Source organism: Bufo bufo, chromosome 7 (assembly GCF_905171765.1).
Source record: "Bufo bufo chromosome 7, aBufBuf1.1, whole genome shotgun sequence".
NCBI classification, from domain to species: Eukaryota; Metazoa; Chordata; class Amphibia; order Anura; family Bufonidae; genus Bufo; species Bufo bufo.
The window spans coordinates 60,783,445-60,855,533 of NC_053395.1; the positions used below are offsets into that span (position 1 = coordinate 60,783,445).

Consider the following 72,089-nt stretch of genomic DNA (forward strand, 5'->3'; position numbering starts at 1 on the left):
ACAGTAACGGTCAGTAAAAAACAGGAGACGTGCAATGTATAGCACTGCACAGTACATTACTCAAGGGGGTGCATCACGGGACTCCGCGTAAGACGGGGCATCATGCGGAGGTGATCTTCGTCTTTTCTGCCGCACAGTCTGCCAGACTGGTTCCAGAGCAGGATTCGGATCTTGTATTTCCCAGTCTGCAATAGAAGGCATCTCAACATCCAGAGCTGAGCAGAAGGCTAGGAGGTCTGCATGCTGACGCAGAATAGATGTCCTGCCATTCTAGGACGCTATTAGAGCAAACGGAAATTCCCATCTATACGGAATCTTCTTTTCTCTCAGAAGATTCAATAAAGGCTGCAGAACTCTTCGTTTCTTTTTTTTTTAATAGCGTTTATTTAACATTTTCAAGGTAATACAACAATCCCAAAGGGAAAAAACTATTCTGCAGAACAGTCACACACGTAAGCATGACCAGACAATTCCATCAATGTCATAACATACGACAGTAAGAGACATAAATGTATTTAGTTACAAAACATTCCTGTCGTCGCAAAAAAAGGGAAGGGAAATAGAGGTCTGCGCACACTTACTCACATCCGCACACACATACACACACTTGGGTGACACAGTCCCAACCAGTAATGGACCTCAAACTGTACCCTCCGCCTGTACCCACATACCCCAGATTTTGTCAAATCGACCAGGGGTTCCTCTTGCTTCATAGGTCAACTTGTACATCTGAAGATCATTGTTAATCAATTGTACCCATTGGTTTACCGTAGGACACTTGGGAGGCTTCCAATTCAAAAGTATATTCTTCCTACCATAGAACATTAGGAGTCGTAGCAGTATTCTACAATATTTGGAAGGAGTCGCATCAGCAACCAGCCCCAAAACACAAATAATAGGATCACAGATCCCTGGTAGACCCAGTTTAACATTAATGAAATTACACACCCCTTTCCAATAAATCTGTAGAGACGGACACGACCAAACCATGTGGAAAAAGGATCCTCTATCACTTCCACACCTGTCGCATCCAGGATTTGGTATCTGCCGCATCTGATATAGACGCACCGGAGTCAGATATACCCTATGCATCCATTTGACCTAAATGAGTTGATCTCGAGAGCTCACGACAGACCTCCTCCACCCCAGGCGCCATTCCTCCAAATGAGAGTCCTCCAACTCCGGAATATCCGCCGACCATCTAACAAATGATCGCTGGATAGGAGAGTCCTGCATCTTAATGATTTCACCATAAAAGGAAGAAATTGGTTTATATGGTTGTTTCCTCCTACTTACCGCTTCCAGAGGACCACACTTCAAGTTTAAGGACAAGGAGTGGAACTGTTTCTCACACGCGTGTCTCAATTGGAGGAACCGGTAAAAACTCGTCTGAGGCAACAGGAAATCCGACCGCAAACCCTCAAAGGAGCGAAAGACCCCATCCTGGAATAACTGCGTCAAATATTTAAGCCCCAACCTAGGCCAAAACTCAAAATCTGGTAGGTGTAAAAGCTCAGGGAGATGCCTGTTACGCCACAGAGGGATATATGGAGACCAGACATCCCCTGCTTGAGTATCCATATGTGTATTCACAAACTTCGCCCAAGCTTCCATGACCGTCATCATAGTTTCTGTGTATCTCCCACTCATCAAAGTTCCACCTCCCCTGTAAACCAAGTTCGTTAGAGCTTCATACGAACCGACTAATGCAGCCTCCAACACCACCGCCGGATTATTGGAATCTGCTCTAATCCACCAGGAAGCATACATCAGGCGTGTCGCTATATAATAGACATATAAGTCAGGAAGTTGCAAACCTCCCTGCAAGTAGGAGGCCTTCAGAACTCTTCGTTTCTGAAGTGTCCACCAGGAGAGGTCCTGGTATAGTTGGACGGTCTGGCCGTGAAAATCAATGAATTTCAAACCTCTGGCCTTGGCCATTATATTTTCATTTAGCTGAAAATCGTGTACACAGCAGATCACATCTCTCGGCTGCGCTGCGGAAGATTTAGGGCGAAGCGCCTATGGGCTCGGTCTAGCTTGATGACTTGTGGTGGCTGAGACCCCAAAATAGTGTTGAAGAGTTCAGACAATATGTCTGGTAGATTTTCGTCAGCGTCTGGTTCGGGCAGACCTCTAACACGGATATTATTTCTGCGTCCCCTATTGTCCAAGTCTTCCAAATGACGGGTGCTGATATTTCCGACTTACATGCGCTCCTGACCTCAGCAATCAATACTTTAAAGTCTGCCTTGGTGGGCAGGTGTTGTAGTGTCTGATGCAAAAGCACTGAGGATTGCGTGTAAGGCACGGACCTCTCGTCACCTTCATCCATCGAATCAGATAAACGATCCCATGCAGCTGTGCCTCCATCCCCCACTGTATGGTGACTTGCCTCATGAAGGTCCCCAGGGGGTTCACTCCAGTCGCGACGCCGCTGCGATGGCGTAGCCGACTTTCTAGTGTGCTTGGGCGTTCGTTTAGGCGGCATAATGGCGGCGCACTCAGCCTCGTGCTCCGGCCTTATGGCGGGACCGGCAAAATCTATGAAGCACCCTGATGGTCTGGGGGTGAATGCCTTCGCTGAAGGTGATAAAGCTGAGGGTTTAAGTCCCTGGGAAAGATCACTCTCTTCCCTTGGAAGCGTGAGGCCTTTCAGCGGTGCCGTGGGTTCGCACTCACCAAAAGCGGAGGACACAGGTAGGCCGCACTCTGTGGACGTCTTCCCCGAGGATCGCCAGAGGTAAGAATCCAGCGTATTATTCGCTTTAGCAGAAACCTGGGAGCTGCTAGGATGTTTGAGCTGCAGTCTTTTCCCCATGTGCTGTGATGAAGAAGCATAAAAGTCTCCTTTTCAAAGTTCAGAGGGCGGAGCTCAGCGTTCAAGTGGCCATTCCTGCAGATGCTCAGGCCACGCCCCCCCATTGGGGTATGTTTTAACAACTATTTAGCTTTAATTAGTACTGTTACCAAAGGTCAGAATCGGCACCCGGGAAAGTTGGGTGCCGCGGCTGATGCAGCTTCTGTTGTTTCTGCCACAGCTGATGCTGTTATGACGGGGACATAAAGACAAATCTGTATGAAGACACATCATGTACGCCTTTGATTTTATTAAACACAATCGTATATAATTAAAGCTAAATTTCAAGCATCACAGGTCCTGCAGGATCTAACAAAGGGACTGCATCAGTTTCCCTTCCAGGACCTGTGGTGACATCATCAAAGCTATTTTAGCTTTAGGAAAATAGACGGATCAATTAGCCATTGTCAATATTTATAATGGCTTAGTAAGGGGTTAATACAAGATTAATATCATTTTATTTTTAAAGATATTACAACTTAATTGAATTACTGACATGATTTCAGATCTAACAGAATAAGGGGCGTTGAATGGGGCGGCATTTAGGCATGGTTTGGGGCGGGCGACGGGTGGCGCTTTGGGAGGAACTGGGAGGGGTTGTGGGTGGAGTGGGTGGGGTTATGGGTGGGGAAAGGGGCGTGTTGACCTGTCACTGTTAGTTTGACGAGAACAGTATCCCTATACTACTATTGGGGCATTGGAACTAGGCATGTGTGACCACTGATGCTTTACATGCAAATTTGTGGCAAAATCTCATTAGAAAAACCCAATTTCTGAACTCATAATATAGCACCATTTACTGCATCCAGATTTCTAATTTTGGACAAACTGGACTAGGCTGCCATAAAACAGCTTGTGTCCACTGATGGTCTTACTGGTTACACACTATGGTTTCCATGCTCTTTTCTCATAAAGGAAACCATTCCATTCATTGGTATATATGAGAGCAGTGATCTCCAACCTGTGTCTCTCAAACATGTAGGTGCAAAACTACAACTCCCCTCATGCCCTGATAGCGACAGGCTGCATAGGCATGATGGGAGTTGTAGTTTTGCACCAGCTGCAGAGCTACAGGTTGGGGACCATTGTATTAGGGATTGATATTTCATTTCCTACTTCTAACTGCACACACAAGTAATAAAAGTAATGTGTCCTGTTAATTCCTGAGCATGTACAGGTCTTGAGGCTCCTTCCAGCAGCTCAAACTCCACCTGTTTCCCAGAAATATTGTTTGTGGCAATTTGTACGGTACATTTTCTTACCACACTTTATGGAATTATCGATGCATTCCCACTCATATAGATCGATCTTAGGATGGCAACCAGCATTTTCTGCATTTCCATAGCAACAATCGTGGTTGAAGCAGCACCTATGAAAAGAGACAATATTATTCAGATATGAAAAAAGGATTGATGTTTACTTGCAAAATAGGGTAATACACAGGAATATAAAAAGAGTTGTGTGTCACCGGATATGCTTATTCTGTATTCAGTGGTGTGGGGGGCATTATAATGCTCAGGAAAGAAAGGCCTTGTGTTTGTTCCTCCTTCCACAATTTTTCATGACCCTACACCAGATTTTAAAGAGGACCTGTAAGCTCTCCTGAGATTTCTGTTTTAGTACTACTTGTATTCAAATTGTGATAGCAATTCGGAAGCATCTATTCTTCTGACTCTATGCGGTGCCATTTCTTTTTCATTTCCGCTTAGAAGTTATAAATAAATTATTAGCAGATTGCAGTGAAGGTCCAGCTGGGTGTTAACAGTTTGTGATGTGTCCCTGCATAGTCTGACATTATCCAATCAGTGCTGTCAGTGTCAGATTGTGCAGGACCACACCCCTAACTGGTAACACCTATCTGGACCTTCATTGGAAACTGCTAGTAATACATTCATAACTTCTAGCAGGAGTAATAAAGGATTGGCCGGACCTGGGCTGCAAGCCTGGGGGGAGGCCTGCATGACTGGGTTTGGAGGGAGTGGGGAGAAAATGGCAGGCAAGGGGTTAAGGGCGGTGCTGGGAGGGGAGTGGCTGGTGGGAGGGGGAAGACAGTTAAAAGGGGGGACCAAAGGCAGGTAAGGGGCCATTTTAGTGGGCACAGTGAAGGAATCAGTTCCACCCACCCACCCTGTTGTATGTCAGTGGTCACAAGTGGGGAGGGGGGTTTGTGTTGGTACAACTGGGAGTCAGGTAGGTGGTTGCCGTTTGTTTGCCGGGTCATTCTTTTGTCATGGCGGCCTTGGCGGTTGGGGGGGTCATTGAAGTTGGTGGAATGGTGGCTCTGGAGCTGTGGGGAGGCAGCCAAGAGGGCTCTGGACTCCTCAGGCCTTGTAATCGGAAGGGTGAGATGGTGGGAATCTGCCCAGGTGTAGCCCATGTTTGCACAGTTCTGCCTCTGATCTGGCGGCTATACGGCTAGAGGTAATTTAGTTGAGGGGTGGGGCAGATTTCCACCAGGTTTTTGGGCTTCAAGGGCCCTCTTCGTTTTAGGAATGTTTTTGGGGTAGTTGAGGAGCCTTAACCTCTTGGGAACATATGACGTACCTGTACGTCATGTGTAGTTCTGATCACCGACGCACGGCGGGCGGTGATCGGAACTGGGTGCCTGCTGGGACAATAAGACAATGCGCGGAGGGGTCCCGTGACCTGCGGTTTGCGGCGTTTACAGGTCGTTTCGGTGGGCGGGCGGCGGTGCCATCGGGTCCCCGTGCTGCTGTAATGGGGACCCGATGGCATGGAAGGCAGCGCGATGCCTTCCTTAGGCATCGGCGCTGCCTTCCGGTGAAGAGCCTGTGAGATCCAGACCCCTGGATCTCACAGACAAAAAGCTGTATGAGTAATACACACTGTATTACTCATACAGCCAAAGCATTCCAATACAGAAGTATTGAAATGCACTGTAAAGGGGATCAGACCCCTAAAAGTTGAAGTTCCAAAGTGGGAAAAAAAAAAGTAAAGAAAAAACTAAAACGTCATTTCCCCCAAATAAAGTAAAAGAAAATTGGTAAAAAATAGGGGGGGGGGGGAAAAGGAGACATATTAGGTATCACCGCGGCCGTATCGACCTGCTCTATAAACATATCACATGACCTAACCCCTCAGATGAACATCGTAAAAAATAAAAACTGTGCTAAATAAACAATTTTTTGTCACCTTACATCACTAATATTACAAGAGCAAGCGAGCAAAAAGGCGTATGCCCACCAAAATAGTACCAATGTAACCGTCACCTCATCCCGCAAAACATGAGCCCCTACCTGAGACAATCGCCCAAAAAATAAAAAAAACTATGGCTTAGAATATGGAGACACTAAAACATAATTTTTTTTGTTTTAAAAAAGCTGTTATTGTGTAAAATTTAAGTAAATTAAAAAAGTATACATATTAGGTATCGCCACGTCCGTAATAACCTGCTCTATAAAAATATAACATGACCTAACCCCTCAGGTAAGTACTGTAAATAAATAGAAATCAAAAGGGTGTAAAAAAATGCCATTTTTTGTCACCTTACATCACAAAAAGTGTAATAGCAAGCGATCAAAAAGTTATATGCACCCCAAAATAGTGCCAATAAAACTGTCATCTCATCCCGCAAAAAATGAGACTCTACCTAAGATAATCGCCCAAAAACTGAAAAAACTATTGTTCGCAGAATATGGAGACACTAAAACATGATATTTTCTTTGTTTCAAAAATGATATTGTGTAAAACTTACATAAATAAAAAAAAGTATACATATTAGGTATCGCCGCATCCGTAATAACCTGCTCTATAAAAATATCACTTGACCTAACCCCTCAGGTGAATACTATAAAAAAGAAAAAGAAAAACGTTGTAAAAAAAGACATTTTTTGACACCTTACATCACAAAGAGTGTAATAGCAAGCAATCAAAAAATCATACGCACCCCAAAATAGTGCCAATCATACCGTATCTTCATCCTTCAAAAATCATACCCTACCCAAGATAATCGCCCAAAAACTGAAAAAAACTATGGCTCTCTAAAAACATGTTTTTTTTTTGTTTCAAAAATGAAATCATTATGTAAAACTTACATAAATAAAAAAAATAGTATACATATTAGGTATCGCCGCGTCCGTGACAACTTGCTCTATAAAAATACCACATGATCTAACCTGTCAGATGAATGTTGTAAATAACAAAACATAAAAACGGTGCAAAAACAGCTATTTCTTGTTACCTTGCCTCACAAAAAGTGTAATATAGAGCAACCAAAAATCATATGCACCCTAAACTAGTACCAACAAAACTGCCACCCTATCCCGTAGTTTCTAAAATGGAGTCACTTTTTGGAAGTTTCTACTCTAGGGGTGCATCAGGGGGGCTTCAAATGGGACATGGTGTAAAAAAAAACAGTCCAGCTAAATCTGCCTTCCAAAAACCGTATGGCATTCCTTTCCTTCTGTGCCCTGCTGTGTGCCCGTACAGCAGTTTACAAAAACATATGGGGTGTTTCTGCAAACTACAGAATGAGGGCCATAAATATTGAGTTTTGTTTGGCTGTTAACCCTTGCTTCGTAACTGGAAAAAAAATATTAAAATGGAAAATCTGCCAAAAAAATGAAATTTTGAAATGTTATCTCTATTTTCCATTAATTCTTGTGGAATACCTAAAGGGTTAAAAAGTTTGTAAAATCAGTTTTGAATACCTTGATTCTAGAATGGGGTCATTTTTGGGTGGTTTCTATTATGTAAGCCTCACAAAGTGACTATAGACCTGAACTGGTCCTTAAAAAGATTTGATTCTAAGCCTTGTAACATCCCCAAAAAATAAAATGTCATTCCCAAAATGATCCAAACATGAAGTAGACATATGGGGAATGTAAAATAATAACTATTTTTGTTGGTATTACTATGTATTAGAGAAGTAGAGACATTGAAACTTGGAAATTTGCTAATTTTTCAATATTTTTGGTAAATTTGGTATTTTTTTATAAATAAAAATGAATTTTTTTTACTCCAGTTTACCAGTGTCATGAAGTACCATATGTGACGAAAAAACAATCTCAGAATGGCCTGGATAAGTCAAAGTGTTTATAAGTTATCACCACATAAAGTGACACTGGTCAGATTTGCAAAAAATGGCCTGGTCCTTAAAGGGGTTATCCGAGTTATGGGAAAAAAAATTAAAACCTCATAAATCTCATCAGGACATACATATACATTGGTTAAGCTTGATTTCTTAAGAGAGAAACCCATACGTACACCTTTACATGGTTCTGTTATTGCTGTGTTTACATGCTGAGGGGGCGTATAACAACAATGCCTGAGCTCTACCTCATGTGAATATTTGTGGCCGTGAACAATCTGACCTTCCCCTCACCCTGCTCTGCACAACCTAAGTTTGCATAAAAAAAAAACAGTCACATGATCATCTCCTAGCTCACACAGGCAGATCTTCCTGTCACATTGCAGATACAGCTACGGCTCAGATACAGCTACGGCTCAGATACAGCTACGGCTCAGATACAGCTACGGCTAGGATGCAGCTACGGCTCAGATACAGCTACGGCTAGGATGCAGCTATGACATATAGCTGTATCTAAGCTATTGCTGTATCTAAGCTACCGCTGTATCTAAGCCACCGCTGTATCTAAGCCATCGCTGTATCTAAGCTACCGCTGTATCTAAGCTACCACTGTATCTAAGCTACCCCTGTATCTAAGCTACCGCTGTATCTAAGCTATAGATTAGATAAAGATATATCTAGGATGCAGATATAGATATAGCTATATCTAAGCTATATGATGGACAATTATTTCCTTTTTTTCCCCAGGGGGGGTATTAACAGTATAATGGGGACTTGTTGAGGGGGCCAGGGCTGTAATAACAATCCCCAGACGCGGGAGGGGAACGTGTAAACTGGCCCAAGTGAGGGAAGGAGCCAGACACATACTCTGCTGCTGGTGCTGCTGCTGGAGAAAATCACCTTGGCTCTGGTAAGTATCGCACATGAGCGATCGCTTACCATCACCGAGGCTGTGTGAGGAGAAGGAGAGAGGGGCGGGCACCAGAGGCTCTGACGTCTCGTTTACAGAGCCGGGCCACTCCCTCAAGCAGGGAGAAGCTTGTAAACGAGACGTCAGTGCCTGAGCAGGGTTGATGACGTCGGGGGTCACATGACCCAAATGTGAACTGGCTAAACAGAGCAAAATAGCTAATGTAAGTGATTTACAAAATAGTTTAATATAATACTATTAGCATAAATGTATTTAAGAGTTATTAGCATAAATGTATTTAACTCGGATAACCCCTTTAAGGTGAAAATTAGCCCGGTCCCTAAGGCCTTTGGGGATGTTATATGTTATTTATGGCATTTATGTTATTTATGTTGCTTTGTTAATAAAATGGCTGCTGTGGCCAACTAAATCCATCTTTGGCTGAAGTGTCTTTCTTGGGATTAAGGGAATTCGGAGGGTGGCAGAAGCTAGGAGTGAGAGAGCGATTCGACAATACCCTAGTCAAGGAAAGGCACATCACTGAGTCATACAACTAGATGTTCCAGAATTGGTATTACATGGGGAATGTACAGTGGATATAAAAAGTCTACACACCCCTGTTAAAATGTCAGGTTTCTGTGCTGTAAAAAATGAGACAAAGATAAATCATTTCAGAACTTTGTCCACCTTTAATATGACCTATAAACTGTACCACCCAATTGAAAAACAAACTGAAATCTTTTAGGTTGAGGGAAGAAAAAAAATTAAAAATTAAATAATGTGGTTGCATAAGTGTGCACACCCTCTTATAACTGGGGATGTAGCTGTGTTCAGAATAAAGCAATCACATTCAAAATCATGTTAAATAGGAGTCAGCATACACCTGCCATCATTTAAAGTGCCTCTGATTAACCCCAAATAAAGTTCAGCTGCTTTAGTTGTCCTGAAATTAGTGGCATCCCACATCAAAAGCCGTGGTCCACACAGAGCTTCCAAAGCATCAGAGGGATCTCATTGTTAAAAGGTATCTGTCAGGAGAAGGGTACAAAAGAATTTCCAAGGTATTAGATATACCATGAAACACAGTGAAGACAGTCATCATCGAGTGGAGAAAATATGGCACAACAGTGACATTACCAAGAACTGGACGTCCCTCCAAAATTGATGAAAAGACGAGAAGAAAACTGGTCTGGGAGGCTACCAAGAGGCCTACAGCAACATTAAAGGAGCTGCAGGAATATCTGGCAAGTACTGGCTGTGTGGTACATGTGACAACAATCTCCCGTATTCTTCATATGTCTGGGCTATGGGGTAGAGTGGCAAGGAGAAAGCCTTTTCTTACGAAGAAAAACATCCAAGCCAGGCTACATTTTGCAAAAACACATCTGAAGTCTCCCAAAAGCATGTGGGAAAAGATGTTATGGTCTGATGAAACCAAGGTTGAACTTTTTGGCCATAATTCCAAAAGATATGTTTGGCCCAAAAACAACACTGCACATCACCAAAAGAACACCATACCCACAGTGAAGCATGGTGGTGGCAGCAGCATGCTTTGGGGCTGTTTTTCTTCAGCTGGAACTGTGGCCTTAGTCATGGCCGATTCAAGAAATTTTGTCAACACAAGCGAATCACATTTCTGCCCCTCATGATTCATGTCCATTTCTTGCCTCCCACCATCATTTCACATTTCTGCCCCTCATGGGGGAACGGCTGGGCTGCGTGGCACACAGGCTCAGCGGAGCAAGTCTAAGTTAGCAAGTCAATATTTGCACAAAACCTTCAGGCTTCTGCTAGAAAGCTGAACATGAAGAGGAACTTCATCTTTCAGCATGACAACGACCCAAAGCATACATCCAAATCAACAAAGGAATGGCTTCACCAGAAGAAGATTAAAGTTTTGGAATGGCCCAGCCAGAGCCCAGACCTGAATCCGATTGAAAATCTGTGGGGTGATCTGAAGAGGGCTGTGCACAGGAGATGCCCTCGCAATCTGACAGATTTGGAGTGTTTTTGCAAAGAAGAGTGGGCAAATCTTGCCAAGTCAAAATGTGCCATGCTGATAGACTCATACCCCAACAGACTGAGAGCTGTAATAAAATCAAAAGGTGCTTCAACAAAGTATTAGGGTCCATTCACACGTCCGTTGTTTCTTTCCTGATCTGTTCCGTTTTTTGCGGAACAGATCTGAACCATTCATTTTCAATGGGTCCTGAAAAAAATCGGACAGCTCAATGTCTGATTTTTTTTCAGGACCCATTGAAAATGAATGGGTCCAGATCTGGTCCAGATCTGTTCCGCAAAAAACGGAACAGATCAGGAAAGAAACAACGGACGTGTGAATGGACCGATAGTTTAAGGGTGTGCACACTTATGCAACCATATTATTTTATTTTTATATTTTTTCTTCCCTCTAGGCCTCTACCTAAAAGATTTCAGTTTGTTTTTCAATTGAGTTGTACAGTTTATAGGTCACATTAAAAGGTGGAAAAAGTTCTGAAATGATTTATCTTTGTCAAATTTCTTTACATCACAGAAACCTGACATTTTAACAGGGATGTGTTGACTTTTTATATCCACTGTATGTACTTACTAAAACAGACATGTCAGCAGAGGTGACAATGATAGCTAAATCTTTTACTCAATGCAAGGGCCTAACAACAGCCAGGTCTCTGCCTTCTGGACCCCTGCATGTATGACCAACAGTCGGTTCCTACAACCGATATTTATTTCCATTAGAGGAGCAGAACACTGAAAGCAATGAAAGCGCTGGACTCAGTACATAACTGACCTCAATGGAGCCAAATATATCCCCTTAACTCTAATAGATTTCCATCTGGCATACAGCTTTTTTAGCTTAACCCCTTAGTGACTACATATACGCCTTTTTACGGCGGTCACTAAGGGACCTTAGGCTGCTTTTTTACGGCAGACCAGTCTAAGCACTGCATAGGTCCCCCGTGCAGCAGGGAGCGGGGACCTGGCTCTCACATGAGAGCTGCGGCCCTGCTCTAACAGCCCGGACCGGCAGGAGTGCCGATCCGTGCTGTTTAACACTTTACATGCCGCAGGCAATGGCGACCGCCGCATGTAAAGTGCTGACAGAGGAAGCGGACTCCCTCTGTCTCCCATCGACACCCCGCAAATGCGAGTGTCGATGTGTGTCGATGTGTGTGAAGGCTGACAGGGCTCCGATGTAGGCCCCCGACCAGCCTTCAGTAATTTCCAGCAGACTGCGCCTCTCTGGTGCAGCCTGCTGGTCAATGTTAGAATAGCATTGCCAATAAAATGCAATGCACTATAGGGATAATGCATTGCATTTTAAAAGCATTTAAAATACTGTCTGTTATAGTCCCCTTGTGAGAATGTTATGTGGTAAAAAAAAACAAAAAAAACACATGTATTACATTTTTAAAATTACGCTTTTTTTTCCATTGAAAATACGCTTTTAAATGAAAAAAATCTCCCCCATATGTTTGGTATTGCCGCGTCCGTAACGACCCGGACTACATAAATTATTCAGGGGTCCTGCATGGGTTCTAAATTAAAAAACATCACTAAAGAGATGGGTTGGATTGACATTTGGAGGGTCATGCACCCTAATTTACGGAAATATTCGTGTTTTTCAAAGACTCACAGGAGTCTATCACGGATCGATTTAGTTTTCACAAATGAGAAAGGCTCACTGTAAATTGTAGGGGTGAAATATGGGCAACGGGGTGTTTCGGACCACAATCAAATTAATATAAATATTAAAACAAATAAAGAGGGATGAATATAAGTATAGGATGGATAAATATGATGGATACACACGATAAGATCTTGCGAGAGATAAGAGAGTTCTTTGAGATGAATGATGGATCAACGACAGTTAATATAATATGGGAAGCTGCCAAGGCCTTTATTAGAGGGATCATTACAAAGTATACAGTGTTATATAAGAAAGGAATAAGGGAGAAAATAACAAAACTGGAAGGTGAGGCAGAAAAAAATTTAAAAAATTACATTGCTAACCCTACAGATCAAAATTATACTCTCTGGATAGAGAAGGCCTCTGAACTAAAGGATGAATTGTTCTTATTGGCAGAACAACAAAAAGAAAACCACGTAAGGGATAACTACATTTATGCACACATCCCTGGGAAAAAATTAGCGGCCCTGGTAGCGACCCAAACAAAAAAGAATAAGTATATCTATTGCATAATGGATGAAACGGGACATAAAAATACTGAGCAAACAGCCAAAATAGAATTACTCCAAAAATATTTTGCAGACATATACAGAAGTAAGATAAATAAAAATTCAGAGCAAATACAACAGTTCTTGGATGAAATTACTATTTCGAGGTTAACAATAGATCAATGTAAGTCCCTGGAAGCTCCCTTAACCCCGATAGAAGTGAAGGATATGTTAAATGGGATAACAAAGAACAAGGCCCCAGGTGTCATGCCCTGCTCAGGCTATGTGCGGAGGTCTGCCAGATTAGCAGCACTTGTCTAGCCTTTTTGTTTTGTTTTGGATTCGAGCTAGTTCCGCCTTCTTTCAGGTGCACTGGGTGGGGTCGTTGGTTTCAGTTTAAATCACACCCACTTCCAGTGTTCCTTGCGGGTTATAACTTTTGTCTGGCTCTGCGGAAGCAAGGAAGGAAGGAAGGATTGGCTGTTCCTGCTCAGAAAAGATAAGTTTGTTTCTGATTTCTTGTGGTTTGCTGTCTAGGCTGTTTGAGTTACGCCTGTCCCCTCCAGGTCCTGAGGGAGCAGGCTTTCCCTATTCCCCTTTCACCATCTTAGGGATTTTAGGGTATTTTCAGCCCAGGCACGAGGACACATTATTCCCACCTTAAGGGTCTGAATGTGGGCATAGCTGTATAGGGAGAGCTGATAGGGATTGTCAGGAGGTGACCTTATTCCCAGCTTCTCGCCTAGAAACTTGTTTGTTTACTTTTCTGTGTATCATATATCCTGTCCGCCGTGACACCAGGAATAGATGGCATCCCATTTGAGGTGTACGCTCAATAGAAAGAAATATTAATTCCGAAACTGCTTAGAACCTGGGAGTCAGCGAAGCAGGTGGGAAAACTGCCAGACTCTATGCAAGAAGCTTTGATCACACACATCTTAAAGCCAGGTAAGGACCCGGCCCTGATGGATTCGTACCGTCCTATTTCACTGATCACCACAGATAATAAAATATTAGCTAAGATTTTGGCAAATAGACTTAAGAGTGTGATCTCGGTGCTTGTTAAGGATGCTAGCTCACCTGCGTGGGAGGGCACTCGGTAGTGTACCGGGTGGAGTAGCGGGAGACCGCAAGGAGAGAGGCAGGGTGGAGGCGTCCGGGTCAACAGCAGACAGGTAGACGGTAGTAGAGGATCAGGCAAGAGAGTAGTCAGGGACCATTCCGAAGTTGGCAGCAGACAGGTAGACGGTAGTAGAGGATCAGGCAATAGAGTAGTCAGGGACGATTCAGAGGTTGGCAGCAGTCGAGTTGGTAGTAGTAGCAACAGAGGAACAGCGGTAGATACAGCAGGATCAAGTTCCGAAGAACAATAACCAGCAGGGGTCAGGTGCAAGAGGTTGGGCTTATAAAGAGGAAGTAGCAGGTGCAAGGAATCACAGAGATTAACAAGGCAAGGCTGGAACAAGGTAGATCAAAGAGTTCAGTAGGAGGAAAAGTCCAGAAGGGTTGGTAGCCTAGTGGCTAGAGCTACTGCCTGGGACATGGCCGGTCACGGGTTTGAATCCCGACAGTGCTTTTTCATGAGGACCAATCAGGATTTATGTTGGGCAAAACTACCACAGAGAATATTATGAGATACTTTGTGAATACCCAGTTTGAACCCACAAATTGCGGAGAACGGTTGATTGTAACTATAGATGCCTCAAAGGCTTTTGACACGATAGAATGGCCCTTCCTGTTTAACACAATGAAGAAAATGGGATTCGGGGAACGATTTGTTACATGGGTAAAACTGTTGTACACGGAAATCTCTGCAAGGGTGATAGTAAATGGAGAACACTCAGGTCGCATACCAATTGGCAGAGGGGTTAGACAGGGATGTCCTCTCTCCCCTCTGCTTTTTGCTATAGCTTTTAAACCGCTTGCAGACATGATCAGACAGGATCCGGAAATCGTGGGGTTCAGATATCGCACCCATGAGGAAAAAATTGCTTTATACGCGGATGATATCATGTTATTTGTGGGTTCACACGGATCACTAAATAGGATATTTCAGGTATTCGAACAATTTGGTAAACATGCGGGACTTAGGATAAACTGGTCCAAATCGGCGTGTATCCCGATTGACCCTCTGAACGAATTTAGACCGGGACAGCTGGAAATTAAAAAGATTAATGAACCCGTTAAATAACTGGGAATTCAGATTACTCCGGATCCCAATGATTATGCTAGATTAAATGTGATCCTGAAAATCCAGGAAATTAGGAAGAAAATAGAGGTATGGAAAAGACTGTACATGTCGATGGCAGGACGTATTTCATTGGTTAAGATCTGCGTATTACCCGCTCTGAATTACACCTTGTGGAACACAAAAGTGATAATCCCCAAAAGATACTTTAAAAAAATAGCCAGCTTACTAACCGATTTAATATGGCGAGGAAAAAAAACGAGGATAAAGGCACAGATACTGAGTATCCAGGAGAGGGAGGGTGGATTATCCGTACCAGATTTGGAACTTTATTTTATTTATTTATTTATTTTGTTGCAAAAAAAAGTAGTAAAACGTAAAAAAAAACTATATGTATTTGGTATGACTGTAATCATACTGATCCAGAGAATAAAGATATTATGTTATTTATACAGAAAAATTAACGCTGTAAAATTTAACGTAAAAACGCTGTGGCAGTATTGCTGTCTTTTCCATCTCCCTCCCAGAAAGAGTTAATAAAAGTTAATCAGAAAGTTTTGACAGCGGCCTGAGGAAGCACGATCCGACGCGCGAAACGGCTGTCACCGCTTGCAACATTGTGTCCGCCCCTGGATCCTTCATGTGTCGACTTCTAAAGAAGCCTGAATAAAGCTATTAACTTACATCCCGGTGAGTGCCGCAACTCTGTTACCTTTCTCTCTTCACATCGTGAACCACAGTCTGATATTCTGTGTTGCTGAGCACCACACATTGGAGTTTACCATACCGCATCTACGTTGATTCAAATACTGAAAACGGCTATATCAGTGGAAGCAGTGCCGCCGTGTTTCTCTCTCTCTCCGTGCATGTTTCAGAAAGTTTTGTGTACCCCAAAATGGTGCCATTAAAAACTAACAACTTTTCCCGCAAAAAATAAGCCTTCATAAAGCTATATAGACGGAAAAATAAAAAAGTTATAGCTCTTGGAACGCAACAATGAAAAAAGGAAGAAAAACGCTTGGTCAGTAAGGCCCAAAACAGGCTGGTCACTAAGGGGTTAAAAAAAAGTACTGCATGCAGAAATTTTCTCTCCGTTGTTTTTGACAGAAGCTGTGAGGGTGGCCCTGGACAAAGCCTCCAATGAAGATGTGAACAACTCATGTTCACATAGCCGTATTACAGAAAATGTTTAGGGTGTGGTTTATATGCACAACACAGTTCTATTGAACTGGGCTCATATTCCCTTCTATAGATCTGCATTGGATCTTTGCATTGTACAAAGCCTTCTAATTCCTAAATACAGTATATTCGGGTGCATGACTAAACCTGGTTGTGGAAAGTCTTCTAACTCCTAGCTATGTCTGAGCCCACTATTAATATTGGCTGTGCATAGTTGTCTAACTAGCTATGTCTGAGCAAACGCCTAATATTGGCTGTGGAAGGTATTCTAACTCCTGCCTCTGTCTGAGCACTCAATTAATATTGGCAGTGGAAAGTCTTCTTGGCTGTGGAAAGTCTTCTTGGCTGTGGAAATTCTTCTAACTGCTAGCTATGTCTGAGCACGAGACTAATATTGGCTGTGGAAAGTCTTCCAACTCCTGGCTTTGTCTGCACACACAACTAATATTAGCTGTGTATAGTCGTCTAACTATTAGCTATGTCTGAGCACATGACTAATATTGGCTGTGGAAAGTCTTCTAACTCCTAGCTATGTCTGAGAACATGGCTAATACTGACTGTGGAAAGTCTTCTAATTCCTGGCTATGTCTGAGTACACAACTAATATTGGTTGTGGAAAGTCTTCAAACTCCTTCCTCTGTCTGAGCATTCTATTAATATTGGCTGTGTAAAGTCTTCTACCTTCTAGAAACGTCTGATCACATGACTAATATGAGTTGTGTAAAAGTCTTTGAACTTCTAGCTATGTCTGAGCACTGTACTAAAGGCTCAAGCAGACGCACATAAGGGCTCTGTGCCCATAATGGGGACAGTAAATGGCAGGTCCACCACCATGTGCACTTAGATGAGTCCACCAGATATGGCCAAAGATTGGTAATCTTCTATTTTTTTGTGTAGCAGAGTCATTGATCGGAAGCACTACGAAGCCTCCGCACTGCAAAAGATAAGACATGTCCTATCTTTGGATGTATTTTACAGATCACGCACTGATTAAAGTCTATTTGATGTCCGTATCACGGGCACTGAGCCATGACAATTTTGTGCATGAGCTTTAATATTGGCTGTGGAAAGTCCTCTTTACTGTGGAAAGTCTTCTAACTCCTAGAAATATCTGATTACACGACTAATATTGGCTGAGGAAAGTCCTCTTGATTGTGGAAAGTCTTCTAACTCCTAAGCTATGTCGGCGCACACAACTAATATTGGCTGTGGAAAGTGTTCTAACTCCTAAGCTATGCCTGAGCACATGACTAATATTGGCTGTGGAAAGTCTTCTAATGCCTAACTATGTCTGATCACACAAAGAAATTATGTCGACTTAGAAACATAGAAACATAGAATGTGTCGGCAGATAAGAACCATTTGTCCCATCTAGTCTGCCCAATATACTGAATACTATGAATAGCCCCTGGCCCTATCTTATATGAAGGATGGCCTTATGCCTATCGGATTCATGCTTAAACTCCTTCACTGTATTTGCAGCTACCACTTCTGCAGGAAGGCTATTCCATGCATCCACTACTCTCTCAGTAAAGTAATACTTCCTGATATTACTTTTAAACCTTTGCCCCTCTAATTTAAAACTATGTCCTCTTGTAGCAGTTTTTCTTCTTTTAGATATTTTCTCCTCTTTTACCTTGTTGATTCCCTTTATGTATTTAAACGTTTCTATCATATCCCCTCTGTCTCGTCTTTCTTCCAAGCTATACATGTTAAGGTCCTTTAATCTTTCCTGGTAAGTTTTATCCTGCAATCCATGTACTAGTTTAGTAGATCTTCTCTGAACTCTCTTCAAAGTACCAATATCCTTCTGGAGATATGGTCTCCAGTACTGAGCACAATACTCCAAATGAGGTCTGGACTTGTACAACCAATCTTCTGTTTGGAGTGGGTTATGCTACATTTCAGCATGTTATCAGATGGGTTTCATTTTTATAGATTGTAAATTTAAATTCTGCAGTGATATAAATGGTACTAATGGGGTGTAAAGCTAGTATTTGCATCTGTTACCTTTAGTGGGCCAGTGCTGTTTGTACTACAAAAAAAGACACCAATAAGATAATTAGCACATGGTAAGTGGGTGGTCCTCTTATACATTTGGCTCAGGTGCTGGTTGTTATGCCCCTGCTTGGAGTGTCCTTGTATTTTAAAGAGTACCAGTCAACTATCCTGACAAGTTTGTCTTAATAACTATATGCATTACCTATGTAATAACAATTCTAAAGCATTTATCCACATGTGTTGTGCTATTCCTTTTTTATTCCTTCTAGAAGTTTATGCATGAATTGTCACAGTCTGCAAGGTCCAACTGGGTGTTACCTGTACAGTCAGACACTATCCAATCAGTGCTGCCAATGTCAAACTGTGCAGGGATACACTCTAACTGATAACATCCAGTTTGACTTATTGCAGACTGTTGGCGATTCATAAACTTCTAGAAGGACTAATAGAGGAATGGAAAAACAGAGTAATAAGAATAGATGCTACAGAATTGTTATTACATAGGGAATGCAAAAAGTGACTACAGACATGTCAGGAGTAGGGTTGAGCGAACCCGAACTGTAAAGTTCGGGTTCGTACCGAACTTTAGAATTTTGGGACCCCGGACCCAAACATTTCCGTAAAAGTTTGGGTTCGGTGTTCGGCGCTTTCTTGGCGCTTTTTGAAAGGCTGCACAGCAGCCAATCAACAAGCATCATACTACTTGCCCCAAGAGGCCATCACAGCCATGCCTACTAATTGCATGGCTGTGATTGGCCAGAGCAGCATGTGACCCAGGCTCTATATAAGCTTGAGTGACGTAGCGCTGCACGTCACTCTGCTGTTACAAGTGTAGGGAGAGGATGCTGCTGGACTTGTTATTTCAGGGAGAGCATAGGAGAGAATCTAACTCAGCGATCTACAGATAAATAGTTGTGTGGGTGCAGGGCACTATCGTTTTACCCTGCCCTGAGCTCATTGACCAAAAAATAGTAACTTTTAGAATTCTGTTAGTTAGGTGGGTGGCGGCGGCGGCCATTTTATGCATGCTCAGTGCACCAGCACTGCATGTGAGCTTTTGGGACATTGCAAATCACAATTTTTTGGGACAAACTACAACATCTGTATTAGTCAGTGTGCAATTTAAGGTAGAAATACACCCATCATTTTCTGGGGTTTGAAAAACACACAATTTTTTTTTCAAAAAACAGTATTTTCCAGATCTGCAAGTGTTAAATTCAAGTTTAACATATACAGCTTTCATATTCTGTTAGCAAAAAAAGACTTTTTTGGCAATCTACAACATCTGTATTAGTCAGTGTGCAATTTAAGGTAGAAATACACCCATCATTTTCTGGGGTTTGAAAAACACTTTTTTGACAGAAAACACAATTTTTAGGCCTTGCAGCATCAGCACGTGTGAAATTACAGGCTTATATACTGCTGTCAAATTCAGTTTTTAAACAAACACTCATTTGGGCACAAAAAATTTAGTTGGCAGCCTTTGATGCAGATGTTATTGTGAGATACACCCTTAAGACATTTGGGTTACATTCAGAGATTTTAAATACCGCCATTTGGTGCACCAATATTGAATTCAGGCCTACACTGGTACAGGCCCTGTGAGATACCCCCTCTACATACAGGGGTTTGAAATACAGCCATTTAAAATACAGCTATTTTGTGCAAAGATATATTTACTTCAGGCCTACAAAGGTTCAGGGCATGTGTGATCCCCCCTATACATACAGGGGTTTGAATTAGGCATTTGAAATACAGCCATTTGAAATACAGCCATTTTGTGCTAAGAAATCTTTAATTGAGGCCTAGTCTGGTTCAGGCCGTGTGAGATACACCCTTTACATACTTTCGTTCTTTTCTACTATTAATTAAGATCCTAAATTCAAAAAATATGAGGAGAGCGTCAAATAAGGGACGTGGCCCAGGTCGTGGTGCTGCTGGTGGAGCTCCTGTTGCAGGTTGAGGACCTGGTCGATCTGTGCCAGCTACACGCACAAGTGAAACCCCTTCCTCAGGTGCGAGTAGGCGACAAAACCTGCAGCGGTATTTGGTCGGGCCTAATGCTGCTCTACGAATGGTGAGGCCTGAACAAGTACAGGCAATAGTAGATTAGGTTGCTGACAGTGGTACCAGTTCCTTCACATTGTCTCCCACCCAGTCTCCTGCTGAAAGACCACAGTTGGCACCTGCAGCCGATGTCCATTAGTCTTTCACCTCACCCCCTTGCAAATTAGCCAAGCAGTCTGAGGCCCAAGTCATGCATCAGTCACTTCTGCTTTTTGATGACTCTGTTAGCAGGGTTTCCCAGGGCCATCCACCTAGCCCTGCCCCAGAAGTGGAAGAGATTGAGTGCACCGATGCCCAACCACTTATTTTTCAAGATGAGTACATGGGAGGACCATCGCAGCATGTCTCGGATGATGACGAAACACAGGTGCCAACTGCTGGGGCTTTCGAAAGTGTGCAGACCGACAAGGAAATCAGGGGTGAAGACTGGGTGGATGATGTGGAGGACGATGAGGTCCTCGACCCCACTTGGAATCAAGGTCATGCGAGTGACCGATGTAGTTCGGAGGAAGAGGCGGTGGTCACACAGAGCCACCAGCACAGCAGAAGAGGGAGCAGGGTTCAATTTTATAAATTATTCAGTAATTAATGCGCGCCACATCCTTTCATTCAATGCTTAAACTTTGAAAAGTTGTCACACTTTTATGCTTTAATAATTTCTCCCATATTTCAACTCTAATTTTAAATAAATAAATAAAAATCCTCCCTTGGATGTGGTCTCTCTTTCTCACGCTCCCTCTCTGGCCTGGAACCCTGATTCCCTACCACCCATGATCACCATGGTAGGCGCATAAAAGAACATCGAAAGTTGATAGAGCAGATATCAAATTGGATCGTGAACATCACGGGGACGTGCGACATGGTGGTGCAGTAAGTGTGCACACGCCTACACGAACTGACTGACAGGGGTCAGCCCCTGCAACTTCTGGGTCTCCAAATTGGGCACATGGCCTGAGCTTGCCCTTTACCCCTTGGAGGTTCTGGCCTGCTCTGCAGCCAGTGTATTGTCTGAACGTGTGTTTAGCATGACTGGAGGGGGTTATCACAGGTTATATTTCCCAATGTTTTGGGGTGGACCCTAATTTTAAAAATAAAATTTAAAACCAAAAACCAGTGTAGGCTGCCTCCTCCTCCACCACAGCTTCCAACGACACCGCCACATCTACCGCCTCCTCAACCTCCTACTCCATATGGACCTGGTCCTCCTAGATCAAGATTATTATTTTTTATTTTTACGTATTTTATGTTATTTAAAGTCATTTCCCTCTCCACATTTGTTTGCAGAGCACTTGCCATGCTCTTAACCACATTTTGACGCCATTTGCAGCCCTCTAGCCCTTTCCTTGACATTTTTACAGCCATTTTAGTGCTCAAAAGTTCGGGTCCCCATTGACTTCAATGGAGTTCGGGTTCAGGGTCAAGTTCGGTTCAAGTTCGGGTCCCGAACTCTAACTTTTTTCCGAAGTTCGACCGAACCCATCGAACCCGAACATCCAGGTGTCCGCTCAACTCTAGTCAGGAGAACTTACAGGTTATCTTTAATCATTGCCACCAATGTCAGATATAGTATCTCTAAAACAGGAGAGTGAAGGAGAGGGTAACGTGCATGCACAGCATGCTCTCCATTCACTCCTATGGGACTTTCGAAAACAGCTGAGCGAGCTTGCTCGGATATTTCGGGAACTTCAAATAGAAGTGAATGGAGAGCGCTCCACACAAGCACTGCCACCTCTCCATTCAACTCTGTGGGAGTTCCAGAAATAACAGTGCCGGCGCTCAGCTATTTTTCAGCACTCCCATAGAAGAGAATGGAGGTTAGGCGCACTTGCGCGGTGTGCCCTTGTTCACTTTGAGGTCCTGTTCTAGAGATAAGTGCGGCTCCCAAAGATGGGACCTGCGCCCATCAGATATTTTTAGCATACCATCTTCTAGATCAGGGATCAGCAACCTCTGGCTGTCACGGCTGAGGATGGGGGAAACCCTCAGCCGTGTGCCGGCAGGAAGATGGTCGCTGCTTGACCAGGACAAACAGGATTAGGGAGCAGGTCACCTCCTACAGCGTCCCTAACCTGACCCTAACTCCTACCTGCATGGGCCGACCTTGAAGGTAGGAGGACCCATGCGCAGGAACCTCGGATCCCTACTCGCCCTCCGCCGGTCCCTAGGCTAGGAGTCAGAGTAAGACATCCTGTTCCTTCAGGATACGGAGGAACAGGAGTCTCACTGGCCAAGCTGCAAGGAAGGGAGAACAAGTGCAACCTATGGCAGTGGCAGGTACTTGCCACAAACATCACACTGACCTGCCACAGACAACCAAGCCTGGAACCCATGTGGGTGTACTGCCCACAGACAGCAGGACTCAGCACACAAACATACAACACACGGGAACCCAGGACCACAGGTGCAATAAAGAAACATAAAAGCAAACAACATCTTCCAGACACCAAAGGACATATATATAGCTTATGACCAGAAGGTTGGCCCCCACTGGCAGTTGGTAAGTAAGCAGGAGGATGTCTACAGCCAGCATGGCTGAAACACCCTCTCTGGCTACTGCCTACAACTGAAGCTATATAGGGCCAAGAGGCCACACCCAACAATCAGACACACCCCGTGACTCACACACACTGAAAGGGAGTTAACCCTTCCAAAACCACAGAAGGGAAAACATAACTTAAAGGGGAAGTGTCCAAACAATAAACACACTGTGGCTGTTGCCGCAGGCAACGACATGGGTGGCAAGCGTGTCCTGGGAGTCAGCCCGAAGGCCGGGACACTGCCACCACATGTACATAATACCACCAAACGTTGCCACGGACAGCCACAGTGCAGGGAAAATGTCAGTGCACACCAAACATAAACAAAGTGCACACAGACATACAAAAGTGCTACAAACGCACACACAACTCCAAGGGAACCGCACACATAGCTGTTGTCCGCGGCAACCGTACCTGAGGCTAACTACATTATGCCTCAAGCTGCGGTTGAAACTACAACCCAAAACCGCGGGCAACAGTATGCGGCTCCCAAGGAGTCACGGCCATAACCGTGGCCGTGACACTGGCACTCCAGGTGTTGCAAAACTACATCTCCCATCATGTACAAGTGCTTGCTTAGCTGTTCTCTGAACCCCCACAGAATTGAAAAAGGCATGAGTTGCTGATTCTTGTTCTACATAAATAAAATATGAAGAGAAAGGATTGCAAAGTATTATCCAAAACGTGACTTTTTGCACCGCTTTAGTTTACTATTGTGGCTAAATGCTTGCTTTTTGTAACTTCCAGTCCCAGTTTAAAATGACCATACCTTTTAGACAGAAGACCAACACTTGCATGGCAGAGACCTATTGTCTCGACCTCCCATTTTACTATAGGTTAAGAGGGCATTAAACAGCTGATTGGCACCACTGCCGCTGCTTATCTCTGGATTGACATTTGATTGTACAGAACAAAATGTAAAATGAGGTGAATGATGTTTAAGTCACAGCTGTAAGAGATAGAACTCCTTCTTGTATATCCTATATCTATCTGAACCAGAGTTCAATTAGAGGTTAATAAAATTTTAGCTGGCACGCGGGGGGAAAAGGGGGGGATCAGCTGACAACCTCCACCTTCCCCCCCTCCTGCTCTTTTTTTTATAAATGCTAGCTTCTGCTGCGCTAAGTTCACATCCTCTTTTCTGATAAAGATGTTTCATTTCTTCTGTCTTTATGCTTTTATGTGACGCACGGCTGTTGGGCATCTACCAATAATTATGGTATAAGATTGTCTGCTAATTTACAATAAAGTAAATTACTGATTACAACCTTTGTGTGTCTGTATCAGCCTTCTCTGTGCACATACGCTATTTGAATTCGGAACCCATAATCATAGACGCAGGGGTAATTTCCCTCACAACAGCACCGTCCACCTTAACAATTCAACATGCTTAGCATGATAGCTATGGAATGAAATACCAGTCTGTCTCGTCTAATGGCATTCCGTGTCCTCCTACACCACAGTAACATCCATATCCAAGATAATACAGAGCGGATCCACCAGTTCCACACTCAATGGCTCCAGCTAATTCAATGACACTTTTCTTCTGCCTTATCCGAGAATCGCCCTGCTCGCCATTCAAACCTGCAATGGAAAAACAAGGTTTTAATAGTATGTTTGGTACTTGCATTACTATGTTATTATGCATGTCTGCATCAACGTGTAGACGTAATCAGTAAAAGTTAGAAGTACCAGTGATGTACGCAGAAATATGACAAGGGTTCAAGGACTTAGGTTTGCTTGTACAAAAATTCACATGGATGGACACAGTCAGTGTCATATAAAGCACATCTAAAACAAACCCTAAACAATGTCTCTCTAAATAATTATCTTACTTCAAACATGAAAAACATTGCAACATGGCAACCTAAAAGTGAAAATGGTATATACTTTAATGCTATGGGCACCTTTGGGGGAATTTTTTTTATCAGTGCATTCCACTCAATTCATGCAAAAAAATCTTTTTTTATTTTTTTTCAGTTCGTCTTTATTTAAAATTTTCAGCAGTTTTTACTCTACAGCTTTCACTTTCAGTGCAGTTGCTTCCCTCTTCTCAGTGAATCAGTCAGAGAGGTGCTCTGATGGATCAATGTGTAGCCCTTATCTGTAGTTTTCTAACAGGTCATAAAAACTCATTATAGCTAAAGTCTGTTTCATAAGAATTTAGCTTGAAGCATACCATCGTTTTCAAAAAAGTTTGCATAATGGCTGTGCTTCTTTGTAAAATCATAACTGTGAAGGAGCAAGACTTTTTGGGCTTCACTAAAGTCTTTTTCAGCCATATCATTCCCTGTTTGAGCTGCACAGCTAGATGTATTTTACTCAGAAGCAGGGGCGTCTCCCTTCTGTGGAACTTGCCAGCACTATACTGCTGTGATGTACTTTCCATTACTTCCCACCAGGGCCATAGGTAGAAATGACTGAGCCGCAAAGCAAATTTTTATACGGGTACCCCACCCTTCGCAACCCCCTCCTCCCAGGCAAACCCCACTCCTGTGGCTAGTCAAAATCACTCTTTCAGACCAGGCTGCCACGCCATCCATTTTTTATGCTTATTTATCTTTATGTAAAATATTGGGAAAGGGGGGTGATTTGAACTTTTTATCCCAACTTCTGCCCACTCTTTCCTCTGCCAGCCCTCTGTACTATAGTATGCAGTATATGGCAGCCCCCCTCTCGCCCGCTGTTCCGCCATGTACTATTGTTTATTATGGCACACATACGCACGCACCCGATGCCGACCCAGGACTATCCTGGCATCACATGCTATAATAAGCACTAGTATACAGCTAAACAGCAGACAGAGAGGGGAGGATGCCACGTACTGCATGCTATAGTATAAGAGGCTGGAAGAGGAAGGAGTAGGCAGAGGTTTGAATCAGCATGCAGCTGCCAGGTATCCATCCCAGACTTTGCCCACTCCTTCCTCTGCCAACCTCCTGTACTATAGCAGATGCATGCTATAGGAGGCTGGGATGGCTGTGACCAGTGGCAGATGCATGCTGCAGACTGCCCTGGCTGCACACTGACAACTGTGCCTGCCTACTGTACCTGACCTTTCCTCTCCCAGTCTGTCTTCCACTCTGCCCTGCCTGGTCATGCCTAGAACCTGCAGGCAAGTCCCAGGGGCCCAGGTGCATACCTGAAAAAACTCTGCTGTGCCCACTGCCACGCTACTTGTCTAACCTACCGGGCTGCTCCTGCTGCACCCTCCTTTTTCCAGTGAGGAGGGTAGGCGGACTGCCAGTGCTGCCTGTGAAGATTGATTTGCAAAGCATGCCACCAGCTTGTAGTGTTCTCTGTCTGGCAGCGCACTATGTGGGTAGAGGCAGACTTAAAGTATGGGGGCTGGGTGGGCAATGGGTGGGCCCTCTTTTAATGAATCAGATGGACAGGTAGGGGCCCCAATGTGGCCGCATGTGAAGGGGGGTCCGAATGGGAAGTGTGAGACACTGCTCCCAGGGCTGGGCCCCTTGTCAGCCTGGGCCCCGAAGCAGCTGCTTCCCCAGTACATAGTTACATAGTTAAAACGGTTGAAAGAAAGCCGTAAGTCTATCAAGTTCAACTAAGGGATAGGTGGGGACGTGAATCCCAGAAGGAAGTTGTGATACAAATGTGATACGAATATATAAGAATGAGTGGAATAATGGTGATTGACACTGAAGTAGTCATGAAACCTTAGTATAACCGTGTATATAAGTGGAAAAGTACTGAGGGTACGGGAGTTCAGGAAAACAAAGAAGATTCTTAGGCATTGTCTTAAGTCAGGAAAACAAGTTATTGTGCATGAAAACATGAAGTGTTCATTATAAGACTTTTCTCATAATAAGACTTTTCTCTCTGTGCATTATCAAGTAAATATGATCACGCGCTTACATGCCCAATCACGAGTTTATGATATCATATTTGCTTATAAAATTAGGGGGGTTTCAACTGGGAATTTGGGATTCATTGAAGATGTGGCAGACGTGCCTTGCGCTGTTCCCAGATTCTTCTGCGTGCTGATTGTTGGAATCCCCCAATCTGTGGGCAACGGGTGACGCTACAATATCTGGTGATCTATTGATGCTTTACTCTTACTTACTCATGATAGTCAAGATAACTGTAGTTTTATAATTATGATAACTCTTATTGTCAACCATAATTTTATTATCATTAATCATAAATAAAGTAATTGTTTTGCTTTAACTCACTTAAGGTCCTAGTCTGTGTGCTAGTGAGCGCTCCGTAGTAGTGTTAGCAACACTTTTATCAGGCAAAACATAAATTGGCATAGTCGGCAGGATGCCAAATTGATATATCTTTGAAACAAACGATTGTATTTGAAAATACATTTTTGCATAGAGATCCATAGGTGTCAAGGTATCTTCTTGCAAAATATTGTCATTTGGCAGTTTGCCAAAAAGTTTTGAAGATTAACTGTTTGGTGTCAGGATGTTTAAACAAAAATCTAAAGACAAGGTTGAAACTGCAGTGGAGACTCACGGCTGGACTGAGACTCCATATAACCTAATTGCACAAGAGTTATCTGGGGCAAGATTAGCGGAATCATGGGAGAATAAGTTTAAGGGCATTGAACCTCTTGATATTGTTAAAGTACTGAAGGGGGACCCTGCTAAGGCAGGTGATGTAGTCTCTCTGAGGAGACGTTGCTAAAAATTTGTTGACAGCCTATAAAAAGGCTCATACAAGATTACAAGTTTTGAAAGAATGTCTTAAATTAGAGCAGAAAAGTGTTGAGCAAGAAGGACAGATTGTCCTTTTTCAGTGTGGTCAGAGACTAATCAAGGATAAATTAGAGCATTACCAACATATTGCTGAAACTGCTGCTGTAAAGGTAGCCCAGACCAAATATAGAAAAATGAAAGGTCTAATAATCCAGAAAAAGTGTACATTTAGTGGAAATGATGTCCTTATATTAGAAAATATGTTTTTCTTTGTGTCAGCAGTTGTTTCAGGATGGGAGAAAGCTCTGTACTACATTATAGCCACCAATTGGTCCTATTGGGGTGGATTGTGTGGAAATTGGTTGTCAACATTGCATGAAGTAGATCCAGTAGATGTTGTAAATAGAGTTGAGCGAACACCTGGATGTTCGGGTTCGAGAAGTTCGGCCGAACTTCCCGGAAATGTTCGGGTTCGGGATCCGAACCCGACCCGAACTTCGTCCCGAACCCCATTGAAGTCAATGGAGACCCAAACTTTTCGGCACTAAAAAGGCTGTAAAACAGCCCAGGAAAGGGCTAGTGGGCTGCAAAAGGCAGCAAAATGTAGATAAATCCCCTGCAAACAAATGTGGATAGGGAAATGAATAAAAATAAAAATAAAATAAATAAAAATTAACCAATATTAATTGGAGAGAGGTCCCATAGCAGAGAATCAGGCTTCATGTCAGCAGAGAATCAGTCTTCATGTCATAGCAGAGAATAAGGCTTCACGTCACCCAAAACTGGAACAGTCCATTGTCAGATATTTAGGCCCCGGCACCCAGACAGAGGAGAGAGGTCCTATAGCAGAGATTCAGGCTTCATGTCATAGCAGAGAATCATGCTTCACGTCACCCAACACTGGAACAGACCACTGTCAGATATTTTTAGGCCCCGGCACCCAGACAGAGGAGAGAGGTCCCATAACAGAGATTCAGGCTTCATGTCGTAGCAGAGAATCAGGCTTCACGTCATCCAAAACTGGAACAGTCCATTGTCAGATATTTAGGCCCTGGCACCCAGACAGAGGAGAGAGGTCCCATAGCAGAGATTCAGGCTTCATGTCATAGCAGAGAATCATGCTTCACGTCACCCAACACTGGAACAGACCACTGTCAGATATTTTTAGGCCCCGGCACCCAGACAGAGGAGAGAGGTCCCATAACAGAGAATCAGGCTTCATGTCAGCAGAGAATCAGTCTTCATGTCATAGCAGAGAATCAGGCTTCATGTCACCCGCCACTGGAACAGTCCATTGTCAGATATTTAGGCCCAGGCACCCAGGAAGAGGAGAGAGGTCCCATAGCAGAGATTCAGGCATCATGTCAGCAGAGAATCAGTCTTCATGTCATAGCAGAGAATCATGCTTCACGTCACCCAACATTGGAACAGTCCTTTGTCATATAATTTAGGCCCCGGCACCCAGACAGAGGAGAGAGGTCCCATAACATAGAATCTGGCTTCATGTCAGCGACTCAGCAGAGAATCAGTCTTCATGTCATGGCAGAGAATCAATTGAGGAAATTGTGGAGTCCGCACACCTGAATATAATGGTGGGTGCTCGCAGAGGACTTCAGTCGCAGAGTATATAGAGATAATCCACGGCACACCAATGTCTTTTGCTTTGCAAATTTATTATTGGTACAAAAAAGTATTCATAGATTTTTTCATAGATTTTGTCAATATATGACTGGTCACGCCATCATAGTAATATCAGCATAAATCACATATCTTTGTAGGCCATAATGTGTCCCAACGTTTCGGTCCTGTCAAAGACCTTTCTCAAGGGATCTGTAAAGGAGTATAAATATAACGATTTTATTGGCGTCTAGATGTGGTGACCATAGTATACTGTAGACAAATAGTGAGGGAGGAAACGATAAAGAAATAGGAGGAAGTGTACACGTACATATATATGTGTGTATGCGTCTCTCTGCACACACACACATATATGCACACACCCCTACATAAGCATATATACAGGTCTCAGATTATGACATTAGTAAAAAGAGAGTAAAGGGTAGGTAAAGTAAGAGGGATACAAGACAGGTGGGGTAAATGTTGTCTCTGAAAAAGGAGGATATAGTGATCAGGACTGAGCTATAGCATGAATCATCACTAATCGCTGGGGCATAAAACTGAATCAAGGATCTATATAGTAAATAGATTAGATTGGTGTGGTAAGCATTAAGAGAATTATTTGTGCATAAATCGAGCAGAGGATTGAATATGAATACCTAGTGCATAAATGTATAGCATGGATATATAGGATAAATATATGGCATAAGGACTCACCATGGCTCTGTAGCAAAACAGCTTAATGAAGGCGCTGTGTATCTCTCCGTTTGTTTGCATTTTATGCTATGGGGCCGGAAGTCATGTGGACGCTACGATCTGTGACCGGGTTCAGTGGGTCACATGATCGCTGGTGACGTCATGCGGACCGCGGCCGCAGTATGCGCATGCGCACTAGGTGCTGGGACAGGGAAATAGAAGATAGCTTTATCTTAGAGGTATATAACCTGTTGTACCTTGGAAAAAGGGGAATAATAGGCTGGGGATCGCTCTGCTGATTGATTGAAAGGAAGAGGAGGAATTGTAAGGAAAGATATTGAGAATATTTTAAAATATAAAGTGTATATAGTTCTATGCTAGAGCTTTGATTGAGATGAATGGGGAATAAATTATCTCAGGTGAAAAAGGGGTCACATACATGTATAGATAGAATAATTTAGAGTATAATTAACTGATTGCTTCGATTCTCGGCGTGCTAGAATATGAGGAATGAAAAAAAGGGAACAAAAAGCAAAACACAAAAAAGACAATGGACAAAAAACGAAAGGCGAACAAATAACATTATATAGTTCTAGATTTCATGGATAAGTATCTAGGCATATACATCTATATGTACTATAATCTTATATTGTAATCTATGATGAGAGGGAGGGGTGGAAAAGAGGGACGGAAAAGGGGAGGGGGAAAAAAGGGGGGGGGGAAAGGATGGGAAGAAGGAAGGAAGGGGGGCGGGGAAAGGTTTCTTTCTCACCAACTTGTAATTTGACTATGATTATATCCGACTAGGGAGCCTGAAATAAAGGAGAAGTATATGCATATTAATATCAAAGAAAAAACATTATGGCTCCATAGCAGTCCACAGTCCAAAAAATAAGAATGAACATTTAAAGATTGAGCATTTAAAGATCACAGTAAAAGTCACATTCCCGGTTAAGGCCTCTCGGGGATAAAGTGTCCAGTCGGTGAATCCAGAAGCTTTCTCTTTGTTTCAATGTTTTAATCCTGTTACCGCCTCTCCGTGGGGTATTGATTTGTTCCAAAACCTGTTGACCATGGATGTCAACAGCCTTTATACGTCCATTGAACATGACAAAGGCATCAAAGCCACAGCACACTTACTTGCTACTGCCTCCACTTTATCTCCCACACAACAGGAATTTTGCCTATCCTTGCTTACTTTAGTGTTGCAGGAAAACTACTTCCTCTTTGGGGATCAGTATTATGTTCAGAAACGGGGTACCGCAATGGGGGCTAACGTAGCCCCGCCCTACGCAAACGCTTTCATGATCCACTTCGAGGAACAATTTGTCTATACACATCATCTTTTTCAACAACATGCGAAAATATGGCTCCGATTTATCGATGATATTTTCTGTTTGTGGAGAGGTCCCATATCGAGTGCTTTACACTTTCATCACTACCTTGACAACGTCTACCCAGAACTTGGTTTTACTGTCATAACCAATACCGAGAAAATTAGTTTTTTAGATACCTTAGTCCTGAAGGATCCATCTGGTCACATTCAATTTGACCTTTACAGTAAACCAACAGACAGGAACAGCCTACTACATTATACCAGTAACCACCCTAGAGCCACCAAAGCATCACTTCCCAAATCTCAATTCACAAGGCTAGAAAGAATAGTATCAGATCCATTAACTTTACAACAGAGACAAACAGACATGAAATCTAAATTCAGACAGAGAGGCTACCCTGACCAATTGATTACTAACAAACCGACAATATGCAAAAAAACTACCTCAGAAACCACCATTCCTTCACCACGGATACCATGCATTCTCACATACCACCCCCTTGCCCCAAAAATTCAACAAACAATCAGAAAGCAATGGTCTATACTGTCACAAGCATACCCCGAGATCCCAGAGTTTCAGTCTCCCCCCATCACTTGTTACAAAAGATCACAAAACATTAGGGACCACCTCATCCGTGCAGATATTGGACCTTTAAACAAAATACCAAAACAGCGTTTTCTACAGAATCCGAAATATGGCACTTTCCCGTGCCTACACTGTGCACAGTGCTCGAGTGTGATCAAGGGGAACTTCATTACACATCCTCACACTGGCAAAAGATTCCCTATTAAAGGATACTATACCTGCGATTCCTCATTTGTCGTTTACTTAATTAAATGCCCGTGTGGACTTTGTTATGTGGGTGAAACCACGCAACAAATAAGGAATCGTATCTCTAAACATAAATCCACTATCAGGACTGAACAGTTTTTGTTACCAATCCCAGCACATTTTAAGGAACACAACCATCAGATTTCCTCCTTACGCTATCAGGTTTTGGAACAAATCAATACCCCACGGAGAGGCGGTAACAGGATTAAAACATTGAAACAAAGAGAAAGCTTCTGGATTCACCGACTGGACACTTTATCCCCGAGAGGCCTTAACCGGGAATGTGACTTTTACTGTGATCTTTAAATGCTCAATCTTTAAATGTTCATTCTTATTTTTTGGACTGTGGACTGCTATGGAGCCATAATGTTTTTTTCTTTGATATTAATATGCATATACTTCTCCTTTATTTCAGGCTCCCTAGTCGGATATAATCATAGTCAAATTACAAGTTGGTGAGAAAGAAACCTTTCCCCGCCCCCCTTCCTTCCTTCTTCCCATCCTTTCCCCCCCCCCTTTTTTCCCCCTCCCCTTTTCCGTCCCTCTTTTCCACCCCTCCCTCTCATCATAGATTACAATATAAGATTATAGTACATATAGATGTATATGCCTAGATACTTATCCATGAAATCTAGAACTATATAATGTTATTTGTTCGCCTTTCGTTTTTTGTCCATTGTCTTTTTTGTGTTTTGCTTTTTGTTCCCTTTTTTTCATTCCTCATATTCTAGCACGCCGAGAATCGAAGCAATCAGTTAATTATACTCTAAATTATTCTATCTATACATGTATGTGACCCCTTTTTCACCTGAGATAATTTATTCCCCATTCATCTCAATCAAAGCTCTAGCATAGAACTATATACACTTTATATTTTAAAATATTCTCAATATCTTTCCTTACAATTCCTCCTCTTCCTTTCAATCAATCAGCAGAGCGATCCCCAGCCTATTATTCCCCTTTTTCCAAGGTACAACAGGTTATATACCTCTAAGATAAAGCTATCTTCTATTTCCCTGTCCCAGCACCTAGTGCGCATGCGCATACTGCGGCCGCGGTCCGCATGACGTCACCAGCGATCATGTGACCCACTGAACCCGGTCACAGATCGTAGCGTCCACATGACTTCCGGCCCCATAGCATAAAATGCAAACAAACGGAGAGATACACAGCGCCTTCATTAAGCTGTTTTGCTACAGAGCCATGGTGAGTCCTTATGCCATATATTTATCCTATATATCCATGCTATACATTTATGCACTAGGTATTCATATTCAATCCTCTGCTCGATTTATACACAAATAATTCTCTTAATGCTTACCACACCAATCTAATCTATTTACTATATAGATCCTTGATTCAGTTTTATGCCCCAGCGATTAGTGATGATTCATGCTATAGCTCAGTCCTGATCACTATATCCTCCTTTTTCAGAGACAACATTTACCCCACCTGTCTTGTATCCCTCTTACTTTACCTACCCTTTACTCTCTTTTTACTAATGTCATAATCTGAGACCTGTATATATGCTTATGTAGGGGTGTGTGCATATATGTGTGTGTGTGCAGAGAGACGCATACACACATATATATGTACGTGTACACTTCCTCCTATTTCTTTATCGTTTCCTCCCTCACTATTTGTCTACAGTATACTATGGTCACCACATCTAGACGCCAATAAAATCGTTATATTTATACTCCTTTACAGATCCCTTGAGAAAGGTCTTTGACAGGACCGAAACGTTGGGACACATTATGGCCTACAAAGATATGTGATTTATGCTGATATTACTATGATGGCGTGACCAGTCATATATTGACAAAATCTATGAAAAAATCTATGAATACTTTTTTGTACCAATAATAAATTTGCAAAGCAAAAGACATTGGTGTGCCGTGGATTATCTCTATATGGCAGAGAATCAGGCTTCATGTCACCCACCACTGGAACAGGCCACTGTCAGATATTTTTAGGCCCCGGCACCCAGACAGAGGAGAGAGGTCCCATAACATAGAATCTGGCTTCATGTCAGCAGAGAATCAGTCTTCATGTCATAGCAGAGAATCATAATTCACGTCACCCAACATTGGAACAGTCCATTGTCATATAATTTAGGCCCCGGCACCCAGACAGAGGAGAGAGGTCAGATAACAGAGATTCAGGCTTCATGTCAGCGACTCAGCAGAGAATCAGTCTTCATGTCATAGCAGAGAATCAGGCTTCACGTCACCCACCACTGGAACAGTCCATTGTCATATATTTAGGCCCGGCACCCAGACAGAGGAGAGAGGTCCCATAGCAGAGAATCTGGCTTCATGTCAGCAGAGAATCAGTCTTCATGTCATAGCAGAGAATCATGCTTCACGTCACCCAACATTGGAACAGTCCATTGTCATATAATTTAGGCCCCGGCACCCAGACAGAGGAGAGAGGTCCCATAACATAGAATCTGACTTCATGTCAGCAGAGAATCAGTCTTCATGTCATAGCAGAGAATCATGCTTCACGTCACCCACCACTGGAACAGTCCATTGTCAGATATTTAGGCCCAGGCACCCAGGCAGAGGAGAGAGGTCCCATAGCAGAGAATCTGGCTTCATGTCAGCAGAGAATCAGTCTTCATGTCATAGCAGAGAATCAGGCTTCATGTCACCCACCACTGGAACAGGCCACTGTCAGATATTTTTAGGCCCCGGCACCCAGACAGAGGAGAGGTTCATTCAACTTTGGGTTGCCCCGCAATATAATGGTAAAATGAAAATAAAAATGGGATTGAATGAGGAAGTGCCCTGGAGTACAATAATATATGGTTAAGGGGAGGTAGTTAATGTCTAATCTGCACAAGGGATGGACAGGTCCTGTTGGATCCATGCCTGGTTCATTTATATGAACGTCAGCTTGTCCACATTGGCTGTAGACAGGCGGCTGCGTTTGTCTGTAATGACGCCCCCTGCCGTGCTGAATACACGTTCAGACAAAACGCTGGCCGCCGGGCAGGCCAGCACCTCCAAGGCATAAAAGGCTAGCTCTGGCCACGTGGACAATTTGGAGACCCAGAAGTTGAATGGGGCCGAACCATCAGTCAGTACGTGGAGGGGTGTGCACACGTACTGTTCCACCATATTAGTGAAATGTTGCCTTCTGCTAACACGTTCCGTATCAGGTGGTAGTGCAGTTAGCTGTGGCGTGGTGACAAAACTTTTCCACATCTCTGCCATGCTAACCCTGCCCTCAGAGGAGCTGGCCGTGACACAGCTGCGTTGGCGACCTCTTGCTCCTCCTCTGTCTTCGCCTTGGGCTTCCACTTGTTCCCCTGTGACATTTGGGAATGCTCTCAGTAGCGCGTCTACCAACGTGCGCTTGTACTCGCGCATCTTCCTATCACGCTCCAGTGCAGGAAGTAAGGTGGGCACATTGTCTTTGTACCGGGGATCCAGCAGCGTGGCAACCCAGTAGTCCGCACACGTTAAAATGTGGGCAACTCTGCTGTCGTTGCGCAGGCACTGCAGCATGTAGTCGCTCATGTGTGCCAGGCTGCCCAGAGGTAAGGACAGGCTGTCCTCAGTGGGAGGCGTATCGTCATCGTCCTGCGTTTCCCCCCAGCCACGAAAGCAGGGATGGGCCCGAGCTGCGTTGGGTGCCACCCCGCTGTGAACATGCTTCATCCTCATCCTCCTCCACCTCCTCCTCATCCTCGTCCTCCTCGTCCTCCAGTAGTGGGCCCTGTCTGGCCACATTTGTACCTGGCCTCTGCTGTTGCAAAAAACCTCCCTCTGAGTCACTTCGAAGAGACTAGCCTGAAAGTGCTAAAAATGACCCCTCTTCCTCCTCCTCCTCCTCCTCCTGGGCCACCTCCTCTTCCATCATCGCCCTAAGTGTTTTCTCAAGGAGACATAGAAGTGGTATTGTAACGCTGATAATGGCGTCATCGCCACTGGCCATGTTGGTGGAGTACTCGAAACAGCGCAACAGGGCACACAGGTCTCGCATGGAGGCCCAGTCATTGGTGGTGAAGTGGTGCTGTTCCGCAGTGCGACTGACCCGTGCGTGCTGCAGCTGAAACTCCACTATGGCCTGCTGCTGCTCGCACAGTCTGTCCAGCATGTGCAAGGTGGAGTTCCACCTGGTGGGCACGTCGCATATGAGGCGGTGAGCGGGAAGGCCGAAGTTACGCTGTAGCGCAGACAGGCGAGCAGCGTCAGGATGTGAACGCCGGAAGCGCGAACAGACGGCCCGCACTTTATGCAGCAGCTCTGACATGTCGGGGTAGTTGCGAATGAACTTCTGCACCACTAAATTCAGCACATGCGCCAGGCAAGGGATGTGCGTCAAACCGGCTAGTCCCAGAGCTGCAACGAGATTTCGCCCATTAATGCACACCACCAGGCCGGGCTTGAGGCTCACCGGCAGCAACCACTCGTCGGTCTGTTGTTCTATACCCCGCCACAAATCCTGTGCGGTGTGGGGCCTGTCCTCCAAACATATGAGTTTCAGAATGGCCTGCTGACGTTTACCCCGGGCTGTGCTGAAGTTGGTGGTGAAGGTGTGTGGCTGACTGGATGAGCAGGTGGAAGAAGAGGAGGAGGAAGCTGAGTAGGAGGAGGAGGCAACAGGAGGCAAAGAATGTTGCCCTGCGATCCTTGGCGGCGGAAGGACGTGCGCCAAACAGCTCTCCACCTGGGGCCCAGCCGCCACTACATTTACCCAGTGTGCAGTTAGGGAGATATAGCGTCCCTGGCCGTGCTTACTGGTCCACGTATCTGTGGTTAGGTGGACCTTGCCACAGATGGCGTTGCGCAGTGCACACTTGATTTTATCGGATACTTGGTTGTGCAGGGAAGGCACGGCTCTCTTGGAGAAGTAGTGCCGGCTGGGAACAACATACTGTGGGACAGCAAGCGACATGAGCTGTTTGAAGCTGTCTGTGTCCACCAGCCTGAATGACAGCATTTCATAGGCCAGTAGTTTAGAAATGCTGGCATTCAGGGCCAGGGATCGAGGGTGGCTAGGTGGGAATTTACGCTTTCTCTCAAATGTTTGTGAGATGGAGAGCTGAACGCTGCCGTGTGACATGGTTAAGATGCTTGGTGACGCAGGTGGTGGTGTTGGTGGTACATCCCATGTTTGCTGGGCGGCAGGTGCCAACATTCCTCCAGAGGCGGAAGAAGAGGCCGAGGCAGCAGCAGCAGAAGAGGCCGAGGCGGCAGCAGCAGAAGAGGTAGCAGGGGGAGCCTGAGTGACTTCCTTGTTTTTAAGGTGTTTACTCTACTGCAGTTCATGCTTTGCATGCAGGTGCCTGGTCATGCAGGTTGTGCTAAGGTTCAGAACATTAATGCCTCGCTTCAGGCTCTGATGGCACAGCGTGCAAACCACTCGGGTCTTGTCATCAGCATATTGTTTGAAGAAGTGCCATGCCAGGGAACTCCTTGAAGCTGCCTTTGGGGTGCTCGGTCCCAGATGGCGGCGGTCAGTAGCAGGCGGAGTCTATTGGCGGCGGGTGTTCTGCTTTTGCCCAATGCTCCCTCTTTGTCTTTTGCTACGCTGTTGGCTCGGTCTCACCACTGCCTCTTCCTCCGAACTGTGAAAGTCAGTGGCACGACCTTCATTCCATGTGGGGTCTAGGACCTCATCGTCCCCTGCATCGTCTTCCACCCAGTCTTGATCCCTGACCTCCTGTTCAGTCTGCACACTGCAGAAAGACGCAACCGTTGGCACCTGTGTTTAGTCATCATCAGAGACGTGCTGAGGTGGTATTCCCATGTCCTCATCATCAGGAAACATAAGTTTTTGTGCGTTAGTGCATTCTATCTCTTCCACCCCTGGGGAAGGGCTAGGTGGATGCCCTTGGGAAACCCTGCCAGCAGAGTCTTCAAACAGCATAAGAGACTGCTGCATAACTTGAGGCTCAGACAGTTTCCCTGATATGCATGGGGGTGATGTGACAGACTGATGGGCTTGGTTTTCATGCGCCATCTGTGCGCTTTCTGCAGAAGACTGGGTGGGAGATAATGTGAACGTGCTGGATCCACTGTCGGCCACCCAATTGACTAATGCCTGTACCTGCTCAGGCCTTACCATCCTTAGAACGACATTGGGCCCCACCAAATATCGCTGTAAATTCTGCTGGCTACTGGGACCCGAGGTAGTTGGTTCACTAGGACGTGTGGCTGTGGCAGAACGGCCACGTCCTCTCCTAGCACCAGAGGGTCCACTAACACCACCACGACCATGTCCACGTCCGCGTCCCTTACTAGATGTTTTCCTCATTGTTACCGTTCACCACAATAAGAAAAATATTATTTGGCCAATGTATTGAATTCAAATTCATGCCTTTTTTTACAGACACCTAACACTATCTGGCTATCTATTTAGGTACCTTATTACACTAATACAGGCACAGCAATAATGACAGATTTAGCTGAATATTAATTTGAGGCCTATTATTTAGGCGCTGGGTGACAGGTATACGTTTACGGACAGAATTAGACTTGGATATGCACAGTAGCGTGTGTGTGAGGTTATTGAGAATGACCCTATCAGCACCTTGAATCTAATATACCCTTTTAGGGATAGATTTAAAGTAGGCCTGATACAGCAGAAACCACTAATTTAGAAAATTGCTAGGTTGGGAATTGTATTTCAACCCAGAACAAAAACTGTGCTTTGACGGACACAAAATAACTTGAGCAGCTACAGCAATAGCCACAGATTTTGCTGAATATAAATTTGAGGCCTATTATTTAGGCGCTGGGTGACAGGTATACGTTTACGGACAGAATTAGACATGGATATGCACAGTAGCGTGTGTGTGAAGTTATTGAGAATGACCCTATCAGCACCTTAAATCTAATATACCCTTTTAGGGATAGATTTAAATAACCACACTATTGATGGTTAAATGGACTTGGTGGCAGCTTGCCCCTGATGTAGGATATAGCCAAAAAATAACCACACTATTGATGGTTAACTGGACTTTGTGACAGCTTGAGCCTGATGTAGGATATAGCAAAAAATAACCACACTATTGATGGTTAAATGGACTTGGTGGCAGCTTGTGCTGGCGCACCACAAGCCACAAAATGGCCGCCGATCACCCCAGAAAAAAGTGACTGAAAAACGTTCTGGGCAGCCTAAAAACAGTGAGCAATTGAATAGCAGCAGTTCAATGAATGAAGTCACAGAATGAAGTCTTTTGGAGGAGTTAATCACTGCCTAATCTTGCCATAACGTCGCAGCTGCAACCTCTCCCTACACTTGTAACAGCAGAGTGACGTGCAGCGCTACGTGACCCAAGCTTATATAGAGGCTGGGTCACATGCTGCCAATAGTAGGCATGGCTGTGATGGCCTCTTGGGGCAAGTAGTATGACGCTTGTTGATTGGCTGCTTTGCAGCCTTTCAAAAAGCGCCAAGAAAGCGCCGAACCCCGAACCCGAACCCGGACTTTTACGAAAATGTTCGGGTTCGGGTCCGTGTCACGGACACCCCAAAATTCGGTACGAACCCGAACTATACAGTTCGGGTTCGCTCATCCCTAGTTGTAAACTGTATGCAGAAAGTGACAGTTGGAAAAGCGAAAGAAGTGTTTGCCCTGAGAAGGACAATGGTGGTTAACTGAATGAAAGTATGTTGACAGGAGACAGAGGGTATTCTTAAATGAATTTTGTGATTAAACTAGGACTTGAAATGTTGCATTGTTAATTATCTTTCTTTGATTTAATACAGATTGTGGAATAGAAGAGAAGTGGAGATAATTATTTTTTTTGTTTCCTATTTCACAAGTTGCTCTTTTATCATTTAGAATAAATGTGTGGAACGTGAAAAAAAAAAAAAAAGAGGGGAAAACCGTTCTTATGTATGTTTTACCATGGTATTTATAATAATTAACTAAGTGGTTTTAATTACTAATAATTGTATATGATGTGGGATATTCCTTATATAATTAAATCCATTTGCCATCGTATTGATTGGGTTGTCTTAGGCTACTTTCACACTAGCGTTAGGGGTTCCGCTTGTGAGTACCGTTTGAAGGCTCTCACAAGTGGCCCCAAACGGATCCGTACGGCCCCAATGCATTCTGAGTGGATGCGGATCCGCCCAGAATGCCTCAGTCTGGCACCGTTTGACCTCCGTTCCGCTAAGCAACGCAGCTTGCAGCGTTCAGGTGTCTGCCTGGCCGTGCGGAGCCAAACGGATGCGTCCAGAGTTACAATGTAAGTCAATAGGGACGGATCCGTTTGAAGTTGACACAATATGGTGCAATTTCAAACGGATCCGTCCCCCATTGACTTTCAATGCAAAGTCTGGACGGATCCGTCTGACTAACTTTCAGACTTAGAATTTTTTCTGAAATATAATGCAGACGGATCCGTTCTGAACGGATCCCATTGTTTGCATTATAGGAGCGGATCCGTCTGTGCAGACACCAGATGTATCCGCTCCGAACGCAAGTGTGAAAGTAGCCTTATTCTGTCTTGAATAATTGGATTTGTATTTGTTTGTGTTACTTTCTGTTTGTAGGAGAGAAGATATGAAGAATGTGCAGTTTGCGAAGAAACGGGCAATTGAGTTTACAATATGTTTCTCTCTCTCGTCCAGTTCTGGGTGTGGTTATGAATATCTGTACATGAGTTATAGGAAAGCTGGATACTTGTACGATGGCAGATAATAGGGGCTGTCCAACTGCGTGAGATAAGAGGCACAGTGTGGAGGCTGTTGAGTGTCTGATGATGCCTTCCAAGGATTGTGAATGAACAGACACCAGGATAGATTTGTTGAAATTGTGTGTGAAGTTTGTCCATGTGGCCATGAACTGTGTGTGATATATGAATATATGAGGCTGTAGCAAGAACTGAAATTGTGAAGGCGCTTGAGATTATTATTATTTTTGTAATGCGCATTGGGAATTTTTTTATTTGGGAGATTTTTTGAACCTGGGTATGTTTGTGTGTTGAAATGTTCCTTGTGGGTCCTACATGTGTTATCTGTACTGTCAGACTTGTTTGTTTTCATGTATGTATGGTTATGTGTTACAAGCTGAATGTTCAATTAACACCAGGGATCGCCCAGCCCGGAGGGGTGTACTTAGATGACATAGAGGGGAGGGAGGAGAAAAGGTGGACAATACAGGACATTATTAATAATGAGACCAGGAAAAGAAAAAAAAATGGAAATATGTTCCCCAAGAGAAATGTTATCTGCAAGAATAAATTACACTGTGTTATTTCGTTACAGAACAGAGCAAAACTTGTTTTACACCTTGGAATCCTTGGTATCGTGTTCAGAGGTTGGAGCCTGGACACCCGGTATCAAGATAACTAACACCGGACGGTCAACATAAAGATGGGGACAGCTACACGTGTCCAGCTAACCAAGCCTGTCGCATGATAAATGTTACTTTAGATGGAAATCTGTGGGCCTGAGCTCCGGTAGATAGGGGCTACCGACCCTCTTATGGTGTACATGAAGGAACAGGAAAAGTTGTTGTACGGTCCGAAGTAAACATTACTTGCTGTCAGCAACCTGCTGATTTTCCTGCCTTAAATTGGTCTGCAAGATTTAATCTTGTAAAAGAATGTACCTAATACAACTTTCGAGTTCAATTTGACAGATATTAATGTTTTCTCCTGCAACAATGCTTCTACCATCCAAGGTCGAGAATGGTGGTGGAGTTAATATTTGGTGTTCGTGAATGTAAATACAGTTGTACTACATTCTGGACATATTAAAAGACTGCCATCTACCTGTGAAAAGGTGGGCCAACATGCTCAAAAGACTGTTCTTCATGCCCAAGTGTTGTTTCCACCCTTAACAGAATGCAAAACAGAAGAAAGAGGGCGTGGTATGACACGTTGCTGGGAGGATACGGCTCACTAACAGGGACAATAAATGGCTTTGATATTGAAACTTTAGCAAACAGAATGAACAATGCAGAAAGTAAAATCAATGATGCTTTAATCTTGCAATCTAAGTGGATGCCTACTATCTTTCATCCAGCTAGAATTTCTGCTGGAGTAGATAGTATGATGAATAACCTTATAAATGCTTCAAATAATTTTGCTTTGGGATTTGATGTTCATGTGGCCAAATTTATAAATTGGACAGTGTGTACATTGCAGACCCTTAATCAACAGCAACAAAAAGTGAATATGCAGACGACGTTGATGACAGGAAATGAACAAGTGTGGAGGGCCGTATTCAATTCTAGCATCCCTAAGTCTAGTTGGATACATCTGGAAGCTCAAAAGATGGTCTGCAATGATATTACCTGTTTAGGCACTGTAATCATGTATAATGTTACGAAACCAAATATTATGTGCAGATATGTAGTGATGCCTTTAATAATAGGTGCCGCTGGGACTCAATTATATGGCACTCATATAGATAAGGATAACAGGACTCATGATTTATCTCTGTGTGATCCGACATTAGAAGGGTGTATATGTAAATTGCAATCTGCTGTATATGAACTATATTTATTGCAGAGTAAGGTAAACGTATGTAAATGGATTATTCTACCTTTGACTTACACAATGATGGTTGAAGTGGCTCCGCAGACCATTTGTATAGTTACTAATACTCCAGTGGTATGGAACATAACTGTTCCTTTCTCAGGATGTATTAGAAATCTGTCTTCCATTACTTGGCAAAATAAAACATTTGTATTGCAGGGAGACAGAGAAGAAGTGGTATCACGTTATTGGTCTGTGGAATCGCTCGATGTGCCTCAATGGGGACTATAATTTGACTAAATTATATAATATCATAAATCAATCAAATTTAGTGAAAGAACATATAAAATATTTGAATCGAACTCTTGCTCAACATATGGTGGCCACGACCATAGTAGGTGAAAGATTTGTAAGGATGGGATCACGTATACAGGAGGCTACATCACATCATTGGTGGGATGTCTTCCGGTGATACTCCCCATCTGCTACCAAAGTCTTGAACTTTTTGGTACACCCTTTTTTGGTGGTCATGATAGTTATTGTGATCTTATCCATTTGGAACATATGCATGGCTTATAAAACATGTTGTCAAAGGCCTAAATTGGTCATGGTTTTATATACTAATTGAGTTTCAATCAAGGGCCGTTTGTGATACAAATGTGATACGAATGTATAAGAATGAGTGGAATAATGGTGATTGACACTCAAGTAGTCATGAAACCTTAGTATAGCCGTGTATATAAGTGGGAAAGTACTGAGGGTACTGGAGTTCAGGAAAGCAAAGAAGATTCTCAGGCATTGTCACAAGTCAGGAAAACAAGTTATTGAGCATGAACACATGAAGTGGTCATAATAAGATTTTTCTCTTAATAAGACTTTTCTCATAATAGTACTTTTCTCATAATAAGACTTTTCTCTCTGCGCATTATCAAGTAAATATGCCCAATCACGAGTTTATGATATCATATTTGCTTATAAAATTAGGAGGGTTTCAACTGGGAATTTGCGATTCGTTGAAGATGTGGCAGACGTGCCTTGCGCTGTTACCAGATTCTTCCGCGTGCTGATTGTTGGAATCCCCCAATCTGTGGGCAACGGGTGATGCTACAATATCTGGTGATGTATTGATGCTTTACTTTTACTTACTCATGATAGTCAAGATAACTGTAGTTTTATAATTATGATAACTCTTATTGTCAACCATAATTTTATTATCATCAAATCATAAATAAAGTAATTGTTTTGCTTTAACTCACTTAAGGTCCTAGTCTGTGTTCTAGTGAGCGCTCGTTAGTAGTGTTAGCAACTCATTTATCAGGCAAAACAGAATTGAAACTCAGATTTCTACACATAAGCATTAATGTCATTTACTTTTAAGAATTTATCTAAACCCTTTATAAAACTGTCCACTGTTCCTGCTGTGACCACGTCCTGAGGAAGTCTGTTCCACAGATTAACAGTTCTTACAGTAAAGAAGCTTTGACGCTTCTGGAGACTGAACTTTTTCTTCTTCAGTCGGAGGCAGTGCCCCCTTGTCTTTTGAAGGCATTTGACATGGAACTGTTTTTCACCGTATTTTTTGTATGGACCATTTATATATTTGTACAGGTTAATCATGTCCCCCATTAGACGTCTCTTCTTAAGATTAAATACATTTTATTATTTTCATCTTTCTTCATAACTAAGACCCTCCATGCCCCTTATCAGTTTAGTCTCTCTACTTTGTACTTTTCCCAGCTACAGAGCATCCTTTCTATGGACTGGTGCCCAGAACTGAACTGCATATTCCAGATAAGACCGCACAAACGCTTTGTAAAGTGGTAGTATTACATCCCTGCCCCACAAGTCCATGCCTTGTTTAATGCATGACAATATCCTGGTAGCCTTAGAAGCAGCTGATTGACATTGCATGCTATAATTTAATCTACCATCTACAAGGACACCAAAATCCTTCTCTATAAGTGACTCACCCAGTGTTACATCACCTAGGACATATGATGCACGGAGATTATTTCCACCAAGATGCATAACTTAACATTTATCCACATTGAACCTCATTTGCCAAGTTGATGCCCAATCACTCAGAGTGTTCAAGTTAGCTTATAGTTTATGGACATCTTTCATAGACTGCACAATACTACGCAGCTTATTGTCATCTGCAAAAATAGAAATGGTGCTATTAATCCCGTCCTAAATATCAAAATTAAATTAAATAATAGAAAACCCAGGACTGAACCTTGGGGCACACCACTTATAATCCGGGACCATTCTGGACACAGTCCTTCAGCCAGTTTTCAATCCAATTACAAACCATACTTTCCAAGCCTATAGATCTATAATTACCTGTAGAGGACCTAGATCCTTTTTTGAATATAGGTACCACATTTGCCTTGCGCCAATTACTTGGCACTGTACCAGTACCTAGAGAATCTTTAAAAATTACAAACAGGGGCACAGCAATGACTGAACTGAGCTCTTTAACCTGTTGGGGACCCCGGGACGTACCTGTTGTACCTGACGCCCTGATGTCCCGTACTCAAGGACACAGGGAGTACAGGTACGTCCTGTGTAGTTCCGATCACCGGTGGGTGGTGATCGGAACTGGGTGCCTGCTGAAATCAATCAGCAGGCATTCTGGGTCAAAGCCAAGGGGGGTCCTGTGACCCCCCATATCGGCGATCGCTGCAAACCGCAGATCAATTCAGACCTGCGGTTTGCAGCGCTTTTGGAAGTTTCTGATCCCCGCGATCAGAAACTTCAAAATGCCTTTATTTTATGTTTAACCCCCCCTGCAGACCTCTTTGTTATGTGCCAGCGGGCGCAGTGGGGGGATGGCCAAGCGGTTTTAGCAGAGTGTCAGCACATTGCTGACACTCTGCTTGAAACGGCTGACATCTGTGCTGGCACAGATGTCAGCTGTTTAAACCCTTCCATGCCGCGGCCCGTAGGGACCGATGTATGGAAGAGGTTAACAGGGAGGGAGCTCCCTCCCTCTCCCATCGGGGGCTGTTGTGCCTTTTCAGCCCCCGATGGGAGAGGGAAGGGGGCCCCCTCCCTCCCCTGATCAGACTTTGTAAAGTGAAAATACAGTACAGTACACTATATAGTGTACTGTACTGTATTATACAGACATCAGACCCACTGGATCTTCAAGAACCAAGTGGGTCTGGGCCCAAAAAAATGTTAAAAAAAAGTGAAAAAAGTAAACTTCCCTGCACATGTTTGATATCACCACGTCCGTAACAACCTGATCTATAAAACGGTCATGTTACTTTCCTAGCACGGTGAACGCCATAAAAAATAAAATAAAAACTATGATGAAATAGAAATTTTGCCCACCTTACTTCCCAAAAAAGGTAATAAAAGTGATCAAAAAAGTCGTATGTATGCCAAAATAGTACCAATCAAACCGTAACCTCCTTTTGAAAAAAATTAGCCCCTACATGAGACAATGGCCCAAAAAATAAAAAAAACTATGGCTCTCAGGCTAAAACATGATTTTTTTTTTTGTTTCAAAAATGCTTTATATTAATCTCAAAAATAAATAAAAAAGTAGACATATTAGGTATCGCCGCGTCCGTAAGAACCTGCTCTATAAAAATAACACATGACCTAAACCCTGAGATGAACACCGTAAAAAAAAAAAAAATCGGTGTCAAAAAAAACATTTTTTGTCACCTTACATCACAAAAAGTGTAATAGCAAGCGATCAAAAAATCATATGCACCCCAAAATAGTGCCAATCTAACCATCATCTCATCCCAATAAAATGATACCCAACCTGAGACAATCGCCCAAAAACTGAAAAAACTATGACTCTCAGACTATGGAGACACTAAAACATGATTTTTAAAAAAGGTATACATATTAGGTATCGCCACGTTCATAAGAACCTGCTCTATAAAAATAGCACATGATATAACCTGTCAGATGAACGTTGTAAATTATAAAAAATAAAAACTGTGTCAAAACAGCTATTATTTGGCAAATTTTCCATTTTAATCCTTTTTTTCCCGTAACAAAGCAAGGGTTAACAGCCAAACAAAACTCAATATTTATTGCCCTGATTCTTTCGTTTACAGAAATGCCCCATATGTGGTCGTAAACTGCTGTATGGCCACACGGCAAGGCGCAGAAGGAAAGTAACGCCATATGGTTTTTGGAAGGCAGTTTTTGCTGGACTAGTTTTCTTACACCATGTCCCATTTGAAGCCCCCCTGATGCACCCCTAGAGTAGAAACTCCAAAAAGTGACCCAATTTAAGGAAACAAACTTTGTTAACCCTTTAAGTGTTCCACAAGAGTTAATGGCAAATGGAGATAAAATTTCAGAATTTCAATTTTTTGTTACTTTGCCTCACAAAAAGTGTAATATAGAGCAACCAAAAATCATATGTACCCTAAAATAGTACCAACAAAACTGCCACCTTATCCCGTAGTTTCCAAAATGGGGTCACTTTTTTTGGAGTTTCTACTCTAGGGGTGCATCAGTGGGCTTCAAATGGGACATGGTGTCTAAAAACCAATCCAGCAAAATCTGCCTTCCAAAAACTAAATGGCGTTCCTTTCCTTCTGCGCCCTGCTGTGTGCCCGTACAGCAGTTTACGACCACATATGGGGTGTTTCTGTAAACTGAAGAATCAGAGTAATAAATGTTGAGTTTTGTTTGGCTGTTAACCCTTGCTTTGTTACTGGAAAATAAAATATTAAAATGGAAAATCTTCCAAAAAAGTGAAATTCTGAAATTTAATAAAGCTTGTAAAATCAGTTTTGAATACCTTGAGCGGTGTAGTTTCTTAGATGTGGTCACTTTTAAGGAATTTCTACTCTGGGGGTGCATCAGGGGTTATTCAAATGAGACATGGTGTCAAAAAAAAAAAAAAGGCCATCAAAATCTGCCTTCCAGAAACCATATGGCATTCCTTTCCTTGTGCGCCCTGCCGTTTGATCATACAGCAGTTTACGACCACATATGGGGTGTTTCAATAAATCAGAACAATAAATATTGAGTTTTGTTTGGCTGTTAACCCTTGCTTTGTTACTGGAAAAAATTTATTAAAATGAAAAATGTGCCCAAAATAAATAATCAAAATTCTGAAATTGTATCTCCATTTGCCAACCATTGTGGAACACCTAAAGGGTTAACGACGTTTGGAAAATCGTTTTTGAATACCTTGAAGGTGTAGTTTCTAGAATGGGGTCATTTTTGGGTGGTTTCTATTATGCAAGCCTCGCAAAGTGACTTCAGACCTGAACTGGTCCTTAAAATGTGTTTTTTTGAACATTTCTGAAAAATTTCAAGATTTACTTCTAAACTTCCTTGTATCGTCCCCAGCCTAAAAGCCTTGTAACGTCCCCAAAAAATAAAATGTCATTCCCAAAATGATCCAAACATGAAGTAGACATATGGGGAATGTAAAGTAATAACTATTTTTGTAGGTATTACTATGTATTATAGAAGTAGAGAAATTAAAACTTTGAAATATGCAAATTTTTAAAAAATTTTGTTAAATTTGGTATTTTTTTATAAATAAAAATGAATTTTTTTTACTCCATTTTATCAGTGTCATGAAGTACAATATGTAATGAAAAAACAGTCTCAGAATGGCTTGGATAAGTAAGTGTTTTAAAGTAATCACCACATAAAGTGACACTGGTCAGATTTGCAAAAAATGGCCTGGTCCTTAAAGTGAAAATGAGCCCGGTCCCTAAGGGGTTAAGCACTTTTGGATGTAATCCATCTGGACCCGGAGGCTTGTTCACATTTACCTTATTTAACTTCTCTTGGACCATATCTACAGTTAGACAATTGAGTATATCACTGGATGTACTAACAGCCCCAGCACCATAGATATCGGCTTCTTTCTCTTCTTTTGTATATACAGAGCTAAAAAGCCTATTTAGTAACTAGATAGTAGTTTTGGGGGGATTTGTTTTCCTCTCTTTTGCCACCTGCTGTTCGTTTTGTATTTTTGCTAATTTTATCTCCTTTTTACAGATTTTATTAAGCCCTTTGTAAACTTCAAAGTCTACAGCTGACCCCTCAGATTTGTATTTATTAAATGCCATTTTTTTGGTCTTTTATTGCCCTTTTTACAGTAGCTGTAAGACATGGGGGTTTAATTTTAGCCGTTTATACTTGTTACCTAAAGGGAAAAAAAAGGTTGTGCAATTACTCAATGTGGATTTAAAGCTCCCCCATTTATCCTCAATATCATTATGTGACAGTAGCTGCTCCCATTCTATGTCCTGAAATGCTGCTCTCAACCCAGCGAAATTAGCCTTTTTAAAATTCAATGTCTTTGCTCTGCCTGACAGAGTTTGCTTCTTATAGTTTAGGGGGAATATAATTACAGTTGTGTTCAAAATTATTCAACCCCCAATGCTGTAAAGGGTTTTAGGGAATTTAGTGTACATTTGTAATTGTGTTCAGAATGAAATCTTACAAGGACTTTTTAAAGAACCAAATGCAACTAAAATGACATCAATTGTTTTTGTAATACAGTATTAAATGTTTTTTTTGTGATTTCTTCATTGACACAATTATTCAACCCCTTAAAGAAAACCACTCTTAATAACAGAGGTTCATTCAAGTGTTTTCGATCAGGTATTGAAAACACCTGTGGATGTCAAGGAGCAGCAATCAAACATAATAAGCACCAATTAGGCAGATTTAAAAGGACTGTGATACTCAGCTCCTTCTAGACATTTACTGGTGTGTTTACAAACATGGTGAAGTCAAGAGAATGGTCCAGGAAGACAAGAGAAGAGGTGATTTCTCTTCACAGGAAGGGCAATGGCTATAAGAAGATTGCAAAGATGTTAAACATACCAAGAGACACCATAGGAAGCATCATTCACAAATTCAAGGCAAAGGGCATTGTTGAAACGCTACCTGGTCGTGGCAGAAAGAAGATGCTGACTTTGACTGCTGTGCGCTACCTGAAGCGCAAAGTGGAGAAAAGTCACCGTGTGACTGCTGAGGAACTGAAAAAAGATTTGTCAGATGTGGGTACTGAAGTTTCAGCTCAGACAATAAGGCGCACACTGCGTAATGAAGGCCTCCATGCCAGAACTCCCAGGCGCACCCCCTTGCTGTCTCCAAAGAATAAGAAGAGACGACTGCAGTATGCCAAAAGTCATGTGGACAAACCACAAAAGTTTTGGGATAGTGTTCTGTGGACTGATGAAACAAAATTAGAACTGTTTGGGCCCATGGATCAACGCTATGTTTGGAGGAGGAAGAACAAGGCCTATGAAGAAAAGAACACCTTGCCTACTGTGAAGCATGGCGGGGGGTCAATCATGCTTTGGGGCTGTTTTGCTTCTACAGGTACAGGGAAGCTTCAGCGTGTGCAAGGTACCATGAATTCTCTTCAGTACCAGGAGATATTGGATGAAAATGTGATGCAGTCCGTCACAAACCTGAGGCTTGGGAGACGTTGGACCTTTCAACAGGACAATGATCCCAAGCATACCTCCAAGTCCACTAGAGCATGGTTGCAGATTAAAGGCTGGAACATTTTGAAGTGGCCATCGCAGTCACCAGACTTAAATCCGATTGAGAACCTCTGGTGGGACTTAAAGAAAGCAGTTGCAGCGTGCAAGCCTAAGAATGTGACTGAACTGGAGGCTTTTGCCCATGAAGAATGGGCGAAGATATCCGTAGATCGCTGCAAGACACTTGTGTCAAGCTATGCTTCACGTTTAAAAGCTGTTATAACTGGAAAAGGATGTTGTACTAAGTACTAAGATTGAATGTCACTTGGGGGGTTGAATAAAACTGATAATGATGTGACCACAGAAAAGGCATTTGTGGTTATTTCATTATAAATGTTATGTTATATTTGTCTGACTTACAAGTGCCTCTTTGATTTAATTGTAAACAAGATGACTGAAATGATCAAAATCAATGTCAAACTGGCCAAAACACTCAATTTCAGTGGGGGTTGAATAATTTTGAACACAACTGTATATTGTGGTCGCTATTACCTAGTGTTTCTCGAACAGTAACATTTCCAACAAGCTCTACATCATTAGAATTTACCAGATCCAACAGAGCATTGCCCCTAGTGGGAGCTTCTATAAACTGGCCCATAAAGTGGTCCTGCAGCAAGTTGAGGAATTTTCTCCCCTTTGTGGTTGAGGCAGATCCATGACCCCAGTCAATGTCTGGAAAGTTAAAATCTCTCATTATGACCACTGTACCAGTAGTTACGCCACTGCTTCCAACTATGTTTGTTTTCAGCTCTGGAGCTCACAGAACTGACAAGGAGGGATAACTCATACCTATAGACACACAGGAGGCTCCTATAATCTTCCAAAGCAGTACAGAAGCAGTTCTTTTATCAGGCTCAGGAGCTCAGCTACCACTGACATGCCCCCATTTCCTGTGAGACGTCTTTTGTGTCTCTGTTACTAGGGACGGATCTTGCCTGACAACAGGCCATGGACTCAAAATTAGGTGGAAGTGAGACCACTAGTGGTCATAACTTTGCAGCTTTTTTTTAGGTGAATGCAGGCAGATTTTTAAAAGAAGTGATTTAGAATTTTGCTATTTACCCCCTTTTCTAGTGAACTAAACAATATTATGTGAAAGTACAGTGACTCTTTAAATGAGCATTGGAGATGTCAGTTCATAGGTAAGAGCTATACTAATTCACTGACAAGAGGAAAACAATAGTCTGCAAATAGAGTGAACGTGAAAGTTGTAGAGGAAATACTGTTGAACATTATTAATAAAAACCAATTGAAAAATATATATTTTAATCCCAAAATGAGTATTATTATTTACTTGAAAGTGCCATTAATTTCAGAATACTGTACATCAAGAGGAGGTTACACATACATAATATAAAATACAAATACTGTACAATAAACTAGAAACTATTAACAGACTGGTACAGCGGTGAGAGGACCCTAACCACAAGAGCTTATAATTTACAAGGGAAGAGAAAGCTGCTCATCTGGCTGTGGTGGCAGCATGATCATTGCAGGTGGTAGGCTTTCCTATAGAGGTGTGATTTCAGGTTACTTCTATAGGTTTGGATGTTGGGGGAGAGTGTAATGTGCTGGGGTAGCGAGTTCCTGAGCATGGGGGATGCATGTGAAAAATCTTGTGGTCGATTGTGTGAAGAACAGACGAAAGGAAAACAAAGAAGAAAGTCCTGTGAGGATCGGAGATTATTTGTAGGGGGATGTATCTGGAAAGCAGGTCAGAGATGTAAGGAGGGGACAGATTGTGGGCATCCTTATACCTAGTTGTTAGTAGTGAGGTGTTAGCAATGAGGAGCCAATGAAGGGATTGGGAGAGGTAGAGGGGAAACATGGGGAGAGATAGATTAAACGGGCAGCAGAGTTAAGAATAGATTGGAGGGTTGCAAAAGTGCTAGAAGGGAGGTCACAGAGGAAGATGTTGCAGTAGTCTAGGCAGGAGATGATAAGCATTTTAGTTTAGAGGAAGAAGCATGAGTTGAAAGCAGCAGGTGGAGGTGAGGGTTTGGATGTGTGTCTTAAAGTACAGTTTCCAGTTTCCTCAGGATGGCAATACATTTGAATTCAGGAATCAGGAGTTTGGTTAGTGCAGTTTCAGTGGAATGATTGGGTCTGAAGCCGGATTGCAGCTGATTGAAAAGTGAATTGGATGAGAGGTAGGAAGACAGCTCAAGATGGACATGTTGTTCTAGGAGTTCTGATGTGAATGAGAGTAGTGAGATGGGGGCGATAGCTGGATAAAGAGGATGGGTCCAGGAGGGCTTTTTGAGTATGAGAAATAATGGTTGCATGTCTAAAAGAGGAAGAGAAGATGTCAATGGTTAGCGATAGGTTGAAGAGGTAGGTTAGGCAGGGATAACAATAGTGATGAGGTTAGGGATTAGATGGGATGGGATTAGGTCAAGGGCACAGGTGGTGAGGTGTGATATGGTGTAAAAGGCAATGATAAAAATGTGCCCCAAAGGTGTCCATAGCCTTTAAAACCAAGATGTATTTGACAGATAATAATGCCAAACAGTAATGAAATCCACATACATCCACATGGAGCTCAATTTATAATGCTATTTTGTAGCTTTCTTAAGTTATATATCAATGCAGTGTACACAGTCATACTACATACATTTTAATCCCACAATGACGAACACACACACATCCCAAAGCTCCCGTATTTTTGAGTAGTGATGAGCGGCAGGGGCAATATTCGAATTTGCGATATTTCGCAAATATTTGGGCGAATATTCGCCATATATTCGAAAATTCGCGAATTCATGATCTCCAGGCATTATTTTCTTGATTGCGAAAATTCGCTTAAAATTTTAACATAAAAATTCGCATGAACTGGAATTTAAAAAAATCGAATATTCGCGATTACGAATATATTTAGCGATATTCTAAATATTCGCGAATTCTCGAAGTGCCGATATTCGCGATTAAAATTCGCAATTCGAATATTCGTGATCAACACTACTTTTGAGCACTAAAATGGCTGTAAAAAGGTCATGGAAAGGGCTAGAGGGCTTCAAATGCCAGCAAAATGTGGTTAAGAGCATGGCAAGTGCTCTGCAAACAAATATGGATAGAGAAATTACTTAAAATAACATAAAATACTTAAAAATAAAAAATAATAATCTTGATCTAGGAGGACCAGGTCCGTATGGAGAAGGAGGTTGAGGAGGCGGTGGATGTGGCGGTGTGGGTGGAAGTGGCAGTGGAGGAGAAGGAGGAGGTAACATACACTGCTTTTTGGTTTAATTTTTAATTTAATTTTTTTAAATTAGGGTACACCCCAAAACATTGGGAAATATAATCCTCCAGTCGTGCTAAACACACGTTCAGACAATACACCGGCTGCAGGGCAGGCCAGCACCTCCAAGGCGTAAAGGGCAAGATCAGGCCATGTGCCCAATTTGGAGACCCAGAAGTTGCAGGGGCTGACCCCTGTCAGTTCGTGTAGGCGTGTGCATACTTACTGCTCCACCCACCATGTCGCACGTCCCCGTGATGTTCACGATCCAATTTGATATCTGCTCTATCAACTTTCGATGTTCTTTTATGTGCCTACCATGGTGATTACGGGTGGCGGGGAATCGGGGTTCCAGGCCGGAGAGGGAGCGTGAGAAAAAGAGACCAAATTTAAGGGAGATAAATTAATTTAAAAAATTTGGGATCAAGAAGAAATGTGGGAAAAGTTATTGAGGCGCAAATGTGGGACAACAGAGTCAAGCGGAATTGTGGGAAAAGCTATTGAGGCGAAAATGTTGGCCAAAAGAGTATAGCGGAAATGTGGGACAAAGTATTGAAGCTTAAATGTGGTACAACTTGTTTAAGTTTAAGCACTGAATCAAAGGAGGTGGCGCGCATCAATTAAAGAAGCATTTCAGAAATTTTATTCCCTGTCACCTATGCAGAGCAGGGGTTTATTCACGTCTAAAATTGTATAATGTCAACCCAAGAATGTAACAGAAAAATTACAGAAATTAATTAACCTGTCTACTTGGTAGAGCAGGGGTCTATGACAGAAAACAATTGTTTATTGTCACCCGAAAATGTAAAATAAAAATGATAGAAATTTATAAAGCTGTCAGCTAGGTAGAGGACGGGTTATACACTGCGTGCAGAATTATTAGGCAAATTAGTATTTTGACCACATCATCCTCTTTATGCATGTTGTCTTACTCCAAGCTGTATAGGCTCGAAAGCCTACTACCAATTAAGCATATTAGGTGATGTGCGTCTCTGTAATGAGAAGGGGTGTGGTCTAATGACATCAACACCCTATATTAGGTGTGCATAATTATTAGGCAACTTCCTTTCCTTTGGCAAAATGGGTCAAAAGAAGGACTTGACAGGCTCAGAAAAGTCAAAAATAGTGAGATATCTTGCAGAGGGATGCAGCACTCTTAAAATTGCAAAGCTTCTGAAGCGTGATCATCGAACAATCAAGCGTTTCATTCAAAATAGTCAACAGGGTCGCAAGAAGCGTGTGGAAAAACCAAGGCGCAAAATAACTGCCCATGAACTGAGAAAAGTCAAGCGTGCAGCTGCCAAGATGCCACTTGCCACCAGTTTGGCCATATTTCAGAGCTGCAACATCACTGGAGTGCCCAAAAGCACAAGGTGTGCAATACTCAGAGACATGGCCAAGGTAAGAAAGGCTGAAAGACGACCACCACTGAACAAGACACACAAGCTGAAACGTCAAGACTGGGCCAAGAAATATCTCAAGACTGATTTTTCTAAGGTTTTATGGACTGATGAAATGAGAGTGAGTCTTGATGGGCCAGATGGATGGGCCCGTGGCTGGATTGGTAAAGGGCAGAGAGCTCCAGTTCGACTCAGACGCCAGCAAGGTGGAGGTGGAGTACTGGTTTGGGCTGGTATCATCAAAGATGAGCTTGTGGGGCCTTTTCGGGTTGAGGATGGAGTCAAGCTCAACTCCCAGTCCTACTGCCAGTTTCTGGAAGACACCTTCTTCAAGCAGTGGTACAGGAAGAAGTCTGCATCCTTCAAGAAAAACAGGATTTTCATGCAGGCCAATTATCCATCACACGCGTCCAAGTACTCCACAGCGTGGCTGGCAAGAAAGGGTATAAAAGAAGAAAATCTAATGACATGGCCTCCTTGTTCACCTGATATGAACCCCATTGAGAACCTGTGGTCCATCATCAAATGTGAGATTTACAAGGAGGGAAAACAGTACACCTCTCTGAACAGTGTCTGGGAGGCTGTGGTTGCTGCTGCACGCAATGTTGATGGTGAACAGATCAAAACACTGACAGAATCCATGGATGGCAGGCTTTTGAGTGTCCTTGCAAAGAAAGGTGGCTATATTGGTCACTGATTTGTTTTTGTTTTGTTTTTGAATGTCAGAAATGTATATTTGTGAATGTTGAGATGTTATATTGGTTTCACTGGTAAAAATAAATAATTGAAATGGGTATATATTTGTTTTTTGTTAAGTTGCCTAATAATTATGCACAGTAATAGTGACCTGCACACACAGATATCCCCCTAAAATAGCTAAAACTAAAAACAAACTAAAAACTACTTCCAAAAATATTCAGCTTTGATATTAATGAGTTTTTTGGGTTCATTGAGAACATGGTTGTTGTTCAATAATAAAATTAATCCTCAAAAATACAACTTGCCTAATAATTCTGCACTCCCTGTATAACACCCAAAAATTTGTGAGTTTGACCATAAAATGTAACTGACAAATGTTTTTTTTTTTTTTTTTACCGGTCTAATACTGTAGGTATAGCAGTGGTATATCACACCAAAAAATTGCTGAATTTCACTATAAAATGTAACTGCCACTTTTTTTTTTGTTAACCGGCCTACTAGGTATAGCAGTGGTACATCACACCCCAAAATTTGTTAACTTCACCATAAAATGTAAGAGACAATTTTTATTATTGTTTAACCCGTCTACTAGGTATAGCAGTGGTACTTCACACCCCAAAAAAATTTCAACTAAAAATGTAACTGACAAATATATTTTTTGGGTTAACCAGCCTACTAGGTATAGCAGTGGTACTATACACCCAAAAATTGGTGAATTTCATCCGAAAATGTTAATGACAATTTATTTTTATTTTTTAACCGGCCTACTAGGTATAGCAGTGGTACTATACACCCAGAAATTGGTGAATTTCACCCGAAAATGTTAATGACAATTATTTTTTTATTTAACCGGCCTACTAGGTATAGCAGTGGTACTATACACCCAAAAATTGTTGAATTTCACCCAAAAATGTTAATGAGAATTTTATTTTATTTTTTTAACCGGCCTACTAGGTAGAGCAGTGGCACATCACACCCAAAAATTAGTGAATTTCACCATAAAATGTAAGAGACCAATTTTTTTATTGTTTAACCTGTCTACTAGGTATAGCAGTGGTACTATAGACCCATAAATTTGTTAATTTCACCAGAAAATGTTAATGACAATTTTTTTTTTTTTTTTTTACCGGCCTACTAGGTAAAAGGAGGAAAGGATAAGGAATCAGCGGCACTGCTGCTCTCAGCTCACCTATACCCCTTACTGCAGCGACATTCACGGACCAGCGGCTCAGCAATTAGACAGGTTGGCGTGGTGCTCAGCGTAATTGTGAGTAGACACTTGATATAATGCAAGAGTAGATGAAAGGAATCGCGGCACTCACCCCGGTCTTGAAAATACTTCAATGCTTTATTGCTTCACTTCATTGCAAAAAGAAGATTCGCAGGCTGGGGAGTGGAATGGCTCTAGGTGTGGATAGGCGGTGACGGCCGTTTCACACGTGACTTGCACTTCCTCGGACCGTTATGATGCACAAGCGCACCGCCGTCCTTTTATGGGTGAACCCCCGGTCATCACCATGGTGACCAAGGGACGCTCCACAGGTGCGAATCAGTGCGTGAAAATAAATACAAAGAGAAGAATACATTATGCGCATAAAATGCGGTACAAAACAAATGAGCAAACAGTATTAATTCGCAGCAACAAGTTGCAAAAGGCAGACATACAAGTGGGTGCATAGGGACTTTAGAGAAATACATCCATGTCATTTTTATCATTTAATCCGTGCGGACCCATGGCGTTAGCCCTGATGATCCATCGAGCCTCCCGCTGCAGCAAGAGGCGGTGGCGGTCACCACCCCTAGGGATGGGTCCCACGGCCTCAATGCCAGCAAAGGAGAGGCTCGATGGATCACCATTCTGGACCGCGCGGACATGCTCAATCAGACGGGGAGAACCCCGACCTGTCCTAATGGAACTTAACCCCTTAAGGACTCATGACGTACCGGTACGGCATGTTTCCCGAGTCCTTAAAAACCCATGACGTACCGGTACGTCATGAGTTTAAAATGATATTGCGGCGCCCCGGGGGTTAATCCGAACGGGATGCCGGCTGAAATCATTAAGCCGGCATCCTGTCACAACGCCGGGGGGGTCATGTGACCCCCCCGTATCGGCGATCGCAGCAAACCGCAGGTCAATTCAGACCTGCGGTTTGCTGCGCTTTTAGCCGATTAACTTTAAAACGCCCGAAAAAATGTTTTATTAACCCCCCCTGCACCCCTGAATGATATTATGTGGGCGGGTGGTGCAGGGGGGGTGTCGCAGGCGGTGCGGGAGGCGGGCGGTGCGGCAGGCAGGATCGCGATCCCCCGCCCGCCTCCCCTTGAATAATCGTTGGTGGACAGTGGTTATACCAGGGTGCCAGCACATTGCTGACACCCTGGTATAAATGGCTGACATCGGTGATGCGATGTCAGCCGTTTAACCCTTTCCATACAGCGGTCCGTACGGACCGCTGTATGGAAAAAGTTAACAGTAAGAGGGAGCTCCCTCCCTCTCCCATCGGAGGGCTGCTGTGCCTTTGCAGCCCCCCGATGGAGAGGGAGAGAGCCCCCAGACAGCCCCCCGACAGCCCCGTCCTTACCCTTCCCCGTCTGCGAAGTTCTGACAACTACTGAGCAGACGGGGAAGGTTCCCATGGCAACAGAACGCCGTCTCAGGCATCCTGCTGTCCATGGTGCTGAACAGATCTGTGCTAAAGGCAGAGATCTGTTCAGACAAAGTGTAAGTAAAATACAGTACAGTACAATATATATTGTACTGTACTGTATTATACAGACATCAGACCCACTGGATCTTCAAGAGGGTGGGTCTGGGTCCAAAAAAAAGTAAAAATCAAAAAACACATTTATCACTGATTAAAAATGAAAAAAAGAAAATTCCCTACACATGTTTGGTATCGCCGCGTCCGTAACGACCTGATCTATAAAACAGTCATGTTACTTTACCCGAACGGTGAACACCATAAAAATAAAAAAATAAAAACTATGAGAAAATTGAAATTTTGCCCACCTTACTTCCCAAAAAAGGTAATAAAAGTGATTAAAAAAAAAATCGCATGTACGCCAAAATAGTACCAATCAAACCGTCATCTCATCCCACAAAAATCATACCCTACCCAAGATAATCGGCCAAAAACTGAAAAAACTATGGCTCTTAGACTATGGAAACACTAAAACATGATTTTTTTTGTTTCAAAAATGAAATCATTGTGTAAAACTTAAATAAATAAAAAAAAAAAAGTATACATATTAGGTATCGACGTGTCCGTATCGACCGGCTCTATAAAAATATCATATGACCTAATCCCTCAGGTGACCACCGTAAAAAAATAAAAATAAAAACGGTGTAAAAAAAGCAATTTTTTGTCATCTTACGTCACAAAAAGTGTAATAGCAAGCAATCAAAAAGCCATATGCACCCCAAAATAGTGCCAATCAAACCGTCATCTCATCCCGCAAAAAATGAGACCCTACTTAAGATAATCGCCCAAAAACTGAAAAAACTATGGCTCTTAGACTATGGAGACACTAAAACATTTTTTTTGTTTTAAAAATGAAATCATTGTGTAAAACTTACATAAATAAAAAAAATTGTATACATATTAGGTATCGCCACGTCCGTGAAAACCTGCTCTATAAAATTAACACATGATCTAACCTGTCAGATGAATGTTGTAAATAACAAAAAATAAAAACGTGCCAAAAAATCTATTTCTTGTTACCTTGCCGCACAAAAAAGTGTAATATAGAGCAATCAAAAATCATATGTACCCTAAACTAGTACCAACAAAACTGCCACCCTATCCCGTAGTTTCTAAAATGGGGTCACTTTTTTGGAGTTTCTACTCTAGGGGTGCATCAGGGGGGCTTCAAATGGGACATGGTGTCAAAAAAAACAGTCCAGCAAAATCTGCCTTCCAAAAACCGTATGGCATTCCTTTCTTTCTGCACCCCGCCATGTGCCCGTACAGCGGTTTACGACCACATATGGGGTGTTTCTGTAAACTACAGAATCAGGGCCATAAATAATGAGTTTTGTTTGGCTGTTAATCCTTGCTTTGTTCAAGGAAAATCCCAGCAGTCGTGTCTGACGCGTTGCGGCTAGCATGCCTTCATTAGCAGATACAGGTATACAAAATGACCTGGTTTATATAAAGGGATATACTCCTCCCCTCATGACAACATCTCCCACTCCCATTACCTACACAGGTGATGGGAGGGATGTATAATTAACAAAGAAAATACGCCCATTAGTAAATCACAAAAAATGGGTCTGTGTCTCAGATTATACTTCACAATCACATGTATGCAAAAAAATGATTCAAAATCATATACACATTTATATATATATCTCATACATTGCCAGGTATATAAGGCCCCTCACCGAAAAATAGATGTCTAAAAAATAGAACATAAGCATAATATTAGCTTATTAGATATGCATAATCTCACAATCCCTATTAAGGCCTCTGGGATGTAAAGTATCCAACGTGTGGATCCAATACGCCTCTCTGCGCAGTAACAGCTTCTTTAAATCACCTCCTCTCCTAGGTCTTTTGACCTGTTCCAAAACTTGGAATCTCAACTGAGCTATCCCATGATTTTCCTTGAATATACGTGGATTTCATTCCTATCCCGTGCAACGTGCAAACAGAGTGAGTGCCGACTATTTTTCTTGTGAATTATTCTCTGAGCCGTGCACCACCCTAAATGACGACCTCGAAGACTTTAAGCTTTGATAATGCTGATGCTGAAAGGATCCTTTCCCAAATGACATCGACTTCAGATTTTTTGAACATACTAACTAGTGAATTAAAAAAACGACACTGGGAACGTGAACTCAGACGGCTCACATCATATGAGTTACATGCTATTACATTGGCCGAATACCACAAGGTAAAAAGAATTCCAAGAAGCCTCAGGGTGCATCTGCGTCCGACTTTCTTTCCAGAGGATCTTGAATATTGACTTTGAACGCATTATAAATAAATGCTCCTATGATCTCATGCTGTTGACAATCAATCGTATACAGATTGCTATTACAGAGATACAAACACAAATTGCCACTACTGAACAACAACTGAAAGATTCGATAACATCTGAGGAATTTCAACAACTTAAAGAATCCATTGATTCACAGATTGCTATATATAAAAAGGAGACTGAGGATCGAAAACAATCGAAATTTCTACGTGACAGTGAGGATTACCATCTTAATAGAGTTTACAGATGGCAAGACACATCATCATCTCACCAGCGAGGAGGCTACAGAAGACCTGCAAAACCAGGATCATATACCTCCAGTTCAGGGAACGAATCCACGGGACCACAGGAGACTCGCCGTTTTTTTCGGAAGGGCGGTCGGCGTCCGCGTGGAGGGGGAGGAGACACACGAGGCGTGCAGGCCGGAAGCACCGGAGACGCCGGCGAGATGACGGGAGTAAGCCAGATGGTTCAGACGCGCTCTCAGGTAAGAGCCCGTCTGTACCGGTCGCGTACACACACACACAGGGGGAAGGGAAGTGACCACTGCGCTCCACCCTTACCCCTGGCCCTGCCTACTTGCCTCGCGAGTCCTAATGACAGGGGACAACTGGACGGCAATCCCTAACTTGGAATAAGTGCAGGGATGACAGACAGACAAACAACAGGACGTGAACGGACCGAGTCAATACCAGGAAAGCTACAAAGTACAAAGGGAGCAAGCAGAGAATAGTCAGGAGAAGCCGGGGTCATAAATACCAGGAGAGCAGCAAAGTACACTAGGAGCAGGCAGAGGATCGTCAGGAATTCAGCAGGAGGTAAGTAAGCCAGGAAAGACCAAATCACAGGTGGAACCTAAATTAACAGGCAACCTGTGGCCAGCAGGCTGCCTGTGTTTATAGTGGGGAGTGAGGGTCATGTGACGTGGCCAGCGTCACATGACCGACAGACCAACCAGTCGAGCACCGAGTGATCAGCTCTGTGCTCAAGGCAGACTAGGAGCAGGGAGCCACTCAGCCAGCAAAGCCGCCCTGGGAATGAGGCCAAACACAGACCCTCATTCCCAAAGCTAAGCAACAGGTCTGCGGGCAATGGGGGACCGAGTGCACCCTCGGAACCCCGTCACAGTACCCCCCTTTTACGAGGGGCCACCGGACCCAAGACTTCAGGCGATGGCTTTTCAGGGTGTTCTAAATGAAATTTTCTAACAAGTCTAGGAGCATGAACCTCCCTGGCAGGTACCCAAGATCTCTCTTCAGGTCCATACCCCTTCCAGTGAATCAGGTACTGCAAGGAATTACGCACCTTCCTGACATCCACTATTTTAGACACCACATACTAGACAGCATCATTAACAAGAACCGGCGGAGGCGAGGCTTTCGATGGTACTAGCGGTTCAAAATATTTTTTAAGTAGAGACTTATGGAACACATTATGAATGTGGAATGACTCGGGCAGCTCCAACCTAAAAGATACCAGGTTAATCACTTCCGTGATCTTATATGGTCCAATAAAACGAGGAGCAAACTTTTTAGAATCTACCTTAAGGGAGAGATTCTTGGAGGACAACCATACCTTATCCCCAACCTGAAAATTCACCCTCCTTGAACGTCTCCTATCGGCCTTGAGTTTCTGAGAACTTTGAGCCTTTTCTAAGTTCGATTGAACCCGGGCCCAAACTGTGCACAGTTCAGAGGAGAGCCTATCCGCCTCAGGGTTAGAGGAGGAGACGGATGACCCAGAATGAAAACGGGGATGGAAACCATGGTTACAAAAGAAAGGTGAAACCCCAGCAGAAGAATTGACACGGTTATTCAAAGCAAATTCAGCCAATGGAAGATATTTCACCCATAATGTCATCAGCAACATACGACCTCAAGAATTGTTCGACAGACTGATTAAGGCGTTCAGTCTGCCCATTACTCTCAGGGTGGTAGGCAGAGGAAAAAGACAATGAAATTTTACATTTTTGACAGAAGGCCCTCCAGAATTTGGAGACAAACTGCACACCCCTGTCAGAAACAATATTTTCCGGGATACCATGCAATCGAACAATTTCTTTCACAAAAATAGACGCCAAGGTTTTGGGATTCGGGAGTTTAGACAGGGGAATGAAATTAACCATCTTGCTAAACCTATCGACCACTACCCAAACTACAGTCTTACCCTCCGCCGGCGGTAGGTCAGTTATAAAGTCCATCGAGATATGGGATCAGGGTCTACTGGGAATGGGTAGGGGTCGTAGGTTACCAGCAGGGCGAGTCCTAGGTGTCTTGGACCTGGCACAAACCTCACAGGCTGAGACGTAGAACTTGACATCCCTAGTTAGAGTGGCCCACCAATAAGATCTAGAAACCAGATCCTTAGTGCCCTCAACACCCGGATGTCCACAAAAGGCAGAATCGTAACACTCACCCAACAGCTGGAGACGAAATTGTACGGGAACAAACAACTTATCTGTTGGGGTGGATACCGGTGCCAGATGTTGTTGAGACCTAATGCGAGCCGAGATATCCTGGGTAAGAGCTGCTAAGAAGATTTTTGCTGGCAGGATGGATTCAGGTGGTACCTCAGTAGGTTGAAAAGCCTGGAAGCTCCGAGATAATGTGTCCGCCTTCACATTTTTACTTCCCGGCCTGAACGTAATGGAAAAATCAAAAAAGAGTAAAAAACAGAGCCCATCTGGCTTGACGGGGATTTAACCTCTTAGCAGACTCGAGAAACATAAGGTTTTTATGGTCAGTGACAACAGTTACACAATGCCTTGCCCCCTCCAGAAAATGCCTCCACTCCTCAAATGCCCATTTAATGGCCAGCAGCTCCCTATTCCCTATGTCGTAGTTTCTCTCCGTGGGAGAGAATTTCCTGGAGAAGAAGGCACATGGTCTCAGATTAGTGAGGCTAGCAGGACCTTGTGAAAGGACTGCTCCTGCGCCGTCCTCGGACGCATCCACCTCCACAATAAAAGGTTTCTCCTGATCAGGCTGGATCAGAATGCCTTTTTTAATTTTTCAAATGAAGAAATGGCCTCAGTAGACCAATTCTCCAAATCCGCCCCTTTCTTAGTAAGGTCGGTCAACGGTTTAGCAATTACGGAAAAATTCATAATAAATTTACGATAGTAATTGGCGAAACCTAAGAACCGTTGTAAGGCCTTTAAGGATGAAGGTCTTACCCATTCCTTAATTGCTAGTACCTTACCAGGATCCATCTTGAAGGCGTGAGGAGTCAGAACATGCCCTAGAAACAGAATCTCCTGTACACCAAAGACACATTTCTCTTGTTTAGCGGATAGCTGATTCTCCCTCAACACCTCTAATACTTGTTTAACATGAGACACATGGGATTCGAAGTCAGGAGAGAATATCAAAATGTCATCAATATAGACAATAACAAATTTACCTAAGAACTCCCTAAGAATGTCATTCATGAAGTTTTGGAACACAGCTGGGGCATTGCTGAGTCCAAAAGGCATCACCTGATATTCAAAGTGTCCTACCGGAGAATTGAACGCCGTCTTCCATTCGTCTCCCTCCTTGATTCGGATTAGATTGTATGCCCCTTTCAGATCAATTTTGGAAAACCAGGTTGCCCCCAGAACCTGGTTAAATAAATCCGGAATCAATGGGAGGGAGTAGCTATTCTGACAGTGATTTTATTTAATCTCCGGTAATCGATACATGGCCTAAGACCACCATCTTTTTTCTTAACGAAGAAAAACCCCGCCCCCATAGGAGAGACAGAAGGTCTAATATGCCCTTTACCAAGGCTCTCCTTAATATAATCTTCCATGGCCTTGCGTTCGGGCATAGAAAGATTATAAATTCATCCTTTAGGAAACTTGGCCCCCTCTACTAGCTCTATGGTACAATCATAAGGTCTATGGGGGGGTAGAACCTCCGGGGTTGGTGATGAGAATACATCAGAATATTCTTTAACAACAGTGGGTAAAGTATCAGACCTTACTGAGACCCCAGCCTCTACCACGGACAAGCACGAGTCACACTTAGGCCCCCATCTCACCAACTCCCCATTGGACCAATCTATAGTGGGGTTATGTAGTCGGAGCCAAGGCAACCCTAGTACCACCTCAGCCGGTAGGTTCTCCAGAACTAAAAGCGAACATCTCTCTGAGTGGCACACACCCACGGTTAGAGAAATCTCCGAGGTACATAAGCTCACCGTACCACCAATAAGAGGAGTAGCATCAATAGCCATGACATGGATAGGAGTTGGTAAGGCAAACATAGGAATACCCAATCTTACGGCATACTCCGAGTCAATAAAGCTAGCCGCTGAGCCAGAATCAATAAAGGCCTTACCCGGCCATTTATCTACTCCCAGAGAAATCGTAATGGGTACCGAAAGCTTACATTTAGAAAATTCAGGGTGTACCTGGTCTTTAGGTTGCCTTGCCTTAGGAGACTTGACAGAGAGGACCTTCTTAGGACACTGGTTGATCCAATGGTCAGGATCTCCACAGTAAAAGCATTCTCCACGTCTGCGGCGAAGATTCCCTCGGGTCATGCCAACCTGCATGGGTTCCTCGGTGGAGACCTCAGCATGGTCTCTGGGATAGGCCTCTGACTGGACCACCATCTGGGAAGAGAACTGTTGTTCCTGTCGTCTCTCTCTAACCCGTCGGTCTAGTCAGACAACAAGGGTCATCATCTCCTCTAAGGTCTCTGGAAGTTGATAACTGACCAGAAGATCCTTTAATTTATCAGACAGACCTGACCTGAACTGACTCTTCAGGGCTGGTTCGTTCCATCCTGAGGGGACACACAACCTTCTAAATTGGGTGCAATAATCCTCTGCTGGTAGATTGCCCTGAACCAGTGCCTTTAGAGCCGTCTCGGCTACTAGAGCCCTGTCTGGTTCATCATAGAGGGTACCAAGGGCCTGAAAGAACCCCTCCACAGAATATAAACAACTGGCGCCAGCAGGTAAAGAGAACGCCCAGTCCTGGGGATCCCCCTGTAATTGGGAAATGATAATGCCCACGCGTTGACTCTCGGGGCCAGAGGACACGGGGCGCAAACGGAAGTAAAGTTTACAATTCTCCTTAAAAGAGAGAAACTTCTTCCGGTCTCCAGAAAAGGGTTCTGGGAGCTTAATCTGGGGCTCAAAATGCGGACTGGAGGCCTGAGGAGTGGAAGAACCTTGCCCTAACTCAAAAGAACTGAGTTTCTCCCCTAACTCCTGCACCCTCTGCGTCAGATTAGAGACATGGTCAGTCAGGGTTACCAGAGGATTCATAATACAGTGGTTATTGGGCCTGTTAATCTGTAACGGTCGCGTACACACACACACAGGGGGAAGGGAAGTGACCACTGCGCTCCACCCTTACCCCTGGCCCTGCCTACTTGCCTCGCGAGTCCTAATGACAGGGGACAACTGGACGGCAATCCCTAACTTGGAATAAGTGCAGGGATGACAGACAGACAAACAACAGGACGTGAACGGACCGAGTCAATACCAGGAAAGCTACAAAGTACAAAGGGAGCAAGCAGAGAATAGTAAGGAGAAGCCGGGGTCATAAATACCAGGAGAGCAGCAAAGTACACTAGGAGCAGGCAGAGGATCGTCAGGAATTCAGCAGGAGGTAAGTACGCCAGGAAAGACCAAATCACAGGTGGAACCTAAATTAACAGGCAACCTGTGGCCAGCAGGCTGCCTGTATTTATAGTGGGGAGTGAGGGTCATGTGACGTGGCCAGCGTCACATGACCGACAGACCAACCAGTCGAGCACCGAGTGATCAGCTCGGTGCTCAAGGCAGACTAGGAGCAGGGAGCCACTCAGCCAGCAAAGCCGCCCTGGGAATGAGGCCAAACACAGACCCTCATTCCCAAAGCTAAGCAACAGGTCTGCGGGCAATGGGGGACCGAGTGCACCCTCGGAACCCCGTCACACCGTCTCTTATAATTAATCTGTCCTCTAAAAGTCTTAATATTGAACAAATGACTGCGTTGCAGAAAGGACTTTCGTTTAGTCCATCCACTCCATTTGATTCCTTTCAGTTTGACATTGATTTGAATCAATTTTTTCGCAAACTGAGACTTAAGACGCATTTTTTGGAATCTTCAGAAAAACCGCATGGTGTGCATGGGGTTGAGGAGGGACATTCAGGTTTACATCTTGCTGATTTGGGTCTCAAGATCAAGAGCCGCTTCATGCCCCCTAAGGTGTACCATCCTATAGAGACTTACATTCATTTAGTTAACGGAGACATTCAGAGCCAGTTGGATTCGATAAAGAGGGGTGAACTGCGTTTTTCACATAATGTGACATTACAGGAAAATATGGCTATCCGGTCATTGATGGAGGATAAAGGTCTTATTTTGAAGCCTGCGGATAAAGGCGGGGCTATTGTACTAATGGATCGGGCAAAATATGTTGCAGAAATAATGCGTCAACTTTCGGATGAAGAGACTTATATGAAATTATCGGGGGATCCGGTGTTTCGTATCAAAGACAAAATTATGCAATTAGTTAACCAATATTTATCCTTAGGGGTTATTGATGGCAAATTACACACATTTTTGTTAATCACACACCGATTACGCCAGTTTTCTATGTTTTGCCCAAGGTACATAAGACCTTAAGTGACCCCCCAGGGCGACCAATTGTGGCCTCTGTAGGCTCTAAATTATCACCATTGGCTATTGTGTTGGAAAAAACTTTGACTCCTTTAATTAAGGATACAAAATCTTTTTTGTCTGACACACAGCATTTTCTCAACACAATAGCCAATTTAGAAACAGTTCCACCTGACAGTCTATTAGTAACTATAGACGTGGTAAGTCTCTACACCTCCATAGACCATGCTACTGGTGTTGAAGCAGTCAAATCATTATTAGGTAGGAGTCAGTATACTCAGGATGAACAGGAATTTTTGTTGCAACTATTGAAATTAGTATTATATGAAAACTATTTTATGTTTGAAGATGACTTTTACCTACAAAGGCGGGGGACCGCGATGGGGTCGAATGTGGCCCCGCCCTATGCAAATGCATATATGTCACAATTTGAGGAATTGAAAGTATATAATACCGTATGGTATTCAAATAATGTCCTTATCTGGAAAAGATTTATTGATGACATCTTTTGCATATGGGCGGGGCCACATGAGACCCTTTTAACCTTCCTTGACCATCTTAACCATGCATACGAGGGTTTAAAATTTACATTGGTTCAAGATAGTGAAAGAGTTAGCTTTTTAGATACAATGGTGATAAAGGATCAATATGGCAGGTTATCTACAGATCTATTTAGGAAGGATACGGATAGGAACAGCATTCTTCACTTAACAAGCTCTCATCCACCAGCATTGAAAAGAGCAATCCCTAAATCTCAGTATCAACGGGTGCGGCGCATTGTATCTGACCCTGACACGCAATTTGTCAGGATGAATGAAATGACTCAACGATTTGAACAAAGGGGTTATCCCCGTTCTATCCTGAGTCAAACACAAATAACACTCATGGAATCTGGTAAATCATCTAGAGATACATCTTCTAGGGTAGCATTAGTACACAAATTTCATCCCTATAACCAGAAATTAGATAATATTATCCGGAAACATTGGCCTCTGTTGCAGAAGGCTTACCCTATCATTGAGGAGTTTAAAAATCCACCTCTGATATGCAACAAGAAGAATTCTAGTTATAGGGATAAATTGGTACATTCAGATATTGGAAGTACAAAGAAGACCCTGAAACAATCTGTATTAGCGACGCAACGCAAGGGCACGTTCCCATGTTTGCACTGTTCCCAATGTTCCCATATAATCAGAGGTTCCACATTTTTTCATCCCCATAGTGGGCGCCCTTTCTCTATTGAAAGTTTTTTCACATGCGAATCTACTAATGTGATATACTTAATAAAGTGCCCGTGTGGCCTATTATATATTGGGGAGACTACACAAACGATTAGGGATCGCATTGGGAAACATAAATCGACCATTCGTACGAAAAATTTATTGTTACCTATTCCATCTCATTTTGAACAGTGCAAACATGGGATAGCTCAGTTGAGATTCCAAGTTTTGGAACAGGTCAAAAGACCTAGGAGAGGAGGTGATTTAAAGAAGCTGTTACTGCGCAGAGAGGCGTATTGGATCCACACGTTGGATACTTTACATCCCAGAGGCCTTAATAGGGATTATGAGATTATGCATATCTAATAAGCTAATATTATGCTTATGTTCTATTTTTTAGACATCTATTTTTCGGTGAGGGGCCTTATATACCTGGCAATGTATGAGATATATATATAAATGTGTATATGATTTTAAATCATTTTTTTGCATACATGTGATTGTGAAGTATAATCTGAGACACAGACCCATTTTTTGTGATTTACTAATGGGCGTATTTTCTTTGTTAATTATACATCCCTCCCATCACCTGTGTAGGTAATGGGAGTGGGAGATGTTGTCATGAGGGGAGGAGTATATCCATTTATATAAACCAGGTCATTTTGTATACCTGTATCTGCTGATGCAAGGCATGCTAGCCGCAACGCGTCAGACACTACTGCTGGAATTTTCCTTGAATATACGTGGATTTCATTCCTATCCCGTGCAACGTGCAAACAGAGTGAGTGACGACTATTTTTCTTGTGAACCCTTGCTTTGTAACTGGAAAAAAAAATATTAAAATGGAAAATCTGCCAAAAAAGTGAAATTTTGAAATTGTATCTCTATTTTCCATTAAATCTTGTGCAACACCTAAAGGGTTAAAAAAAAAGTTTGTAAAATCAGTTTTGAATACCTTGAGGGGTGTAGTTTCTTAGATGGGGTCACTTTTATGGAGTTTCTACTCTAGGGGTGCATCAGGGGGGCTTCAAATGGGACATGGCGTCAAAAAACCAGTCCAGCAAAATCTGGCTTCCAAAAACCAAACGGCGCACCTTTCACTCTACGCCCCGCTGTGTGGCCGTACAGTAGTTTACGGCCACATATGGGGTGTTTCTGTAAACGGCAGAGTCAGGGCAATAAAGATACAGTCTTGTTTGGCTGTTAACCCTTGCTTTGTTAGTGGAAAAAATTGAAAATTAGGCAAAAAAATGAAATTCTCAAATTTCATCCCCATTTGCCAATAACTCTTGTGCAACACCTAAAGGGTTAATGAAGTTTGTAAAATCTGTTTTGAATACCTTGAGGGGTGTAGTTTATAGAATGGGTGGTTTATTTTTGGGCGGTTTCTATTATGTAAGCCTCGCAAAGTGACTTCAGACCTGTAGTGGTCCCTAAAAATTGGGTTTTTGTAAATTTCTGAAAAATTTCAAGATTTGCTTCTAAACTTCTAAGCCTTGTAACATCCCCAAAAAATAAAATATCATTCCAAAAATGCTACAAACATGAAGTAGACATATGGGGAATGTAAAGTCATCACAATTTTTGGGGGTATTACTATGTATTACAGAAGTAGAGAAACTGAAACTTTGAAATTTGCAAATTTTTCAAAATCTTTGGTAAATATGGTATTTTTTTATGCAAAAATATTACGTTTTTTGACCCAATTTTAGCAGTGTCATGAAGTACAATATGTGACGAAAAAACAATCTCAGAACGGCCTATATAACTCAAAGCGTTTTAAAGTTATCAGCACTTAAAGTGACACTGGTCAGATTTGCAAAAAATGGCCAAGTCCTTAAGGTGAAATAGGGCTGAGTCCTTAAGGGGTTAAGTGCTTCCGTACTTTTCGAACAAGGGTCTTATGGTCTTGCCAATATAAAACCTACGGCAGGCACACATTATGGCATAAACATCGTAGCATGTACGACAAGTGATGAAGTCCTTGACTTTATGTGTAACGCCCCCCAAAGATAGTATTTTTCTCTGCGAATTTTGGGGATAGAATGAGCACATGCCGCACTTGTAATTTCCCTGCGGTTTTCTATTCTGTAACCAATTAGTTTGTTTGGACTGCCTGAGCACACTGTGGACTACGGTAATCGATCTTTCAGAGTGTGGCATTTTTTGAACACACCTAGGGCCATTCCGCTCCCCAGCCTGCAAATCTTTTTGCAATGAAGTGAAGCAATAAAGCATTGAAGTATTTTCAAGACCGGGGTGAGTGCCGCGATTCCTTTCATCTACTCTTGCATTATATCAAGGGCCTACTAGGTAGAGCAGTGGTACTATACACCCAAAAATTGGTGAATTCCACCAGAAAATGTAAATGACAAAGTAGTGAAATGATATAAAATAAAACACGTACAAAAAAAAAAAATGGATTTCAGAGGTGGAGTTCCATATGGAGTAGGAGTTTGAGGAGGCGGTGGACGTAGCGGAGTAGGTGGAAGAGGTGGTGGAGGAGGACGAGATAGTCAACACAGGTTTTTGGTTTTAATTTAATTTTGTAAAATTAAGGTACACTCCAAAAGAGTGTGAAATATCCAAAATACAAACATGAGCAATTGCGCTGCGGTATAACAATGGCTGCTTAGTGCCGGTATACATGTCTATTCTGCACAAGGTACGGACAAGTCCTGAGGGATCCATGCCTGGTTCATTTTAACGTGAGCTTGTCCACATTGGCTGTGGACAGGCCCCTGCGCTTGTCTGTGAGGATGCCCCCTGCCGTGCTAAACACACGTTCAGATAATACACTGGCAGCAGGGCAGGCCAGCAACTCCAAGGCGTAAAGGGCAAGCTCAGGCCATGTGCCCAATTTGGAGACCCAGAAGTTGAACGGGGCAGACCCGTCATTCAGTACGTGTAGGCGTGTGCACACATACTGCTCCACCATGTTGGTGAAATGCTGCCTCCTGCTAGGACGTTCCATATCAGCTGGTGGTGCTGGTTGTTGTGGCGTGCTGACAAAGCTTTTCACATGTCGGCCATGCTAACCCTGCCTTCTGAGGTGCTGGCAGTGCCCCAGCTGCGTTGGCGACCTCTTCCTCGTCCTCTGCCTTCGCCTTGTGCTTCCACTGTGCCCCCGCTGTCAGGTGGGAATGCCACCAGCAGCGCGTCTACTACCAGTGAGGGAATTAAGGACGGTACGTTGTCCTTGTAACGGGGATCCAGCAGTGTGGCCACCCAGTAATCAGCACAAGTTAGAATGTGGGCAACTCGGCGGTCGTTGCGGAGACACTGCAGCATGTAATCACTCATGTGTGCCAGGCTGCCCAGAGGCAATGAAAAGCTGTCCTCTGTGGGAGGTGTATCGTCTGTGTCCTCTGTATCCCCCCATCCATGCACCAGTGATGGCCATGAGCTGGTCTGGGTGCCACCCTGCTGTGAACATGTGTAACATCTCAGAGTTATGTTACTAAACTCTTTTTTCCCGCTACTATTTGTTGGTAACATGTGCCTTGTCATCTAATGTGATTTTATGTAATATTCCTCACAAATGTGCATTTTCTAAGCCTGTTACATGTATTTGCTGTAATTTCCATGTACAGTCGTGGCCAAAAGTTTTGAGAATGACAAAAATATTAGTTTTCACAAAGTTTGCTGCTAAACTGCTTTTAGATCTTTGTTTCAGTTGTTTCTGTGATGTAGTGAAATATAATTACACACACTTCATACGTTTCAAAGGCTTTTATTGACAATTACATGACATTTATGCAAAGAGTCAGTATTTACAGTGTTGGCCCTTCTTTTTCAGGACCTCTGCAATTCGACTGGGCATGCTCTCAATCAACTTCTGGGCCAATTCCTGACGGATAGCAACCCATTCTTTCAT

At 43.0% G+C, this 72,089-nt stretch overlaps 1 protein-coding gene across 1 annotated transcript; it reads right to left on the reverse strand.

Moving 5' to 3' along the window:
- Positions 1-2,976: 2,976 nt before the first annotated feature.
- Positions 2,977-27,056, reverse strand: LOC121008754 (group 10 secretory phospholipase A2-like). The gene is made up of 4 exons (XM_040441450.1): positions 27,053-27,056; positions 24,387-24,552; positions 4,123-4,229; positions 2,977-3,047 (listed from the first exon to the last, which is right to left on the reverse strand). Exons 1-4 carry the CDS (start codon positions 27,054-27,056, stop codon positions 2,977-2,979), a joined length of 348 nt encoding a protein of 115 aa, XP_040297384.1.
- Between the last annotated feature and the right edge of the window lie 45,033 nt (positions 27,057-72,089).

Bases quoted from the DNA above. Each gene is read 5' to 3' on its own strand.
- LOC121008754 (XM_040441450.1), bottom strand. The intron at 4,230-24,386 runs GTATTTCATTCC...CTCTTTTCATAG, and splicing joins CCATTAGACGAGACAGACTG to GTGCTGCTTCAACCACGATT. The intron at 3,048-4,122 runs GTAAGAAAATGT...CCGTCATAACAG, and splicing joins CGATAATTCCATAAAGTGTG to CATCAGCTGTGGCAGAAACA.